The 59510-nt window shown below is 33.4% G+C and overlaps 6 protein-coding genes across 7 annotated transcripts in view; 3 read left to right on the forward strand and 3 right to left on the reverse strand.

Annotated features, from left to right (window-relative positions):
- LOC145556357 (homeobox protein ATH1-like) overlaps positions 1-4664 on the forward strand; it is a 6345-nt gene extending 1681 nt beyond the window's left edge. For both annotated transcript variants that reach the window (XM_081618007.1, XM_081618006.1), the window contains exons 2-5: positions 1258-2523; positions 2625-2971; positions 3961-4021; positions 4193-4664. In XM_081618007.1, coding sequence (XP_081474133.1) covers positions 1429-2523; positions 2625-2971; positions 3961-4021; positions 4193-4372 — 1683 coding nt within the window. In that variant the 5' untranslated portion in view covers positions 1258-1428 and the 3' untranslated portion in view covers positions 4373-4664. The remainder of the gene's footprint in view (positions 1-1257; positions 2524-2624; positions 2972-3960; positions 4022-4192) is intronic.
- Positions 4665-7476: 2812 nt separating this feature from the next.
- On the forward strand, positions 7477-8508 carry LOC145555384 (putative F-box protein At4g22060). Its single transcript, XM_081617131.1, has one exon. The coding sequence runs from the start codon at positions 7477-7479 to the stop codon at positions 8506-8508; it is 1032 nt and encodes a 343-aa protein (XP_081473257.1).
- Positions 8509-10263: 1755 nt separating this feature from the next.
- On the forward strand, positions 10264-13434 carry LOC145642073 (inorganic pyrophosphatase 2-like). Its single transcript, XM_081693156.1, has 4 exons — positions 10264-10491; positions 11334-11455; positions 11862-12063; positions 12299-13434. Exons 1-4 carry the CDS (start codon positions 10345-10347, stop codon positions 12656-12658), a joined length of 831 nt encoding a protein of 276 aa, XP_081549282.1. The 5' UTR covers positions 10264-10344; the 3' UTR covers positions 12659-13434.
- Positions 13435-13631: 197 nt separating this feature from the next.
- LOC145642072 (protein NDL1-like) lies at positions 13632-17630 on the reverse strand. Its single transcript, XM_081693155.1, has 11 exons — positions 17459-17630; positions 16919-17018; positions 16499-16596; positions 16143-16237; positions 15856-15916; positions 15669-15755; positions 15514-15591; positions 15347-15403; positions 15131-15186; positions 14279-14414; positions 13632-14171 (listed from the first exon to the last, which is right to left on the reverse strand). The coding sequence occupies exons 1-11, from the start codon at positions 17516-17518 to the stop codon at positions 13950-13952; spliced, it is 1050 nt and encodes a 349-aa protein (XP_081549281.1). The 5' UTR covers positions 17519-17630; the 3' UTR covers positions 13632-13949.
- A 16714-nt stretch (positions 17631-34344) lies between these two features.
- Positions 34345-36567, reverse strand: LOC145555385 (PKS-NRPS hybrid synthetase cheA-like). Its single transcript, XM_081617132.1, has 3 exons — positions 36061-36567; positions 35065-35971; positions 34345-34982 (listed from the first exon to the last, which is right to left on the reverse strand). The coding sequence occupies exons 1-3, from the start codon at positions 36565-36567 to the stop codon at positions 34345-34347; spliced, it is 2052 nt and encodes a 683-aa protein (XP_081473258.1).
- Positions 36568-44887: 8320 nt separating this feature from the next.
- Positions 44888-49351, reverse strand: LOC145556358 (uncharacterized). The gene is made up of 5 exons (XM_081618008.1): positions 48318-49351; positions 46821-46873; positions 46308-46474; positions 46073-46221; positions 44888-45711 (listed from the first exon to the last, which is right to left on the reverse strand). The coding sequence occupies exons 1-5, from the start codon at positions 49147-49149 to the stop codon at positions 45323-45325; spliced, it is 1590 nt and encodes a 529-aa protein (XP_081474134.1). The 5' UTR covers positions 49150-49351; the 3' UTR covers positions 44888-45322.
- Between the last annotated feature and the right edge of the window lie 10159 nt (positions 49352-59510).

The following is a 59510-nucleotide window of genomic DNA, read 5'->3' on the forward strand; positions in this document are numbered from 1 at the left end:
TTGTTATTATATATTCATTGACTGTCCCACTTCTTTCCAATTGATGCAAATTTTGGGTGGATATGGAGTTTAGAAGTGTGCTAATATGTTTTAGTGTTACAAACTTACAATATAATTTAGACATGGTTGATAAGCCAAATCTGTAAGAAGAAGTTAAGTGTTGTGTTTTGTCTTTGGATTGTTTGCTTGATAGTTTGTTCTAGAGATGAAAGGAAAAAAGAATGAAGGAAAATAATGAAAATTTCTAATGCATTGCTACAACTATGTGATATGGCCTGGTTACCCTTATCCTCATGGATTATGTCAGAGGGAGGATGATTGTGAAATCGATTGCTTTAGACTTTACACTTGAATTCCCTAGCTTTAGTACTTGTTCCATTCTTTTGTAGTTGATTGGTATAGGGACCCTTCTAATCTTAATCCTACTCGTCGTTTCCTTCGTAATGAACAAACATGGGATCTTAAACTTAAACCTTCTATTGTCATTCCCACTTAGTACAAGCACCCCATAAATGTCTTTGTATTTCGTAGAATTATAATTATATTAACCTTGGAGGTGTTTTTGTAAACTTCATTTTATTATGTGAGATTGTGACGAGCTTTGAGAGACCGGGTTGTGGATGTTCTTTTATTCATTTTAGGTACATTATTAGGAAAGGGAGGAAATATACTTGGAGATGGCATAAAGTGTTGCTTTGAGGTGAATAGCGAAAAAGTTCTTCTGAAGGCTTGATTTGCCAAACTAGTTGTGTGCAAAATGGTTATGGTGCTACCATCTTAGAAATACTACCAACTAAATCAAGCATAGTCTTGTTTGTGTCCTGCTCCAGCATATTTAGTGTCAAGAAGACTGAATTGTCAATGCTCTCATTTTCGATGACAATTGGGAGTTATCTATTGTTGTCTCTCATAGCTAATCTGCTATAGTTTGAGCGATCCCTCTTATTTATAGACATGCTTGTTTGATAAATACATAATCGACCAGTGAATTTACATGTTGATTTCTGTAACGAATGCATATTCAACAGACCTCGTGTTTGTAGATATAGTTGTGCTATCTTATGCTTTTGTTTAATACGGTGCTAAAGCAATGTACATTGAACTCATGTTTCATCATATTCTTAAAAATCTTAGCTAGAAAATTGCAATGGTTGTGTTGCCTGCAAATGGTGATGTTTCCCAAGTTCCATTCTTCAGGGCTCATATAAAGCCGCAACTGTACTGTCATGACAGTGTTTTATATTGTCTTATTTCCAGGTAAACTAATGAAATTTGCAAGTCTATAATCTCTGTAGATGATTGACCTGAGCTGATACCGGCACACAGGCTTACCAAACGTGGGTGGTGAACCATGGCGCTGTCTACCTGGTGAGGTGAATGCCTGATTTGTTTGTTGCAATAATCTGAAAGATTTACTGGTTGAAGATCATGGACAGTGAGCCACATATGCAGTTAGATCTTCCCAGCTGTATACCTACAGTCATTGATGGAATGCCTCAATCATTGTCAGAGTCACAGTTTCGAACTGCTTTCTATCAACTGCACTCTCAGAATGACAGCATGCTTGGACTTCCATCGCTTCCATCTTTTCAAGGGCAATCCTTTAAAGATATGCATGCTGATAAAACTGTCTGCTTTGATGGACTAATAAACCGAGGTAACTTCAATTATGAAGAGCGTTGCTTGGGAGACGCCTCTTTTACTTCTGGTTCATTACCTACCATTCTAGCCAGCAGAAATGGATTCAATAATGATGCGAACAATTCAATAATTTCTCTTCAACAAGAGGTTCCATCCGAATCTCTAAGAGCAATGTTCTCAGGTGGCTGCTCCTATGCCTCAAGTTCCTCCATTCCAACCACTCTAAACAGTGGCTATGATGGTTCGTTTGGTGATGTAAATGACAAATGGGACCATAACAGATTTCTGATGCAGCAAGAAATGAACTGGAGACCATCAACTTCTGAACTTGAACCAATACGATTCAATGGAAGTCAAGTTGCAAATAATGAGTGGGTATTGCCAAGCTCCACACATGTTTGCACAAGTCATCCTTATGGAACCTCTAGATCTCATAATGAGCTCTCTCTGAGTCTTGCTACTTGTGAGCCGTCTCTTCCCTCGGACTTGAGTTGCTCTGGTGTTATTAACAGTTCTCAGTCTCAAACTAGGTTAGGCTCAGAACACAAATCTCATCGCAGCAAGGAGCTCTCCCTTGGTAGCACTTCTAAAAATAGGCCTGTCCAGTTCCCACCAGTAACACCTGGCTCGAGATATGTTTCAGTGATGCAGCAAATTCTTTCAGAAATCTCAAGTTACTCACTTGACAGTTTAGACAAGAACAGTTATAACGGTGATAAAAGTTTAGTGAACTCGAGTTCAAGTCATCCTTTCTCTTCTAACAACTTCTTTGATCCGGGGGCTTCATTCAAGAATACCAACGAGTTTCATGACAATGATGGATTATTTGAAGTTCCAGCCGGAAGTTCAAAGAGGTCACAGATGTTAGCTCTGTTACAAATGGTAGGCTGTCAACTTTGCCTATATATAATCATAACCTCATGCATATCTTTGTTTTCTTGACTTGGCCAACATGTCTAATTCTTCACATTTGTACCTTGCAGGTGGATGATCGGTATAATCGCTGCTTAGATGAGATACACATGGTAATATCTGCATTCCATGCTGCAACTGAACTGGACCCTCAATTACATTCTTGTTTTGCCCTTCAAACAATCTCATTCTTCTACAAAAATCTGAGGGAGAGGATTAGCAATCAAATCCTAGCAATGGGAATGGATAATGGAAATGCTCGAGAAAGTGGGATAACCATTGACAAATCTTTCATTCATAAGCAGTGGGCGATCCAGCAATTGAAGAGAAAAGATCAACTCTGGAGACCTCAGAGAGGCTTGCCAGAGAGATCTGTTTCAGTATTACGAGCATGGATGTTCGACAACTTTCTTCACCCGTGAGTGTTTTTTTAACTTCTTTATGTACATGGATTGAGATTTGCCTGTTTTCCTCTTGACTACACATTATCTGTGGTTTGTTTTCAGCAGTGACAGAATTAGAAACTTTTCTAGGAGGTATCAACTAGATAATAGTTCATTTCTTTCTTAACTCTGCATCATTTCTCTGACTGATTGAAATTATGCTGTAATCATTCTGCTTATCAATTTTTATAACTAGCAGTTTTGAAGGCACTACAAACATGAGTTTTATAGTGACTAGTGAACAAGTGTACTATTACTCTTAGAACATCTCAAATTTTGAGTTGAAAAGTCCATTTCAAGTGTCAAAGGTTACCTTTTTGTAACATCTGAGCATAGCAAGGAAAACCGAAAACTTTGATGCCTCTGAAATCACCTTATTCGTTGTTAGAATAACACCATTCCAGATTCATAGTGGTCCATGTCAAAAAAATCCTGTGAAGAAAACATATTAGGTTCTTACTGATCAGATTTCTAGTAAAAAGTGTTTCTTGTTTATTATAGTAGTAATTGACTATTCTGGTTTCAATCACACCTTCAAGAAGTAGTATTCTTTTGTCGTGCCTTCCTGGTGAACTAAATTGGAAGAAGCGGACAAACAGTGAAGGGTTCTGATAATGAGCTCTCGTTCTAAGCATTAAACCTACTTGTTATGCTCTATCAATTCAAGTTATAATGTCTTTACTTCTCCTTCCGTTTGTTTTAGTTCATTAAGATTTTCATGACAATCTTGCTAATGTTAATCTTTCCCAATGCAATATCTGAAGTTCAACTACAGATGCCGAGATGCTGCATGTTTTGGTCTGACAACTTTACTTTGAAACTAATCTTATGACTGTTATAAGTCATTTCGTATGCATAATCATAATGATTTGGCTTAGTTATACTTAAATCTGTTGATCTCGATTTTAATATGGTGCAAAATTTTCTGAGTAGGAAAAAAATTCTGAATTCTGTTGGTTTTCAGGTATCCTAAAGATGCAGAGAAGCACTTGCTTGCTATTAAAAGTGGATTAACAAGAAGCCAGGTATAATTACATTCTTTTTACAATCTTAAGTGCAAAATTATAGCACGCATCTGAAACGTACAACTGATGCAAATACCATGCTCTACATTTTCATTGTTACTTCAGTAATAACATACTAGTAGTTCATTGATGCAAATATCATGCTATACAACTGATGCAATATCATAACAGGTTTCGAATTGGTTCATCAATGCCCGTGTTCGTCTCTGGAAGCCTCTAGTTGAAGATATGTGTGCAGAAATAAAAAAGAAAAAGGGAAGCCAACAAAACGACGAAGGAACCAGCAATAGTAGTAACAATAGTAGAAGCCAATTAAGGATCTACGACTACGATCAGAGATTCAGCAATTGAAAAGGGCAGTGCAGTTACTGGTAGGCTTTAGCTACTTGGTAAGGTGAATATGAATATAAATTACATATGTTTATATAGTAAGTATATAGTATTAGCTATTGCGTAGAAGATTAATGCAATTGTACATAAATGCTTATTTGAGGACTTCACTACTTCCTTGGTTGCTACAATTTTGCCAGCTTTCTTTGGTTCTGAGGGTTGTCTTGATTAGCATTTGGGTAGAATCTAAGAATCACATTTTGATAATTTTGTAAGAGAATTATAAAAAACTTGTTCGAATATAATGACTATGTTGAAGGATGTTTGCAAATTCTATCATACATTCAAGTATACCTAAAGAAATGTGCACGACGAGTCATTATATTTGGTACACGTTGTATTCCTATATACACAATCGAATAAAGAATATCGTAAAAGTATCTTTTAAACTACTATTCTATTGCTAACAAGCTGCCAACAGCTTATCATGTCATATTCACATAATTGTGGAATTCCAAATTTTGGATTTACATGACCATTCCATGCTTAAAGAAGAGACAAACAATGCTAATAATGTTGCAAAAAGGGTGAGAATTTAATTCTATTATTTTTGACTCATTAATAGCATAATATTAGCATATTATAATAAGATCTTATTTTCTTAAATAATGGGCATTTTTCCTTGCTTTTGATGGAATTTATGCTTCCCAACATGAAGAATCAAGGATACTCGTTGGAATATTCTTATTCTTCCAAAGAAATGGTTTAAGTCCTATTATGGACTTTCGGCCTTGGGGAATTTCCAAATCTTAAGATGCGTTCTCACTCTTTTAATATTTTTTTGTGCGTTAACTCATAATTTTAAATATATTCCGTGTTTATATGTGCGTTGCACTTACATACAATTAATGAATTAAGTAGGTTCGAAACGTTATTATACCTAGGGTCACATTAACAATTTTAATCTTTCTCGACTTGTTGATATCCCATAGTGCTTTGAATTAAACTTTTAAATGTTTATTATCTAATGAATATTGATAAAATCATACAAAATTTTTTAATTTTCTTATTTTTATCTAATATTCTAGTTTATTAGTTTTTGTCTATATATGTTACTTGGAGATATACATTCTAATATAACACTATAAGCGGAACTTTGAGAATTTAAACAATATTCAACTTATATGTTTTAATACTTAATACTTCGCAGTAATCTTTCCGTTCCATGTTAAGTATGTTTGAGATCATACCGAATGCATCATATTCATCAATGAACTTACATCTGTTAAGTTGTTAGGTTTGCTAATTTAGCAAAGGTAAAGTATGAATGTGATGGAAAGAATGCATGATGTTTACAAGAAAAGAGGGGATGATTTAGAGCTTTATAGGTGGCTCAATAAGAATAGAGACTATGAGAGCATGCTTACAAGTAGTTACAACTAATTTTGTATGTTATAAATTAGACGTTTCAAATATCAATTTTCATGTTCATGTAGAGTACTTGTGTAGTTGTATGTTATAACTTAATTCTAAAGTCTAAACCATTAAAACTAGATGGCTGAATCTCAAAGCATGAGATTGAGATAGCCCTAATTGAAATTTCAAAGCACGATTTTCGCCTCTTATGTCAAATTATGCTACGTTAAAAGGGACATATACTTCTTACATAACACCGTTTGTAAAAGTTTTAAAATTTATCATATTAATAAAAAGAAAAAAATTATCTTAAAATTCAATAAACAAACAAAGAAATATTAGGATGATTTACGAAAGTATGGTTATTTTAAAACTTATTTACACTTTTGTGTCGGAATGAAACTTAATTACGAAATTACTGTCCACCTCGGATAAGTTTTTATTTTATTTTTTTATTTTTCAAAGTAAAACCGCTACCTCAAGTAGCGGTTTATGTACTAAAACCGCTACTTGAGGTAGCGGTTTTACCCTTCATAGATTGATTAAATGTCTCTTTACTTAGAATACTAATGACAAACCGCTACCTCAAGTAGCGGTTTTGGACTATAACCGCTCTAAAGAAAAAAATTACCCCAAATGTATCTCCAAGCCTACGTGGACTATATTTTCGTAAATAAGTTTCATTCCAATGCAAAACCGTAAATAAGTTTCTTAAAAGCTATATTTTTGTAAATCATAGGAAATATTATCAGGTTTAAAATTTATCATCTTAACAAAAAGAAAAAAAAAAAATCTTTTAAACTACTATTCTATTGCTAACAAGCTGCCAACAGCTTATCATGTCATATTCACATAATTGTGGAATTCCAAATTTTGGATATTCACGTAGGACTAGTACCAGCTTCATAACGGTGATAGCAGTTCTATACACTTAGAATCGTATAGAACCGCTAACACTATTAGCGGTTCTTATATAATAACCGCGTTTCTTTTTTAATTTAATAATATCACACCTACTTAGAATATCCTTTGTAATTCCTACTGACAAATTATACGAAAAACAAAGGAGAGCAATAGAGCACTATAGCAGCGACCACGAGAGTTGATAGCAGCGATCGGCAGTGGTTCACGGAGACGTCTGTACAACCTCCACTTTTTAATTTTTTTTTATTCATATGTATATTGTAGTTTAATTCCTAAATTAATTTGATAATAGGTGTATGTATGAGCGTAAATTTCTAAAATTTCATGGTGATAGCTTTTTAATTTTATTGACTGATGGTTGAGGCACAAGAATATGTTTTATACTCTATCACGCCCCCAAAGTGGGGGGTGGATGAGATTCGAACCCGTGACCTTTATGTCACGCTGGCTCTGATACCATGTTAGAGGACCATCTCAACCAAAAGCTTAAGCTGATGGTTGAGGCCCAGGAATATGTTTTATACTCTATCAATTAATTAGATACGCTTATTTTGCTATTCATATTTTTGATAGTTTGGTTTATATAACCCTTTAATTTGATAATTAATCTGGCCAATTTAGAGGATATATAATTTGTTATAATCTATTGAATATTAATTACACATTCTAGGGTTAATTGATTAATTTAGTCGTGAGTATACTCAATATAGGATCTTGATTAAATAATTGATTGTAATTAATTATGATTATTGATTTGATTATATGTTTGTGATGTTGTTTATTAGATGGGTGATTATTGGTCTATGTTGCCCAAAGATATCCTTGGTATAATTGCATTGAAATTGGATTCAATTGAGGACTTGGTTTATTTCTCTGCGGTATGTCATTCATGGAATCATGCCTTCGATATGGTTAAACTCGAGTGGAGTCGTGTTGATAAACCAACAACACCTTGGTTGTTACTAGGCGAGCCTACGAATAAAAATAATGATGATGGTTGTCGGAAAATATTAAGTATTGAAAAAAATAATAAGTGCTACGAATTAAGTCTCCCGGAGACTTTTGGGGCGCGATGTTGGGGTTCTCCATATGGCTTTATCTTGATGCTACACCTTAACAAGAAGATCGAGTTATTTAATCCAATCACCAAAGCTCGACTAAACCTCCCATCCCTGCAAACGCTGCCAATCAATCCAGAAGATGATATTTTTAATGATCAATTATACTTTGATATTGATTGGAAAAAATTGTGCGTACGCAAGTTCATTGTCTTAAAAATGCCTCAAAGTGATGATTTTCTTGTAATGGCGATCCATTGGAGGCATGACAATCTAGCATTTGCTCGTCTTGGAGACCAAACATGGACACCAATACATACATCTTGCGCTAGATATTATCAAGTAATTGATGTTTGTTTTTGGGACAAATTATTACTCATTTTATATCAAGACGGAACACTTGCTTATTGTGATATCATGAAATCTGATTTTACGGCCAAACTTTATTTACCGGTTCCATGTGATGTTTTTAGATATGTACTTGCGGGGAATGGAGAGATGTATATGGTGGTGATTGATGGTCATTTGCATGTAGTCTCTCGAATGAAAGAGGATTTTTTAGATGATGATGGTTATTCGGACTATCGCACATATGATTTTTTTGTGTACAAGCTTGACGTTGAGAATAAGTTGTGGGAAAAAGTTGAATGCTTGATGGATGTTTCTTTTTTTGTCGGTAATAGCACATCAATGTTTGCTAATATATCAAATGCTCAAAGAAATGCTATCTACTTTACCGATGTCATGTGTATGATATGACATCTTCGTGTTTTAAAAAGTTTTACAAAGGTGACGATGCACTTTGCGAGAATACGTCTCCTACATGGTTTATACCCAAGTTTTAGATGTTATTTGTTTGAACATTTACGCCGAAGCTTATCTAGTATATATGGAAGAGTTTTTTCCCAAGACTTTAAAGAGTCGGATTTTTTTTAATTTTTTTTTTCTAAATACATGTAAGTTAAGTTAGCGAATGAAATTTGAGAATTTAATTTTAAAGGTAAAAGCAAAGAATAGTGATTTAGAATTTCAATTAATGAAAAAAAAATCTTTTTTTTCTTTCAAAAAAAAAAAAACTTTTCAAATAAAAGGAATCATAGGAATGACATAAATTTATTTTAATAAAAATTAACACTTACTCTGTAACTAACAATAGCAAAGTCGCATCATAAATTACAGAGTATTTTATATTATTATTATTATTGTTATTATTATTATTATTATTATTATTATTTTTAGATTTTGCCAAGAATCAATCTTTCTTAGTTTGTATAATTGTATTGATGTGTACATCGGTTTATATACAACCTAAATAAGAGTTTGGGACCTCGCCCATTATCTGAATACAATATTAACACCCCCTCAATTTGAAACGTATGTCAAGAATCAATCTTCCCTAGTTTATATTGATGTGTGCATCGGTTTATATACAACCTAAATAAGAGTTCGGGCCCTAACTAAACATTAACTCATTATTGATCTGAATACAGTATTAGACTTGATAGATTTATTTTTTATGGAGTTAAGATCAAATAGGATCCCTAAACTAACGTATTTGTAGCATTTTAGTCCCTCAACTATTGAGTGAGCTAGATTGGTCCCTCAACCACCAAGGAGTACTATTTCCAGCCAAATAGTTTAAGGGAACTACTTGAAATTATGTGGCAATTTTTTTAATTTTTTTTTATTTTTACAATATGGCAATATTTATGACTTGTAAAAATATATATAAAAAAAAAATAAAAAAAAAAATAAAAAAATAAAGACCATTGAAATTTTTTTAACGGGAGAAACAGGGGAGAGTATTTGGGATACAGGGGAAATTTTTTTATAGAATGAATTCTTGTATAATTTGTTGTACAAACATGTTGATACATTAAATGCTAATCCTTAAACTATTGACTTATTTAGTTTTTCAGGTTTTTTTTTTTTTCCATGTAATTATAAGCATTTTTTTTTATGGAAATCCCTAAATTATTGATGATTAAGCAGACAAAAAAAAAAAACATGCAAAGTCCCTAAACTATTGCCAAGTATGCATTATAGGTCCCTAAATTATTGATGACTAGGCAATGTCCCTAAACTATTTGGCTTGAAATAGTACTCTTTGGTGGTTGAGGGACCAATTTGCCTCACTCAATAGTTGAAGGACTAAAATGCTACAAATACATTAATTTAGGGATCGTATTTGATATTAACTCATTTTTTATATATTAAAAAAGCGGTAAATTGTACAGACTTTTATCTAGTTAGATCACTAGATTTTATATCAAAATTATTCAATGTAACCTAGTATGAAAATTTCCATCTTTAAAAAAAAAGTATGAAAATTTCCAAAACTAAATTATGAAAATAAATAAAATACAACTGTCATGTCACGAATGATAAGATAATCTAGGGCAAAAGGTACACTTGGATCACGTAATAAGTACACTTCTCTGCCTCTCTCACTCAATTCTCTATTTAAACACTTGTCAATTTGAACTTCAATTTTCAAAGCTTTGTAATCTTTCTCGAAGTTACAACACACCAAAATTAAATATTTGCCACTTTCTCTTTTTCTCTCTTTATAAAACTTCCAAATCAAAAGATCGAATGGCAGAAAAACAAGAACTAGTATTGTTATTTGATTTTGATAAGACGATAATTGAGTACGATAGTGATGATTGGGTTATTGATAATTTGGGTTTTACCCAACTCTTCAACACCCTTCTTTCTACCATGCCTTACAACTCTCTTATGGTTAGTTTTCTCCCTTTCTTTTTTATTTTTAATTCCGTCCTTTAATTATTACTCGGATTATAATTTGTCATTGGTAATCTCTCGGTAGTTAAGAATCAAGAGATGCTCTAATGGTTAGAAGTTTTATGCCGTGTATCTTAAAGATTGATGGCTAGATTTTAATATTTTGCAATGTTAACTTTGATACACAAATGGAAAGATTGAAAGTATCCTACAACTAACACACGTAGCTAGTCAGCATATATGAGTTAAGGTAGATGTGGTGGGACTGACCTAAATTTACCTAGCTTCAATTAATTATGTTTGCCCTTGTTTAGACTAAGTTTTATGAGGTGTTGTGTGTAATGTGTAGGCGTGTCGCGAAAAGTAATTTATATAAGTTGCTTCTTTATTACACCGCACATATTATATCTATGAAATCATATATTCCGTATATAATTTGTCATTACTTTCAACATTATAATTTCCCACCCTCTAAACTGCCTCCCCGGCACACCACCACAAATCACACAGGGAGCACCGGCAAGTGGCAATTCGCGATATTTCTGAAGATTTTTTTTTTTTTTTTTTTTTTTTTTTTTTTTTTTTTTTTTTTTATGTTAGACGTATGAAAATTATAAGAAGATTACATTGATATGTTGTTCATATAAAATTCCAAGTGAAAGATAGTTGTCCTAGTCAATTGAAAGTAATAATAAATGTTACTTGTATATAACATGATATGGATGACATTTTCTTCATAACCAATTATATATTAAAGTGATTAGATTATGAACCAATAAAAAAAAGTAATTGAGTTTGCTTTGCAATTATTAGAGACGTGCTTCCTTGTTCAACTACAGGATAAAATGATGGAAGAACTTCATTTACAAGGAACAACAATACAAGATATTACAGAATGCTTGATCAAGGTTCCATTGTCTCCAAACATCCTATCTGCAATCAAATCGGCTTATGATTCAGGGTATTATACTCCTTCCCTTCCTAAGTAATTGTTTCACGTGTTTGAATAGGGAGTAACCTTAAAATCCTTTCGGAAAATGAACATATATATAGGTAAAACATATACGAGTTTTGTGACAAAAACACATAGCCAATGGGCCCAATCCTTGGAATTTGTTACTTTGTAACATTTTAATGTTTACTTAATTTAGAAAGTGACCAATTATTTTGAGACAACTTTATTTTGAAATTGGCCGTTTTTTAGGGATGGATAGATGTTCATCCATGTATCGTTTTCACTAAAACCCTTCCTATCATACCAAATTATATATTTTTATGATTTTGATCTTACATTCAATTCTTAGTTTCTTGCTCATTATAGACTAATGAGCAAATTATGCCATGTTCATGAATTTATGTTTTTTCAGGTGTGATTTGAGGATTGTAAGTGATGCAAACACTTTTTTCATAGAGACAATTTTGAAGCATCATGGAGTGTTACATTGTTTCTCTGAAATCAACACGAATTCAGCTATTGTTGATGAGGATGGCAGACTCCGAATTTCGCCATTTCATGACTTTAAGTCATCTTCTCATGGGTGCAACCTTTGTCCTCCCAATCTTTGCAAGGTACATATGATCCTAATAACTCTCTTATAATTACTTTACTCTGGCTTCAAAATTTGCCTAATTACTAGTTATGTGACAGTTAATTCTGCTCTTTTAAACTTGTTACAATACATGACTATAGTTTATCTGATGTACTTTTGCGAAAATGAAGCAGTTTCTGACATTGATGAGCTGAATTATATTTCATTTGATCTTCTTCCTTCCCATATCTGAAGTATGCTATTCATAATAACAGGGGAAAATCTTTACAAGAATCCAAGCTTCTTCGTTAGAAAAGCGATTCATCTATGTAGGAGATGGAAAAAATGATTACTGTCCAAGTTTAAAGCTAACAGCAAAAGACTATGTGATGCCAAGGAAGCATTTTCCTCTGTGGGATGCAATCTGCATCGATCCTGCACTTATAAAGGCGTCGATTCATGAATGGGAAGACAGCGAAGAACTTGGGAGGAGCTTGATTCAGTTAATTAGTTCTTTAATGATCATGAAAGCAGATGAAGTTCTTATACCAGAAGAATATCTTTTTGCTGACTGTAAGTCTGATCATGTTGCTGCACCTGAGTCCTTTCAGAAGTCGGTCCCGGTCCCTCATTAAGTATGAATTTATGACGTGAAACTCCTTATCTTTGTGGTTGAAGTTGAATTTCTGAGTAATAGCATGACAACCATGACTTTGCAGGCAGTGTATGTAGTCATAGGTACATACCTGATAATGAATCAAAGCAGTAATGGTGATGTTGCTACTGAATACCGAAAATCTATAGAAGTATTGATGTATGCTTGATGTCCAATTAAGGTGGTAATTGGGTTTTTCGGATTGGGTTATAGGACTTATAGCTAGATTCATATCACATTCAAAATTTTGAGTCATTCGATTTAGTTTGAGTTCAGTTCTAAGTTGATCGATAATAATTTAGATTTTTTTCAAAACGTACCTGTTAATTAAAACATACACCTTTTTTCCCTTTATTTTGGTACCATTTCATTTAATTATGACAAATGTTAGCCGACATACAACCAAAAAGTCAAACTTCAGACCACACGTACAAATCAATTGTCCCTGTTAGCTCATAGACTACCCAATACACAGCTTTGTGAACTCACTGCTTTTGTCCAATTATTATTATTAGGTCATGATCAGTTACAGTTGAAATTTCTTGCAATTTGTAGACTTTTAGTTGAGACAGTGTATTTCATCAGGTATAATTATGTATGTAATTGATTAAGATAATGACCATAATACAAATACTAAACTTGACTCGATTCAAACTACTTTTACACTGATCACATCTCATATAACAGTACTAATTTCACACTAACCACATCTCAAAAACCTGTACTTTAGGAAAGGCAACAACTTTTTTCAGACATTCGATACGTAGTCTAGGAGTCGAATGCATTGTTGAGGACTTGATCATCAGATGTACAAATGAACTGCATGTCTATATAACATTTCAACTAATTTTCCAAAACAATATTATGGCATTGCTACAGATAAAGCACTGATAGCTGTGTACTGTTCAGAGCATGAAGAAAAGGTTTGTATCAGGAAAAGAGGAAATATATACTCTTTCCTCAAAGAATTGCACTTCTTATTTCTTTCCATAGCATAATGATTATTCCAAAGATTTACACACAACTCAACCCCCATGAAATCTATGATTACAAAATTAACAAATGTTCAATTTCTCAACCTTTCCAAACTAATTATAAATACCTGTCCTGTTTTCTATAGTTTTTTATATATATTTTTTTTCCTCTTATCTTATACTATCTACAGCCCTTCTGTACCACTTCCAACTCATTTCTAACCAAAAAACTGCCTAACACAACTCCTTACTGCGTATATAACGATTACAATGACTTATCTTAATATAATCCTTGAGCTATACCTCGAGTGAGATGCGAGTCTTGATAGGCTTCAACTTTAGGCCCATGCTCTCGGGTGATAGTAGCTCTGGGGAAATGCAAGACGGACTTAATGGGCTTCTTGGGCTTACGCTCATGTGTGATTGCCTGTAGAAACCATAACCCATGAGGAAATATTCTAGAGGGATCAACATGGCATGTGGTTGCTCCTCGGTCACCAAAGACCCACATGCCTGAACCTGAAATTTCAAACAAGAAAGATTAATGAACAGGTTGCAGCAAAAGTGAACAGGTTGCAGCAAAAGATTATGTTTAACATCAACATCATAAGCAATAATTAGGGTACCTCCACTAAGGCACTAAATCTTCTATCTAGTTTTGTGGCCATGTGCACTGCTTCTGAGTGGAAAGATGAGTCCTCTCCAACAAATATTAGTGAACGACATCGTAGTTTCTTCAATCCTTCACTTATATCAGTCCTCCTGAGAAGAAAAAAGCAAGAGGAAAAATTGATATGAAAACTATTAAATGCGAGAGCACAAAAGATCAGCTGGTATATTTGAGGACTTGGCAAGACAAAGACACCCAAAGTACCATCTTAGTTGTGATAATAAAAAGGGCGGCAAGATCCTAAATGACTTTAATTCTAACCAATTACTTCACCAGAAACATGTAATGAATTTTCAAAGACGTGGAAGGTAATGGTTCATAATAATTAGAAAACATCTTAGTATTAAAGTTTTCTTTGAAGCATTAATGAAAAATGAGCAGTACACTACACGGGACTACTCCCTCCATCCCTAATGCATGATAAGTCACGTTCCTAGTTTAACCTGTCCCAAGATGATAGAACACTAGTATAAAGTTATACTTTCAACTTGCTCATGACTGTCATGGTGGAGATGCAAAGACGTGTAAGGAAATGGTAGTTTACTGCATTTCAATTCAACTCTTCAAAAATGACCTCTAATCAAAGTAGCCTGTTATTATGAACAGGCAGGGACTCTAGTGATAACTTACTATATACTTGTAACAAAGCTACTTGTTTAAGTACAAAAAAATTAGCTTCTATGTTTTCCAACGCCCATAGTGGAGAGTTAAAAAGTAAAGAGCAACATAATAAGCAGAGGTGATCATCTGAAAATTTTGATTTTTAGAAACATGTCAAAATCAAGAAGATAAAGGAGGAAGACAATACCTGTTAATTGCCTCCAAAAAATGCATGACATTAATACTTTCTCTATCATCCAGCCACTGAAAGAACCAAAGGTAAACAATATATCAGTACTTCCACACCAATGCAAATAAACAGAACTCCCCATTCACATAGTAACACCGACAGAAAAATACTAATCAAAATAGGGAAATTTTCTAAAAAAACGTTAAATGAGGATATTATGGCTAAAGAACTCACTTTTCGACAAGCCTGAACTATATCCGATTCTGGTACAAGGGAATTACCCCGAAGTTCCTGCAACAGGATTCATAGTACACCCATTAAAGCATACCATACTAGAGTTTTAATTAGATATATACATACTGTTATTAGATGCTAATCACAAGCACAATCATGAAATATACCTTGCTAAAGTATCGTTTGAGCAGCATCTCTTTAACAACACTGCACATGCCATAGAAGTAAAGTAGATTTGACATCACCTACAAGAAATACAGAGCTTTATCAGGCAAAGATTCTTTGCTTTGAACTATTGGTAGACAAGTTCAGAAAAAGGGACCTTATTGTACAACCATTCGGTCCAAGATGGTGCTCTGCATAGAGGAGAGATAAGTATCAAACCAAGAACACGCTGCTTATATTTCGTCTGCATGTAAAAAGGCAAAAGGAATGACAATAAGTACAAATACAACTTATTTTGAAACTTTATTGGCACGACTGCATCAAAATACAGCGACACAACTTACAGCAAATAATGTTAAAACGTATGCTCCAGCAGTCACTCCCATACACATAACTTCACCTAGCCTGCAACATGTAATAGTCCCCATCGTAAGTTTCGTCAATTGTGCTAGTCGCTATTGGTCTTAAAATGATAAAGACAGCAACCAAAGGCCTACGGCCCAACGTCATATGTTATTACGTGCTCAAGAAATAAACCAGTGGCAGGTCTCAATAAAGTAAGTGAAACAACCGACAAATCTGCTTAACATAAAACTCTCAAACTTGGAAAAGTTTTTGTAATGGAAATTACCCGAAATAGTCAAGAACTTCAACTATCTGATCAGCCAAATCATCAACTGAAGGCTCAGAGGCTTCATATTCATAGCTGATTGCAGCAGCTCCCCACTGAAACAGCTCTTAACAAAAGTTCCACGTTAGAAACAATTTAAGCAAGACCCTTTACTTTGTCCAAAAAAAAAAAAAAAAAAAAAAAAACCAGCTAGGATCATTAATAATACAAGTAATAACTCCTATTATTATTCAATGGTGAATAAACAAATACTCCTGCCCGACTTTACCAGTCACACTATAAGTGTAATTTAAGCTAGTAACGTGAAATATAGAGTCAAACAAACGTCAAAGAATTAACTCGTCCAAGTTACAAACCTCATGGCCAGGAGGACTGATATGGTAGATGCAAAAGTTGTGAACAAGCAAAGACAATGCCTCAGGACACATGAATAATCCTTGAAAACACGATGCATCTGCTCAAAACAATCCGCGAAAAAACAAATTCAAACTCATATTCTAATACAAATGCAATAGTCATTACATTTACATGCTATTCATAATTAAAGATTAAACCCGTCTTAAACGCCACGCAACCATCTTAATCCTTTTTTTTTTCCATAATCATGCTTAGTAAAAAAATTGGCACTCATAAAAATATATATATATACACCAATACCTACTACAAGTCTTTAAACATGCATAAACAATAGCTAACAAGTGACACTATAAACAAACTTAAAATTAATCAATTCATTAATCAATCAATCAATCATCAATTATATAATACAAACTCACAATTTAAAGCTAAATCTGGGTAAGTAACAAGAGCTGGCTTATCTTGATCACCATAAACAGCTACCGACACTGGACCCGAACCTGTTTTAACATAATATTCCTGTACAAATTACAACATAAAACACTTACATAATGCACTTAACAACAAGAACAATATATCTTAATTACATGATAATCAACCCATTTTTTCTAAATGTAGCATTAATTTAATTTTCTATCTTGATAGTATGTAATATAATCATCAATTTTTGGTCCCCCCAATACCAATTTCATATAATAAGCTAAAATTAGTTTTCTGAATTGGAATAATACCCCATCAAAAATAATCAGTTTAAATTAATTTTCTCAATTCCACATTATTGTATAACTAACAAATGACTAAAATTAGCAACCCCTTAATAAATGCTAACAAATTCCAATTATAATTTGTAAAATACACAACTTAATTAGCTAAATAACAAAATTAAAAAGTGGGAAAATTACAAGAAATGATTTAAATTAAAAAAAACAAATGAACAAAAAAAAAAAAAAAAAATGTACCTTGCTATCAATGGAGATCGGCTCAATATTAACAGAAACAGAATCACTAGAATCTCCCATTTCTTTCTCTCTCTAACTCAAGAATTTTTTTTTTAATTTATATTTATTTGGGATTTTCTGTTCGGTGAGAAGGGGTTTTATACAAATGACTAAATTTTATTTTCTCTCTCCTCTGCCAGTGAGTGAGTGCAGTGAGTCACCGACGCTCGAGGAAGAAGGTGATGAAAGAATTTAACCATGGTTAAGGAGAATCAACTATGGTTAGAGGACCGACAGTATGTGTGAAATGACCATTTTAGCCTTGGATTTATATGGTAGGTTTTTGATGTTGATGGGTAATTTATGGAATTTAATAGAAAGAGGGAATTTTTTTTGGAAACTTCTTTATTTTTATTTAATTATTTTACTGATTTTATTTTTAAATGTTGAGTGTATATTAATTATTGGTGGTCAAATAGTCATGTGGATCTTGAGGTTTAAGCTCCAAAATCTACTTTTATAATTAAAAAATAGTTAAAATATTAAAGAAATTGTGTGTTAAATAAAAGACAAGTGAAGAAGGGAAAAAAAAAAAAAAGGTGAAAAGTGCTTAATCTATCATTGTTGGTTGGTATATGGATTTTTCGTCTTTTTTCCTTTATGTCATTTTCCTTTTTTTCCCTATTAATTTGAGAAATTGATGAGGTGTATCAATGTAGTAAAACTATGGTCATTTTTTTGTTTGTTTGTATTTTCTCTATTTTTGTAGAATATTTTCTTCATAGCTAGAGACAGTAATAATTTTTAAAAACGTGAAATTGATCTCTATATATATTACTACTCGTATTATGCTTTCATTTTGTATCGATCTTGAATATTTTACTCACGCGAGCAAATTTGGTTAGAATTAGCTTTTAATATAATCTCGGACTTACTATTATTATAAGGAGTACATATGTAAAATTTTCAATAATGTAAATCAAAACAAAATTACCTTATGAAGAAATGAATTTAATGAAAAATCAATATATATACAAGCCAAGGATTTGTTCTATAAGGATAGATGTATGGTACAATGTTTAATATTATGAGTTTAACTTCTATTATTAAATAGTACGGAGTAACACGCAAAGATAACTTAAATTAGATTGAATAACTAACGCCAATACAATACAATAATAACAATATGAATTACAGTTTTTACAAGTTTACACAAATTTGATAACTAGCTAGCTAATCATAACAATATAATCGTACAAGTAGTAATACAATATTTTCAAATTTAAAATCTTCACTAATGTACAATTGTAAAATTGACTAATGCTACGAGTATTATTTTGTATTTTGTAAGTTGACCTCATATTGAGGCAATCTTTAACGTCACAAGCAAGTTATCTCATCTACTTTCACAAAGTACAATTAGTTCCAATTACTTTCAAAACATGTACTGTAATAAGTTTGATAAATCCAAAAGACTAAAAATAAAGTGAAGACTTAGAAAACAATAAAATTAATTAATCTATACTAATATATTAAAAAGGCGTTACTAATAAGAACGTCTCTGTGCCACATCACTTATTTCATCTCTCATTAAGCCACATCATCACTACCATTCGAACACCCAACCTCTTATAAGAAAGATGGTTATATAATCATTACTCCCTCCGTCCATTACTACAATGCCTCTTTTAATCATTTATTCCTCACATTATAAAGAGAAAGAGTCATTGTATTAAGGGACGGAGGGAGTACTTAAGCTAATTATCAACTATTTTATAGACATAAAAATAAATGTATATAATTGATGATCACAAGATCTATTAAAAAAAAAAAGACATTATAAACATCAAATACATATAATCATAAGAAATAATTAAAGTAGTAATCCGGTGCGCTGTAACAGTTTCCACACTTGAAAAAAAAAACACTAGTTATATATTACTTTAATTCGATCATTCCAAATCTAATTATAATAATTATTATAAATTAAAGTGAAGTATTCATATGTTTTAGTACATAGTATTTAGATGCCTTGTTAGCTTTCAGTCCAGAAAATTTTTCTGTTGAAACATCACAAACATTTAGGTTCATAGTGCTTCATCATCCATACACATGTTGAAATATCAATAGTTACTTATATAATTAAAATAATGGGTTGAGTTGGTATATGTCATTGACATTGGATTGCAATTAAATTTTCTTCGTAAAACTAATTCATTATAAAATAGAATAATATTATCATACTTAGAAATTATATATCATTTTTCACTCATAATTTATTATATATATATATATATATATATATATATATATATATATATATATATATATATATATATATATATATATATATATATATATATATTGAATTTAAATAAATTTAATTAACTTTTAAACTACAATTGACTTGGCAACATCAACAGTTTTGGTGAAATCTTTACCTTATCTACAAATGTAGTCATGTAGTGATGTGTTAAGGCATCATAACTATTCATGTTTAATTTTGCCTTATCATCTTGTATTGCTTCTTTCTCTTAATGTTATTATTTCACTTTTTGATGTTAAAAAACTCAAATGATGAATGTATATTATATTTATATATGAAAACAAGGGGTGAGAAAAACAGGAAATATTATCCTTAAACCTACATATCCTTTAACTTAAGTTATTACTAGCTCCATTATTTAACAAACAAAAATAAATTAAAGTTGCCAAATGATTTATCTAGCTAACAAAACCTAACTTCCACTATTTCTCCTTCCGGCCATCATTAGCATGTACCTCAACCACCACCACCACCGCCGCCCTATCTGATTGCTTCCTGATATCTCCCTCTTCTCTAACTTTGCTATTGATCACATTGTATCGTAGTTCTTTACTCTCTCTAAAACCTTCATTTTGTGGTTTATAAGTATCACGTACACTAGTTGAAACTTTTTTTTTTCTTTCCTATTTATTATAAACTAACAACAATTTAATATAGATTTCCTCGAGGTCTAGTCACTTGATTGGGAACCCAAAAAAACCCTAATCATTTAACCTATTTTGGACTTTGAAGATAACTCATTTTAAACATTCCTTATAAGATTACTACTTATCATCATTGTAAATCTTAATGTTATCATTTCATTAGAGACAATGATTTCCCTATTATATATCTCTTGATTGTATTATCCACCATTACTAGTCTTTCAAATTGGACCACCAATCAAGATCATGAAGATCAAAGCATAAACCCACTACATTCATCATAATCATTACTATTGTACATTGGATATCATTTTATTTTGCTATATTCAAAGCCGTTTCTTTCACTACTTCATATACTTTAATCGTAAGGCAATTGATTAATTTAAAGACCCTTCCTAAAGACACTACCTAATTATTTTGTTCAACAAATAAACCTTTCTTTCTTTCTTTTTATAAATGTACTTAGTTGATTACTATATAATATGATGACAAGCTTTAATAAATATAGATATAGTGTTGTTCAATTTGTCGTTGTACGTATATTCTTTCTTTAATTGGTAGGTAAAATTGACACACAAATAAAAGTATTTTTCTAAGCGTAAGTGCCTTAGTTATTAATTATTATGCTTGTATTTGATGCTTTTTTCTTGGGGGATTTATCAAAATTTATTACGAGTATTGTTTATATGTAAGGATATGCTATTTAAAATATATATTGTTTTTTCTAACGACACAATATTCAATCCATAACACCATTAGTTTCTTTTTAAATATATTTACCATTAATGCTAAAACCTTAAATTTAACTTATTAATAAAATTAATAACCGTATAGTAACATTACTTATCATTTGATCCTCTATATATTAATTAAAGAAAAAAAATTACCTTAATGGAGATATCAATTAACAATATAATTACATATTGTCCGCGATACAAAATTATCTCGAAAAATAAAAACCTATAGAAGAACAATGATTAAGGAGACATAGATATTTAAAATAAAGATCTCACTCAAACCCTAGAAGGATCCTTAAAAATAAAATAGGTATTATACGTTGAATATGGTAGATCACAAAGGGTCATTAATGAGTTACACATGGTCATGTATGTATCCTTAATCATTCTATGTCTCACCTGCCACCAACCTTATTTTGTATAGATTTGCCATATTTTCAGGCTTATTAATTGAATTATTAGTTCCTTTCAAAAAAAAATTAAATTATTAGTTTATATGTATGCACTTTTAGCTGGCCCAAACTTAATGCATTGGCTATAACATATAGTAACAGCAGTGCTGCGTGTAACGACGTGTTTTTGCATTTTTTGTATAGAGTAATAAAAAAATAATGTTCTTAGATTTACATCTGAATTTATACAGAAGTAACAGAACTATTTTAAAATTCTATATATGTGAAAGTTTTCTGGTATTAACTTTTGGTATTAAAATACATGTCGTGTGTTTAGTCAAATTATCCGTTCATTTTTTATCGTTTACAGGCTTTTACACCATTGTTTTTTCATGGTTTAGTACTCTCTATATTTTTATTTAAAGTGACACCTTACCGGACATAGTTGTCAAAAATGCGACTTTGGTAAGTCATTAATATCCTTAATTATCTACTATTAGTCAAAATCACCAAATAATAGTGCAAATGGTTAAGTGTTAGACTTTATAAAAAGAGAAATAATTGTAAAAACTACTACAGATAAAAAGTTGATATTTTTTGAAAAAAATATGCTTCGATAAATCTAATAAAGATCGTACATGCAAAATGTGTTTTTTTAATTCAACAATTATTTCCAACGAAGTTAATGAATCCTTAATTAAAGAAAATGATCAAATGGATTTTGTCAAAAAAAAAAAAAAAAAAAAAAAAAAAAAAAAAAAGTCAAATGAAGCAAACATTATTTTCTTTCTAAGACAGAAGAGGTTTACTAATTTGTAGTCCAAATTTTGTGAAAACTACAATATTTCCTTTGTTAAGATTTGGGCCTATTAATTCCCTCTTTTTTAAACGGATTTATAGAACGAATTAATTTGGGCCGAAGCTCAAAACTTCAAACAAATCGAAGTACCTCACCCAAAAAACCCCAAATAGTCAAATACCCTCTTTCCTAACGATAGAAAGAAGAATTAAATTGTTTCAAGTTAGGAAGCATTTTTTCAAGTTAGCAATTACCGACTTAATTACCGTGTAGCTTAAGCCTCAAGCTAAAGAATTATGAACAAACAACTAAAATATAAAGCTAAATTTTTAGCTAGGTCACGAAACAATGTCACTTGGCATTATAACTTTTTGCTAAGTGTCGCGTCACATTGGATATATTGAAACACACTTCATAGGATGAAAAATTTGTTTAGAATTTTATTTTCAATCAAATTTGGATATAATTTTACGATAAATTTGTTAGTGGAGAGTTTTATTTTCGATAAAATACCAATATTTCATATGTATAAATTGAATTATAATTTTATTCAAAAAAAAAAATTAGATTATAACTCTAAAAAAAAATCAATATTATTATTAGTCATTTACATGCCTACATCAATTCATAACTAATTTTGTATTGGAGATCACAAAACCAGTTTCTATATATAATGTAATAAGGTTTATTCTAAATTTGTTGCTAACAAAAATCACAAAATTAAAGGGCAAGCTTTTTAGAGTGAAACTACTTTGATTGTGCTATCAATGGGGAGGTTAAGAGAAACACCCGTCTTGATCGATTGCGAGCATCGTCGTCGAAAACGAAAGCCGAAAAAGCATAATTAAAGATATGAAGATTCTCGTACAATACGAAGAGTGGGAACGTAGGATTAATTGTGATGAACAAGAACAAGATGAAACAACGTCTCCATACGTTCAAAATAAAGATTGTCTTGTATGGTTAATAGGGAATTATGATCCCGTAGATTGTGAATCGTATAAAAGTGAATTATTTAATTTTCTAACATCGGACTTGTCTCACCCTAACCCCGATGATGTGTTACAAGACATGAACGAGAAGGTTTCGAGTCTAAGACGTAGGGTTGCTAACACGGAAGACGTGTACAATATTTTTGTCAAATATGCAATTGTAAACAACTATGAGATACATTGTACTAAGTCACGTAACGTAGAGTACGAGTGGACGGTCACTTGGGTTGAACGCCGGCAGGAGGATTTTTCACGCGCTATGGAGGTGGTTAAGGAAGGGGAATTGCCAACGGATGAGGGTTTTACGTGTGCTATTTGTCTCGAAGAAGTTAAAGAAGTGGCGCGACAAGAAGATGAACTTAATCAAGTTGCTAGACTAGTGTCATGTGAACATATGTTCCATAATGCTTGTATTCGTCGATGGGTAAAGGATCGTGGTCATGGTACTTGTCCTCTTTGCCGGGGTAAGTTGCCGGAACCAAGATGTCGTTGTGATTGTGATCTTGGTAAGAAGATGGCTTTGGATAATTCTAAAGCTGTTCAAACCGAGTTTGATAAATTTGATAAACCCTTAGAAGCTATAAGAGGTATTAGGTTAAACCAAGTCTATTGTTAAACAATATGACTTGGATCGGTTGGAACTTTCTTTGATTTCGTTATTAATTATGTGTCAAGAGATTTTGCCAAAATTTTTAAATTATGGTTGTTGCTACACTTAAAATTATTATGTAATCTCGATTTATGCTCTTTTTCATATAAATGCATGTTCTTTTATGGTATTTTCATGTTTTTTAATTTTAGATTAGTAAAGGGATGAACAAATAATAAGCGTAATTGTTAGTCTGTTATTGCTTATGTGGTAGTGGTACAACAAGTATGTCTTTTCATGCATGATCCCAAGGAATTGCAAACCTAACTAATATGATAAGGATACAAAATATACACAAAATCTATCCTAATCTGTTGGTTCGAAATTGAAATTTGGACAAGAGGTTCCGGGTAGTAAAATTGAGAATCTGTTACAACATTGTCCGGTTCAAGTTCTCAATTTTTTTGGAGCTAGAACCTGTAGATTTACCCAATAACGTACTAGATACGGAGTATCACTTAACTTCAAATTATACACCAATTCAAGCACAATTTGTAAAAAATAAAAATGAGACAAAGTTTAGTTAAGATCTTTTAACCTTCTTTTAACATCTTAACTTCAATCAATTGATTGACCTTAGTTTTATTCTTTGCGTTTTGGCTATAATTTTATTCTGTTTTTTTTTTTGGTTAGACGTTTTGTATAAATAAAAAAATGTTTATTAATAAATACTATTTCTTTTACACATATGATGCAAAATTGCAAATTATACAATATAAGCTGTACAACCAAATTAATGATAATAATTACCAATATTATGCGCTCAAATGTCAAAACTCAATATTTATGTGAAAATTTGCATAGAAATTTCAAATTGATATATAACACATTTAGTATAGAAAATTTGAACCTTAAGATAGAATTGTGCCATATTAGTACAGATTGGCTTGATTATTGCAGAAAGACTTGCGTGGACCTGGTCCACAATAATATTATTGTGGACCCGAGGTTTATACATACGCAACTGACAGTATATTGAACATAGTGACCCTTAGTTTTTCCATAGTAACCTTATTTTTAACATAGTAACCTTTATTAAAACTAGTATAACGTTGAATATTATTGTGAACTTAAAGTACAACGTTATGACCTTTATTATTCATATTAACCAGTATATAAAATATTTCATTAAAAAAATTAACCTCTTATAGCCTATATATTACCAAAATCACTTTTATTTCAACCTTTTTTCTATTATAGACATATAATGACCCTTTTTTTTTACTAATAAAACAACCATAATTTCCCTAATGTTAGTGGTCCACAATAAATTAGTGTGAACCAGATCCATTAAAGAATTTATATGATTATTGTAGATATTATCTTTCTGAATATCATTAAGCGTGAGGATAATAAACTATAACAAGCTAGCAATATAATTTTAACATCTTTTCACTAAATATAACTTCATATAATATTCCCCCAATTTTATTTTGTGAAAAATACAGTATTTTCTTTGTTAAGATTTGGGCCTATCAATAAGTGCAAATTATATGACGTAAATACCTTTTTTTAATGGATACATTGCTTTGGCTAACATTATTTTGTAAAGGGCCTTAGGGTCAGCACAAGCACTAGTTACTGGGTTCAAACGGCATCTGGAAGCCAAACGGTAAACTACCTTATCTCCAACTGTTGTTAGCTTCAACGAACATTCTAACAATGTCACCAGTCGGAAATTTGCTTCAGAGTCTGCTAGAAAAAATAAACCATAATGTGACATAATCCCCTTATCATATGATTCTAAGAGAATGATAATGAAAAGCTGTACACAATTAGCTTAAAACCATCCACATGAAACTGTGCAAAGCTTTGATCTTAACTTAAACTGAACATACAAAAACAAAAATATACAATAAAAAATAATAATTTGACCCACCTACCAAAGGAAATTTCAGAAACACTGTGTCGAAATGAGTCGCATATGTTTGCCAAAGCCCAAGATGCAGTGACACGCACCTGCAGCAGAAATATTCATACAAACATATAGCAAAATGAAAAAAATATAATAGTAAGGGGGAGAGAGTTCCATAAATACAGATAGTTTGAGTTCAAGATAAAGCCAATAGAAGATACAAAGACAGGCTGATCATGTGTATTGACCTCCACAGCATTGATAAACTCATTAAGAATTTCTGCACTACATGATTAAGATTAACCATCCATTTAGCATATTTTTTATCATGACTTAAAACAAGTCACCACAAAAAATATTTTGGAGTACTTCATATTACCTCTTAAAAATCTCTGGAAAACACGCAATGACACCAATCGCTCGACACGCCGCTGCCCTTACTGAAGGGACTGAATCATTTGCAGCTTTTATCTGAAAATTTCGAAGCAACATATATATGACACTATACAGCCAGCAGAGTAATAGATCGAAGAACAGATATGTACTCACACAGGAAGAAAGGATGAACTGCTGCTTCTGCTTCCTAAGAGAAAATAGGACAGCACAAGATACCAGCAAAACAAGTAATTGATGCAGCTCTCACCCACCAGACAACAAAAACTTTGCAATAAGTTTTATTACAAATTTGAACTGTTTAGCCTGGCATAATTTGTTGCTGCTGTTAAATAAAAGACTGAAAGAAATATATAGGGGGAGTGCAGGCATGAAAGGTAGCAAACATGAGAAATGAAAATGTATAATGAACCCAGAGAAGACCCACCACTTCAAACAATGTCCTGCCCCTTCTAAGCGGAAAAATCTCAATTATAAACACAGCATCAAAAAATCGGGCTTGCGAGGAAGGTCCTTTATGAGGTCGACCTTGTATGGAAGGTCCTTTTATGAAAAAGTCATGACACACCAATTTATAAAGCCAGCCAATTTCTGTCTTTTTCAGATAAACACTCACAAGCCAAATAATTAACTAAACGCACCATTCCAGATACATGGCATATAGATATGGATATATGTTTCTCAATGGCCTCAGACCACTCTGAGTTTCCTGACAGATTGTCTCTGGAAGGCCCGACATTCTCCAAATCATATGATGGGGCAGAAGAAATTTTTTTGTCACGCACAAAGTCTGACACAAAAGGAGTCTCTCCTAATCTGTCACCGAATAGATCCTCAGTTCCTTTAAATCCAGATACTGCGCGAAGACATTCATCTAAAACCTGGGGAAAAAAATAATAAAAAAAAAAGACATCAGAATGTTTTAACAAGTTCAAAAACACAGTAGAATGTCAATTTTAAATTTAAATACACACATATTGAGAATTTACAAATCTTCTACTCCCTGAAGGTTTGACACAATAATTTACTGTTCTGGGCAGCATTGATCAAGTGGAAGCCCCACAGTGAGCTTGGCTACTTGTCTTTATTTTTCTCTGATTTCTCTGAAAAATGTCCTCCAACTCTTCCAAACATCTAATTGTTTCTCTAGGACCGAAGACGAGTGGATGTCACACTCTTATCAGTTATCACAGACTACCTCATTTCAAGTTCTTGGTCTCCAACTCCCCACAATCTCTATAACACTTGAAACCCCTCTATGGCCCTATCCCCAGAACAGAATAAGAGAGGGAAAAGGAGATATGTATCCCAGGCACCAAGCATGCATAATCCTTGCCTCATATTACATGAAGCTCAAGGTTTTCAAATTTAGCAAGAAACATACAGCAGAAAGAAATCAGAAAGTAACGTGCTCTAGACTGGTGTAGCACAGAATAGCAAAGAACAAAAATACTTACGGTGTGGATGATATCAACAGCATGAGAATCTTGAACAAGGAAGTCAATAGTCCAGTATGCCTCTCGTGTTGAATCAAGTATAGCACACCTGCACCATCAACAGATATTTATCCATCGGAAATTAAAAGGGAAAAAAAATGATTTAAGAGAAAAGCAATTTTTGTTAGCATACAATATCAGAAGAAAACAAATCCTCAACATAAAGAGTTCAGATCTTGTGTATACATTATAATAACAATTATGACCAAATTTGGGCAACAAATTAAATATAAAAGACTGCTACATGCATGTATTCAAACCAAGCTAAGCTTGACCTAGTCGAAAAGGAACCTTATTATATATATATATATAAACTAAACTAAACTTGGACTAATAGAAAGGACTATAACTTATTTAAAAAATCAAAAATATAAATATAGACATTATTAAGAAAATCATAAATATTCAAATTGAAATTTAGTGCAAATTAACTCAAAAGTTTCATACAAAACTACCATAAGGATAATAGCATATCCCCTTTATTACAAGATAAGCATCTCTATAAGCGAAAATGTTCAAAGAAACTAGTAACATCTAAAACTTGGGTATAAACCATGTAGGAGACGTATTCTCGCAAAGTGCATCGTCACCTTTGTAAAACTTTTTAAAACACAAAGATGTCATATCATACACACCCATATCATGTCCACGTAATCTCACCCTTCCATGTCTCCAAAAGTCTTTTTCATCATCGGTAAAGTAGATAGCATTTCTTTGAGCATTTGATATATTAGCAAACATTGATGTGTTATTACCGACAAAAAAAGAAACATCCATCAAGCATTCAACTTTTTCCCACAACTTATTCTCAACGTCAAGCTTGTACACAAAAAAATCATATGTGCGATAGTCCGAATAACCATCATCATCTAAAAAATCCTCTTTCATTCGAGAGACTACATGCAAATGACCATCAATCACCACCATATACATCTCTCCATTCCCCGCAAGTACATATCTAAAAACATCACATGGAACCGGTAAATAAAGTTTGGCCGTAAAATCAGATTTCATGATATCACAATAAGCAAGTGTTCCGTCTTGATATAAAATGAGTAATAATTTGTCCCAAAAACAAACATCAATTACTTGATAATATCTAGCGCAAGATGTATGTATTGGTGTCCATGTTTGGTCTCCAAGACGAGCAAATGCTAGATTGTCATGCCTCCAATGGATCGCCATTACAAGAAAATCATCACTTTGAGGCATTTTTAAGACAATGAACTTGCGTACGCACAATTTTTTCCAATCAATATCAAAGTATAATTGATCATTAAAAATATCATCTTCTTGATCGATTGGCAACGTTTGCAGGGATGGAAGGTTTAGTCGTGCTTTGGTGATTGGATTAAATAACTCGATCTTCTTGTTAAGGTGTAGCATCAAGATAAAGCCATATGGAGAACCCCAACATCGCGCCCCAAAAGTCTCCGGGAGACTTAATTCGTAGCACTTATTATTTTTTTCAATACTTAATATTTTCCGACAACCATCATCATTATTTTTATTCGTAGGCTCGCCTAGTAACAACCAAGGTGTTGTTGGTTTATCAACACGACTCCACTCGAGTTTAACCATATCGAAGGCATGATTCCATGAATGACATACCGCAGAGAAATAAACCAAGTTCTCAATTGAATCCAATTTCAATGCAATTATACCAAGGATATCTTTGGGCAACATTGACCAATAATCACCCATCTAATAAACAACATCACAAACATATAATCAAATCAATAATCATAATTAATTACAATCAAGATCCTATATTGAGTATACTCACGACTAAATTAATCGATTAACCCTAGAATGTGTAATTAATATTCAATAGATTATAACAAATTATATATCCTCTAAATTGGCCAGATTATCAAATTAAAGGGTTATATAAACCAAACTATCAAAAATATGAATAGCAAAACAAGCATCATGAGTACCTAATTAATACTTTCAATAAAATTAAAAAGCCTAAATTTAAAAAGCTATATGACCAAATCATCAAAAATCTGAATTACAATATTTTAACAACAGTATTTAATCATAACCGATTTTTAAAACCCTAAATTGTCAATAAAATTAACGATTATGTGAAATTGATATTCGATGATGAAATTGCAATATCTTACCTAATAAGCCTTTTCAAAGGTGGTGCTATTAAGCTCAAAAAAATATACTGTATAGACTATTAAGTGCTCGTAGTGCGTTGTAAGGGAGAGGAAATTTTATACAGAATTTTACATGTACAGTACAATACAGAGTACTGTACTTTTTTTTTTTTTTTACACTTGCCTAAAAAATAACTTACTAATTTTGAATATTCCTAACAAAATAAATAAATTTAATCAAAAAAAGCTAAACGTCGCCCTCGAATATCTAACTAACGCCCGCAAAATAAATTAAAATTACATTCTTACCCTTTTTATAAAAAAAAAAATAACCCTCAAACAAAATTACCTCCCTCCCCCAACAAAACCCTCATTCCTTACTCACTCTCATTCTCTCTCTAAACAAACCACCACCACCACATCCACCTCCACCACCACAACATCCACCGCCGCCACCACTATCACCGCAGATAAAAACGCCGGAGCTGGTTGAGCGCCGATCTACACCGTGATAATGCCGCGGAAGGACAAAGGCAAGTCAATCGCCGGCGGAGAAGAGGTTTGTGTTTTTTTATTTTTTTTTATTTTCTGAAATCCAGGCAAACGCCTGATTTTTTCGCACAACCATGGCTGAAACGCCTAGTTCGTGCGTACAGCCGTGTGGTTGTACGAAAAATCTGGGTGGTTGAGGTGAAACGCCCAGTTTTTTCGTACAACCACACGGTTGTACGCACGAACCAGGCGTTTCAGCCATGGCTGTTCGAAAAAACTGGGCGTTTGCCTGGGTTTTTATTTTTTTTTTTTAAATTCGTTTTTTTTTTTTTTTTTTGGTATTGGGTTTTAATTGCTTGGCTTTCAATTTGTAAATTCGTTGTTGTTATTATTATTAAGAACTGTTTGGAAATTGGAAATTAAATAATCAACTAAAGTTCAAGATTTTTGGGTTTTAATCAACTAAAGTGAAGGACTTCAATTGCTTGGTTTTTAGTTGTTGATTTTGGGATTTGTTAGTGTAGATTTAATTTTTGTAATGCTTTAATTTTAATTCAATCATAAATGGTTTTAGCATCTTGTGTAACAAAGTAGTGAGATATCTATGCTTTGTGCTCATATATTCACACCCTATACATTTTAATATGACTTTACAATCGGATTATAAATATGTAGTAGTTAGTTGTATTGTGTTTGAGAAATGACATTGTTGGCAATATTTGTACTCTGTATATAATGGATTTTCTTTAAGTGCTGTTGGATTGATTAAGAGTTATTATTGTTTTAGATATTAGCCTCGTAGATGTTCCAACCATTACTATCTATCTCGATGCCCGTATAGAATTTCTTGGAAGTTTTTTTTGAGAATTTTCGTGATGTTTAGTTTGAAGTTTTGTTGATATTTTGGGTGGTTTGTGTTGATATATAGTTGATGAGGATTAAATATGATTTCGAATTCATCTATATGAAAATACTTGTTGAGCATTCTTGATCCTTTTTCATTTTTCAGATTTTCATACTATAAGCAATGGTTATTGGCTGATTTTTATATTCCTATACTTGTTGATCCTTTTTTTTTATCTACTATAAAGATGTGAGTAGGAAAATGGGTTTTGATTAGATTTTAAATGTTGCTTGCTCCGTTACTTCAAGATTGTCTTGACTTTACCCTACTCCAAAATTGACTAGAAAGATAACTTTTTTTTAACGATAGAAATTTTAAAATCGGCAATTTGATTAGTCTATGTGCAAGTTCCTTAGATTTCTCGAATTAACGTGAATGTGTAATGATAGTTTGGTTTCGGTCATTATTTCTTATTTCTTATAGTTGATGGTGATACTAGTATTATATCATTACTTTATGTCGGCTAATGCAAGATTAACTAAGGAATAATGTAGAAATATTGTTTGTTGGATTTTGTTATAAATAATTGGATGATATGTGTACTAGTTTATTATTTGGTTAAAAGTTTGAATATTTAGTTGTTAATTATTAGAAATTTGTTGGATTTTGTTATATATAATTGGATGATATGTGTACTAGTTTATTATTTGGTTAAAATTTTGAATATTTAGTTGTTAATTATTAGAAATTTGTTGGATTTTGTTATAATTAATTGGATGATATGTGTACTAGTTTATTATTTGGTTGAAAGTTTGAATATTTAGTTGTTAGTTATTAAAAATATTAGTTGGTTGATTTTGTTAGTATTAATGCCATTTTATTCTAAATTTAGAATGTAGTCGAGGGTTCTAGTCCACGACATTCTAGATCACGCGGCATTAACGCGTCGGTTAGGAGAGATAGGGGGCCGGGGATTAGTATACGGGAAGGTAGTTCTTTACTGGAGCGCGATAGAGAAGTGGGTAGTTCTGGGACTTATTTGGATGAGCGGGAGGGAGCCGGTCCTAATCCTTTGTTGAGGACTACTAGCTCGGTTTCGGGTTCAGGTTCGAGATACGATGATGATGGACCTGAGGACGATGATGCTGATGCTGATGCTGATGCTGATGCTGAGGAGCAGCCGACTGTCGTGACGAGAGGTCCTGATGGGAGATTTACGAGTTCACGACCACCTCGATCTGTAGCGCCTTGGCTTGTTCAGGGGCCGATGGACGGTGGACCCGATGTTGGGACCGTTATTCCTAGTTTTGGGGCCCATGTTGCTCGATATATTTGGGACGGGCATGATCGACGGTTTTTGCGGTGTCATACTAGAGCTAGTGTGTGTATATTGTTGAGTGAATGGATGGAGGGATTTACGGCAGACACTGTTACGCGGATACGACAGACTGGGTTGTCGCATCTGCCGAGCATTATGCACGACCACCTTGATTTTCCGCTGATTTCTGCTTTTGTGGAGAGATGGCAGCCAGATACAAACACCTTCCACCTACCTTTTGGTGAGATGACCATCATGTTGCACGACGTTTACCACATACTTGGTATTCGGGTTGAAGGTGATATGGTTGTCGAGGATCTATCTAGTGACCGGTATAAGACATTTGCAGCTGAGTTGTTACAGTTGACTACAGAGGAACTACAGGTCAAGACTCAGACTGCCATATATAGGAATGGTGGCGTCCATACTGACCAGATTTTTTATAGGTGTCGTACTGTAGAGACTACAGAGGAGGTTCAGGTCATTGGTTACATGTGGGTCCTTTTGGGTAACACGCTCTTTCCTGACAAGAGCGGTTGTCGTACCCACCCTTCTTTTCTCACTGAGTTGTTTGTGGAGCATAACCTGGAGAGGTTGACGAGATACTCCTAGGGTTCAGCCACACTAGCGTACTTGTATCGTCAGCTCGGGCATGCCACCCGAAATGGATGTGATTCTATCGCGGGTTGTCTAACTCTTCTCCAGACTTGGATATATGAGTACTTTCCATGTTTTCGGCCTCACCAGGGTGTGTTGACGCGAGACGTTCCATATGCACGTGCAGGGTTATGGGATGTTGGTATGGCGCGGAAGCATCAACAGCGTCTCGTGTCCTTTCGTACTCGACTTGACCAGCTGGGTGACCATGAGGTATAAATAGATACGTAATACTATTTGTTTTACAATGCTTTAATTTACAGTTGATTTACTCTTGTATTAATTTGTAGGTATGCTGGTTGCCGTACGGAGCTTTTCCTGCATTACAGGTGCCTAGGACTGCGTTTACTGGATGTATTCGATATCGAGGCATCATAGAGCCATATATGCCCGGTCGAGTTGTTCGACAGTTGGGGTTTATACAGGAGGTTCCCGGTGACATGATTAGGCCTGATGATGCTCATAGACCAGTTAGTGTTAAGTCTTATAGGGTCAGTTTTTCAGCTCAGATGATTACTCGCATGTGGAATGGTTTTGTTCCCGGTGCTACGTTCAGTCTTCTGCTTGGTGGATATACTAGAGTTCCGCCTAGCGGACATACTTGTGCACCTGACTACCTATCATGGTTTAGGAGAGTTAGTCATCCTATCGTCACTCCTAATGTTGAGGATGATCACGGTCTTCCTGAGAGGACCAACGTTGATTACGTAAGTTTTTTATTACTTGTTTTTTTTTTATTTAATTTATTTTTCCTATTATTATTAATATAATTATAATTGTTTATGCAGTGGGTAGGACGATTCATGGTTACAGCACAGCGATCACTTAGTGAGTACCCTACACTATCGAGAGACACCAGAGCAATGTTGGAGCAAGTGATTTCTGATTGGAATGCAATAAATGGACTTGCTGATTAGTTGTAATATTTATTTGTAGCTTGGACTTTATTTTTTTTATTAGACTATGTTTTGGATGTTGACTATGTTTTGGATGTTGTTAGTGGCCATTTAAGTTTTACACATTTGTTGGAAATAATCAAGTTGACATTTATGTTTGAGTTTTTTTTTATTTTTTTTTTTATTTTCTAATAGACTGTGTACTTGCTTCACAAAAGAAATGCTTAAAATAAATTAAAAAAATAACCATGTTTATTAATAAAGTTAAAATAAAGTTGAATCAAAATCCACAACAATACTCAACGGTACTCAAGAGTTGATTAATGTCTGCCACAATTGAAGCCTTCTATCGTACCTTCTCTCCCACCCGTTTACACTTGTCTGTCGAGCGTTAAACCACATTGGTGAAATTGGAGGTAGTGGGTGGTCATGTTCCATATGCAACCGAATGAAATGCGATCCACCAACAGTTCCAATCACAAACTCCCTAGAAGGCCTATCTAAAGGTCCACGATTGTTCAACGGCAAAACAGTAGTAGATGGATAGTAGCTCGACGGTCTATTTCCTACTCCATAACAAATCACCACCACATTCCATAATGTGGCAATAGCAAAAAAATCATGTTGTGCTACCATCCAGTGCTCCTCTCCACACGCATCACCATCCCATCTAATCCGGTCTATCTCCCTTTGCAGTCCTGAACCAACCCCTTGGCCCCATATGTCGTAGTAAATCATGTTGTACAGCCAAGGGTGAGAACCAACCTCATTTTCCATTTGATGCCGAACCAATCGCCACTCCTCCTGAGTTCCGTACAATAAATATGCTACGCAACGAAATCCGCAGTTCCCATTACCAATTACATCCTTAACACCTACGACGTAAGGCCAAATGATGTTGGGAATAGCGTAGCTGTATCTGCATTGGCGCATGTCGAACCCAGTACCTACAAAATTAAAAACATAATATGACATATAGTTAAATTAAAATTTAGGATGAATAAACATATTATTTAAATCGATGATCACCTGTATTAGATGGGGGCGGTCTACTTCTAGATCGATTCTCTCGCCCACTACGTTCAACATGCTCAAAAAATGAAGGATCCCGCCTATTACGATTCTCGGGTGGTCGTCCCCTTACACGGGGGTTGACTCTAGGCTCCTGAAGGTCATCGTAGTTAGGATCCATCTCACCCTCAATAACTCGTGACACGTGCCTAAGCATCACAGGATCACTGGCAATAACCTGATCAACAAGGGTGCGGAAATGAGCTCGATCCTCATCATTTTCATCAACTATATTAGGAATTTCGACACCATCTCCAATGACAAGGGTCCTCCAAAATGGATGAATATTCTTATAATACAACCCCTTCCCTGCAGCAATCGAGTCATATATTTGGCACGCACAAGGTAAGCCGTGGGTAGTACGTAGAGCACACCCGCAGCGTCGATGAATATCCGTACTCAACCCTCGCATTCTGTTTGTCTCACCGAGAAGAATAGACAGACAATAGTGAGATACCTTTCCGTTCAGCTGATGTAAAGGCTTATGCTTGTACTTCTGACCATGACTTGTTCTACATGCCTCCAATCCATTACGAATGGCTATGATCTTGTTCTCAATCGAGCAGTGCACTTGAGCCCAAACCGTGTCCAAAGAGCCTGTTGAACTGTCAATCCAACACTTCAATGCTGAATGCTGGCTCTCAACCCTGCAGTTGTTAACATTGCCAAAGTGTAGTACCTGGTTTGTCCAAAACAATACAAACTTCTCCTTGTGTACGAGCCAAGTGTCCATAACATATTCAATCACTTTCGGCCATCGACTCCACTTGGTTTTCAGCACTGCAAGTTCTCTGTTATATGCCTCTTCAGATGTAGCATTAATCACAAGCCTCCACCTCCCATTTTTGAACTTGGCACCAATCTCCTTTTTTTTTCAAACATGGAAGTAACCTTCGCCTCAACATCTTTGTTAATATGCCACACACACAACATGTGTCTTGTGTTTGGAAACACGCTCTTCAACGCTGCACAAAGGCCAAGCTCCCTATCTGTCAGTAGTACCGATGGCTCTCTATGATAACCGATCAACAACCTCAAGCACTCAAGCACCCATCGATAACTTTCCTGAGACTCTGACCTCATGAATGCATATGCAACAAGAAAATTTTGATTAGTCGGTGTAACCCCAACAATCTCAAAGAATGGCATGTCGTATCGATTCGTCTTGTAAGTGGAATCCATACCTATCACGTACGCGTATGTGCGAAGCAAATTTGTCATGATCGGGTGTGCCATGAAAGCATGTTGCAACACATTGTTGGAATCAGTAAAAACCCAAGTGAGGTATTTGCTCTGTCTGGCCAAATGAAGCACCTGGTGAACTACTTCTCTTCCTTCAAATTGCTCCATTCTTATTTTACTTCTGCAGTTGTAGACATGCCTGATGTTAGGATGGTCTCCGGGAAACTTTTCTACAAGAGTTCTCATGATATGTCGAGGTGGCACCTGTGCCTGAGTCATGTCACGCACTACCTACTTAGCAGCAATACTAAGACCACTAATTTGTCGATGTCCCTCGGGATAAACAACCAAAGAATGATTGTGAGTTCCGTTCAAGCAACTAAGCTTCCAACCATTTACTACTCTGACATACTCAACCTTGAGTTTGAAGGGACAATTGTTTGCCTTGCTTTTGGTGTCTTTGCGTATCGCGTTCATCATGTCTCTTATCATGCCCTTTTTTCCACGATCACAACTCAGATATCGATACGGTCGACCACTCCGATCGGTCTTGTAAGAAGCCTTCACTAACATAAATCCGAGCGGTCGACAAACATTTTGTGCCTATAGAACAGCATCCTCAAAACTCGGAAACACTTCGTTTGTCAAAAAATGTCCACTATAGTCCACACCGTCACCATCCTCGGACTCAGAATCCTATATAAATATTAATAAAAGTTAGAACCAAAGAAGACGACTAATAGTAATAACAACAATAACAATACAACTAATTATAAAAAAAACTTTCAACCATAATAATGACAATAACAATAACAATAACAATAACAATAATAATAATAATAACTAATTTTAATAACAATAATAATTTCAAAAGTATAAAATCCAATGACAATCAACCAATACGTGAAATAAAAAATTAAAAAAAAAAAAAGAAAAATCGAAACCCAGGAAACGCCTAGGATTTTCGAATGACCTAGGCTAAAACGCCTAGTGTTTTCGAAACATCCTAGGATATTCGAAAAAACTAGGCGTTTCAGCCTAGGTCATTCGAAAATCCTAGGCGTTTTCTGGGTTTCGATTTTTTTAAAAAAATTAACGCAACGTACCGATTCTGATCGATTCGACGAGCCTTCGACAAGCGTCAAAGGTTGTGTTTCTGGTATTTCGTTGTTGTCCATAAGATCTAACGAAATTGATTTTGCAAAATTTATAAAATTTGTTTGATTTCACGGTGGTTGGGGTGGTTGTCCGATGAAGGTCGGTGGCCGTTCACCACTAGAGAGAGCGGTAAAAAATTTTGTGTCCAGTAAAAGTATGAAATTAAGGTAAAATTAATTATTTTTATAATCGTTATAATAAGGTTAAATACGTAATTTAATTTCATTTTGCGGGCGTTAGTTAGAAAATCGAGGGCGATATTTAAAAACCCCCAAAAAAATAACTGTCGTTGTTTTATCTTTATTTTATTTTTTTTGTTGAAAAAAAATCTTTGTTGTTTTACTTTCCTTTAACTAGTTTTGATGACCTGGTAATATTTAATTTCTTTGTTCGTTTATTGAATTTTAAGATAATTTTTTTCTTTTTGTTAATATAATAAATGATTAATTATTAATTTTCAATCTCACAAAACTTTTACAAACGGTGTTATGTAAGAAGTACATATCCCTTTTGACGTAGCATAATTTGACATAAGAGGCGAAACTCATGCTTTGAAATTTCAATTAGGGCTATCTCAATCTCATGCTTTGAGATTCAGCCATCTAGTTTTAATGGTTTAGACTTTAGAACTAAGTTATAACATACAACTACACAAGTACTCTACATGAACATGAACATGAATGACAAATATTGCTTGTACATTCTTAATAGGAATTTCTTCATACTTTTGTGAGATTGAAAATTAATAATTAATCATTTTCTCAACTGATTTTTTTTTTTTTTTTTTTTTTTTTTTTTGGATTCTCAACTGAAAATTGATATTTGAAACGTCTAATTTATAACATACAAAATTAGTTGTAACTACTTGTAAGCATGCTCTCATAGTCTCTATTCTTATTGAGCCACCTATAATGGCTATAATCAAAACACTAATCATAATTAATTACAATCAATAATTCCTAAATTGAATATACTGACAACTAAATTAATCTATTAGCACTTGTAGGGAATAATTTCAAGCCTTAATCCCACTAGCTTGAACCCCACTGTGATCATACACTAAAGTATGGTGGCGTCCAAAAGGGAAGAAGATAGAGCAAAAGAGTCGCCAACAAGTTTTTAAGGAACTTGTAAACCGTTCACAGGATGAAGGTTACACCCCTTAACGATCCAAGAGATCATCAACTCCATAAGGTCTATAACCAAATAAGGGTTCGGGGATGAAGGTACAAATCCAACCTAAAAGAGATTGAACCTGCCCTAATAATAGGCCTCTACTTTATTCTGATCGTATTCATGTGCGCTTTTTAATTAACATGCAATCAATAGGATTAACCCTAAACTTGTTTATCTATGTTGGTTGAATATTAATGCACAAATAAACTATTATTGGCGATCACTTGAATTATAATCAAATTAACCCTAACAAGATTATTAATTATCTTATTAAGCGCGATTACAAGTATCAAATCCCTTTAAACATGCAATAAAGGCGTGATCAAACAATAACAATAAAAATAATAAATAATTATGAATAATAATTACAATAATCATAATCAAAATAATAATAATAATTATTATATTCATAATCATCATAAATTATAACAATTATAATCATAATCATATTCATGTTAATATTAAAGCATAATAATAGCAAGATCCTAGGCATGATACTAACAAGATTAATAACAAACCCTAGCATGTTACTAATCAATAAAAATCAAATCTTTAGCCCTAACATGATACTAACAATCATAAATATTAGGAAAAACATAGGAAGCATCATAGCAATCATATTTAATATTAAAAATACCCTAGACATGATACTAGGAATATCATAACAACAATATAAACATGATATCTACATCATAATATCAATTAAAACTATTAAAGTACTTACTTTGATGCTTCGTACCTCTTTCTAATAACAAAATACACACGTTAGTAACTTCAAGGAAAATAATAATCAAACAATTAAATTAAATAATTGAAATAGAGATTTGGGACCAAACCCTCAGAAATTAAAACCTTTCACGTCTAGGGCGAAGGTAACTTCGAATATGGCTAGGTGTTTCTAGATCTTGTGAATGCGGAATTTTGTATGAGAAAATCAAGTTTAGGAAGAAAGAAAGAAAGAAAGAAAGAAAGAAAGAGATGAATGAAAGAGATGAATGAGGAGAATTGGTGAATCTTGATGATTGGTGAGAATTGATGAACCTTGATCATCTTGATCATCTTGAACAGAGTTTTTAATACGATATTTATAGAGAAAATCAGCCAAAAAAGATAAATTAATAAAACAGAGTCTGACGCTCAGGAAACAGAGCTCACTACAAGAAAAAGGTCTAATTCCGACGGAACGGTTCCGACGGACATGTAAATCCGTCGGAAAACACTTAATTTCCGACGGATTTATTTTTCGTAGGAAATTTGCGACGACTTTGGAATTTCCGTCGAAAATCCGTCGGAAATTTACGACGGAAATAATATTCCGTCGGAAATTTACGACGGAAATAATATTCCGTCGTAAATTAAGTGATTTCCGACGAATTTTACTCCGTAGGAAATTTCCGACGGAATATTCGGTCGGAAATCACTTAATTTACGACGGAATATTATTTCCGTCGTAAATTTACGACGGAATCTTATAAGTTTCCGACGGATTTTTTTTTTTTTAAAAAAAAAAAAGAAACAAACCCCCCAAACCCTAATTAAAAACGGCGCCCCTCTCTTCTCTCTTCTCACTCCTCTCTTCTCCTCTCCTCTTTCTCACTCCACCTCTCTCCTCTCTTTTAAAACAGATTCTAATTTCTCTTTCTCTCTCCTCTCTTCTCACTCCGCCTCTCTTCTATTTCTCCTCTCCTCTCCTCTCCTCTCCTCTTTTCCTCTTATCTTCTCTGAGTTTCTGCTCCTCTTCCTCACTTCTCACGGTCTCCTCTCTCCCTTTTTTCTTTTCTTTTGTTTTTTTTTTTATTATTTTCTCCTCATCTTCTTTCCTCCTCCTCTTTCTGAATTCGACCATATTTCTTGCTATTTCATATTAATGGTTCTCTTGCTATTTCATATTAATGGTTTATACGGTCAAATTCGACCATGAAATCTCTAGATCTAGAGGTTTCAGGTTCGAATTTAGCCGTATTAAACCAAATTCGGGTTGAAATTGGAAGCTTCGGTTGTTAAAGTATGTTTTCTGGTTTTAATTTTTTTTTTTTTGGTTGTTGGATGAAATTCGTGCTTTTTTTTTTTGTTTTTTTGGTTGAAATCTGTGAGTTTTTTTTTTTTTATTGGTTGAATTTTGTGGGGTTTTTTTTTTGTTGAATTTCGTGGGTTTTTTTTTTTTTTTGGTAGAAATTCGTGGATTTTGGCGGTGGTGGCTTTTTGTGGTGGTGGTATGGCCAGATTTGTTGTAGATCTGGGTTTGTTTTGGTGGTAGATATTGATTTGGGTGGGTTAGGGTGGTGGAAATGGTCGTTTAAGGTTAGGGTCGGGGTGGGTCTGGATCGGGTTAGGGGGTGGGTCTGGTGTGGGTTAGGGTGAGTGGTGGTGTGGTTCAGGTAAGGGTGAGGATAGTGGTGGTGTGGTTAGGGTAAGGCTGATATGGGGGTAGTGGTAGGTGTTGGTGGTCTCCAGTTGGGGATAGGGTGGTGACACGCCGTGCCCTGGTGGTGCGGCGTTTTTTTTTTATTGTAATTGAAGTATTTTCCGACAGAAATTCCGTCGCAACTTTCCGACGGACACAATTCGGTCGGAAGTTGCGACGGACTTTTTCGGAGCCAGAAAATCTGTTCCGACACCGGAATTCCGTCGGAAAGTTCGTCGAAGAAAGGTTTCCGACGGAATTTCCGTCAGAAGATGCCGTTTTTCCTACAAAGGCTTTTCCGACAACCGGTTCCGACGGAATTCCGTCGGAAATGGCATTTCCGACGGATTTTGGGGTGTTTCCGACAGAATTTTTCCGTCGGAAACGAGCTATTTTCTAGTAGTGGCTGGCGCCAACCCTGGCTAGCTGGCGCCAGGCACCAGCACTAGCGTCAGGCCTGGTTCCAGACGCCAAGGCCTGGGGTTGGACACCAAACTTGATTTTAACGCGTTTTCGAAAATCCGATAAGTTTACCGTACTGGAGGATAAAATAATATAATTTCTTCGAAAATGCTATTTGATTTTGATTAAAACTCTGAAAAGTCAACTTATCAATGCTAATTGAATTAGGAATGAAAAGAACCTTCTAGAAGAATCTAGAAAACTAAAACCATTCCTAATTGCATTAGGAATGATAAATCATATTAGGCCCTCCCCTAGATCATTGGGCCGCATATAAAGCTCAAACCGGGCCCAGTTTGGTAAATTGGCCATAACTTCCTCAATATTCATCGGAATTGGGCTTATAATATATCGTTGGAAAGGTCTTTGCAAGCCCCATCCAACTACACCACTATTGGACCCATATCATGGACCAACCAAACTGGATTGGCTGTTTTCTTAAAATAAAGTTTTCAAAAACAGAGAGAAGAGAAAAGAAAATTAAAACTTTCCACAACACTAGACTTTTCCACACTTTCACTTCATTCGATTATGATTCGACGTGAAAGATACTCATCACTGGGTTTGGTTTTGGGGAGACACAAATGGGTGTCTACAACACTAGACTGTAAAATTTATATTCGATAGATTAAAACAAATGGTTATATATATAAAGCGAACTATCAAAAATATGAATAGCAAAATTTTAGAAACCAGCATCATGAGTATTTAATTATAACCAATATTCCAAACAAAGCCTAAATTTAAAAACCTAAATTATGAATTGCAATATTTTAACAACCGTATTTAATCACAACCAATATTTCAGTTCAGAACCCTAAATTGAGTAAAACCAACGATTATGTGAAATTAACATTCAATAGGTTAAAACAAATAGTACCTCTAAATTGGCCAGATTACCAAATTAAAGGGTTATGTAATGTTGGTAAAATAACTGTTGAAATCAATAACAAACAAAGATTAGAACTTTCCTGGATTGAATATCCCAAACTCACAGTCGCGCCGTGGAACAAAATCCACTGCCTTAGAAGCGAAATACGCCACCACCGGTACAAGTTTCCTAGTGACGCACGCCCCCCCAAGTTTAACACAACTCTCTCCGTAATCCGTGCACCCGAACTCGAAGAGTAGAATTGCTCAAGAACTGTTCAGATCTCAAAAGGTAGGTTTGTCTTTTCGGCTACAAAGTGAATGAATCTCATGAAAAGTCAAGACTCGTATTTATATGAGTCCCGGAAAAAGAAACACGCAAAGCAAACCAACCTAGGAAAAAAGGCGGGCCCGATCGGGCGAGATCGGGCGCGAGATTAAGTTTCTCCAGACCTGGTGTCGCGCCCGATCGGGCGAACACCGCCCGGTCGGGCGATCTAGAAACCCCATCCCGGGCGAGCCATCGGGCTAAGCCGCTCGATCGGGCTCGTCAAAAACTCGAGTCCGCCGCCCGATCGGGCGCGAGAGTTCTCCTATTTTCCTTGGCCACCTCCGCCCGATCGGGCGCGAGCATCCGTTTGCATTACCTATTTCCAACATGTAAACCAAACTATGAAAAATATGAACAGCAAAAATTGCAATATCTTACCTCAGAAGCCGTTACTTTCAATGGTGGAGACTCGAGACTGAAGAGAAAGGTCAAAAGCCGCTTCAATGGAGGATTCAAAAAACAGTTTAAGGGAGAAGAAATTTTATTTTATAGAGAATACAGTAGAGTCGTTTTTTTTGGTTTTAGGAAACTTTATAAGTACTTTAAGCAGAAAATTTTACGTTTACAATACAGAGTTGTAGTTGGCTTTTACTTGCCTAAAAAATAGCTTACGAGTACAAATTTAGAATACTCGACTGTACCCATGTATTTACGGGGCGTTTGGTAGGAGGGATGAGATTAAAGCGTTTGGTAGGAGGGATGAGATTAAATGGGATAAGAAGATGGGATAAGAAGGTGGATTAATAAATGGGATAAGGATAAAAATAGTGCATTCCATTGTTTGGTAGGGGTTGGGATTAGATTGGAATAACTAATAAAAGTACAAAATTACCCTTACTATCCTTTATTCACTCTCTTCTTCTTTTTCTTTCATTAAGGGTAATAATGTCTTTTACCCATTATATTTAATCCCCATATTTATACCACCCCCTAAGTTATTAATTTGGAGGGATAACTCCCTTTTTAATCCCCCTCCTATCCCCCCTCATAATCCTCATCCTTCTAAACAAACAAAGGACATATTAAATCCCTCCTTTTTTTATCATATCCCCCTCACTTTATCCCCCTAAACAAACACCCCCTTATGGCAATGCACGGGATTTACTTAATTACTTTGTATTATCGATTTACCGTATGTATGTTCAAGGAAAAACAATTAGTACTACCGGATCTTGTGAAGAACTTGTTTGTACTGAACCTTTCCCGCAGAGTATCATTACTCCGACGGAATTAATAAAAGCTCGTACTACCTTTCCCTCAAAAAAAAAAAAAATAGTACTACCTCTGTTAAATATGAAGCATTTGTTGTAACTTTGGAATACTTCGTACAAGTTATTCAATAATTAAATTTTGGTTTCAAAGTTATTGAGTAAGTACTATTTTTAGGGCCTGCTCTCTTCCGTTGAAATTCAGTTCAGTTCAGTTCAGTTCAGCTCAGCTCAGCTCAGTTCAGTTCAGTTCAGTTCAGTTCAGCTCAGCTCAGTTCAGTTCAGTTCAGTTCAGCTCTTAATTTACGTCTAATGATATTGCTAATGATATAAAGCCAAATTTCATTCTTTTAAGCTCTTATTACACAACAACAACAACAACAACAACAACAACAACAACAACAACAACAACAACAACAACAACAACAACAACAACAACAATAATAATAATATTAACAATAATAATAATAATAATAATAATAATAATAATAATAATAATAATAATAATAATAATAATAATAATAATAATAATAATAATAATCAATAAGTAATAAATAATAATAATAATAATAATCATCAATAAATAATAATAACAATAATAATTGAAATAATAATACTAATAATAATAATCAATAAATAATAATAATCATCAATAAATAATAATAATAATAATAATAATAATAATAATAATAACAATAATAATAATAATAATAATAAAAATAATAATAATAATAACAATAATAATAATAATAATCATAATAATAATAATAATAATAATCAATAAATAATAATAATAATAATCAATAATTAATAATAATAATAATATTATTATTAATAATAATAATAGTATATTTGTATATACACATATGTATAGTAATAAATAATCAATAAATAATCAAAGATCACTAATCCGTAGTTAAAAATCACTAATTAATAAGTTCAATTCAGTTCAGTTCAGCTCAGTTCAGTTCAGCTGAGTTCAGTCAATCGGAACAAGCCCTTATTCTTGTTTATATTCCCCTATTTGTATTTTATGAAAATTAATACAGTACTCAATTGAAGATTTGAAGTGTAATACATGCCTCAAAAAAAATAAAAATAAATAAAAAATAAATAAAAATTGAAGTGTAATACAAATTATATGACGCAAATACCCTTATTTTAATGGACACATAGACAAAATTAGATTGGGCCGAAAATTTTACTGTACATAATGTGCTTACAATGACATAACTCAAATTTTACTGTCTTAGAGAATTACGGTTGAAGGCTGATATAATTTTTGCCCCATACAATTTTTCCTGCCTCTTCTATACTACAAGACTACACCTGCAAGCAGCCGGAATTACAAAATCAACAACCATAACAGTCTGATTGCTGGAACAAAATTTCTACTTCGTCATTAGGCATTAGAAATTTATCTGGCTAGCTCCTTCTGATTAAACCAACTTCATTCTGGAAAGGTGAGAAACTCTTGATTGGACTGTCATGCATTTGGTATTTCAGAAGTTTCACTCGTATCCCGCCTTCATCCTTTTCTCCTTTACGCTTTCTGCATTCATCATTGGCTGTTAAGGTAGTACTGCAGCCAGTCTTAGAACCCTCTGTAGAATCGATCATCTCAAAATCCTCATCAGCACCTCCATTTTCTCCAACTTTTTGGTCAATGCAGAAATTGTAATTACCATCTAGAGCCAAGTATGGAACTGCAGTTTTCATCTCAGATATGTAATTCATAGCTTTTTCAAGAAGCATCAAGAACTCATCATTGAAGAATCCCTTTGAAGTCTGGCTAGTAAGTTGTACGAGCCATTCTGAAACAACGAAAAGTCCAAAATAAAATAATCACATATTCAAGAGCAGCATATATACTTATAGCTCTATTTAAGCCACTCCTGTACCGCTATTAACATCTTCCAATATGAGATGTCTCCATAATCAAATTACACCTTTTTTAAGTAAACTCTTGGCCTACCCATTATTTCCTGTCTAAATTTTGGGACGGAGGGAGTATACGTAAAAAATTGACAAGCTATCTAATATAAGCTCTTAATAGCAAGTTCAACATTATCATCACAGTAGCAGAAGATCGAAGAGAAGAAGTACTTAACTCTTACGGCAAATAACGAAGGGGGAAAAATACAATTAAGACGGCCAAATGCTGGAATCACTCACCCATAAAAGCTGCTGGAGTTGAAATATTATTGTTCGTATCCTCTGCCATAACAATTTGTGTTGAGACCCACTTCAATAACTGAGAGTGTATGAGAGATTTTGAGAAAGCTTTCATATATGAGATGACTTTAGTTTGGTCACCCTTATGCCTGCAGCCAAAATCTAATTACATATAGTAGAGATAAAAAAATAACAGCTTCCAATCATAGGATCTAGGATCTAGCATCTCTCATACCAAACAAACTTCATAGCCTTGTCTGCAACAAATAACCACGTTGAAGCAAGGCTGTTTAAGTGATGGCTACAAAGACGAATTCCACATCCTGGATTAAAGAATGGGTAATCTACCAAGATGATTGCATCAAATAGGGCTTCTCGCAACAGCACTTCATCAACCACGGTCTGCAGACACCAATACCAACCAAAGCTAAATGTTTATATCATTAACAGATAGTAAATTCTCTTAAAGGAAAAGGATAAGTTACCCATTTATGCGTTCCGACCATTTAAACAGCACAAAGGTCCAACAAAGAGGGCGTTGTCTACAATTCAAGTATCCATTCCGCAAGGAACTCCTCTAACTGTACAGTGTAAAAAGGCTAATGGCTGACTACAACTAATGACAAATTCCACATATTGCGACACAAGGCTAAGTGAAATGCATCACCTTCACACATAATGTTGACCATACAACATCAGCAGGGTAATGGAATTAATTATCTCCAAAATGCAGCAAAGATATACTCACCAGTAGGGAGGTAACAGGCAAACTGAACTCCAACAGCATCTTGAGAAGGGTATCTGTCAAAGATCCACAAATTCAATAATATTCAGATTTATTTTGAATCTAGTACATCTCAACAGGTGAGATGAAAAGATATTTTGTATCTAGAGTTCTAGACCCTGTTTTTTAATGAAAAATAATTTTCATGGAATACATATTTTCAAAGAAAAGCACAATTGCAAATTAATTTTCCTTGTTTGGTTGCATACAAGAAAAGTAAGAGAAAAATAAAATAGGAGTGGAAATATGAGGATGGATGAGAAGAAGGTAAAAAGGAGGTAAGGAGGAGGGAGGGAAATGTGGCTTCCCTTGTGTTGTAAAGGAAAATGTTTTCCATCATTAAGGATGCAATTTCCCACCATTGGGAAAATTGTTTTCCCCCCTTTTACAAACCAAACAAAGGAAACTAGGAAAAGCATTTCCATGAAAACATTTTACGTCAAACCAAGCCGGGCCCTAAGTACATTTGGTTTGATGAAATAACTTGAAGCTATTGTGGATGTAGAAAGTTTTTCAGAAACCATACATTAGTAAAAAATTAAAGGGAAGTACTAAAGAGAGGTGGTAAAATAGAACTAGTCTGGCCTATCTTATAAAATGGCTAGAAAGTCAAGAAGGTGGTATAACTAGAGTGAACACACACAAGCAAAGAGTGGGAAGAGAGAGAGAAGAGAAAGGTACTAATAGTAAAGGGAACTCTTACTAATATGAATTCTTATGAACTGAAAGAACAATAGGTCCCTATTAAGGGCCAACAGGGCTAAGTGATTAGTTTCCATACGGCTTCCTCTTAGGATGTCAGTTTTCTATCAGTTTCAGGAAAACAACGTAAATCTATGCAACTTCTGGACTTGTATCTAAGCAGCAAAATTTACTTGCCAAAGATAAGAACACTCACCATGCCTTAAAACATTGCAAGGGAGAGAGATATTTTCAATTCTTTTATATAGGTCATTAACATAGAGCTCTATGAGCATTTACACAGTCTAATTATTGTTATAGGTTACACCATTGTCACATAGGCAATTCAAACATACATGTTTAATTTTTATTCCAGCAATCAAGATTTACATTTGGTGCATGCATCTGTGTCGGCACCGTAAACATAGTATATCATAGCTTCATAGCAACAATTGAGCAAGTTCACCAAAATAAACAATTCAACCTTACTGAAAAACACTTGTCTCTAGGAAAAGATCAGCCAGATATCTATATGGACAACTCTATGCTACAAACTTTAGTCATTAGTCTCATACTTAACATGACATGAGAAATACACCAAAAGCAAATGACAGCAAAATCTTATTATATTACATCAACCAAGATAATCCACTATATATAAATCAATAATTACACGAATAAAACATTCATTTAAGGCCTCATAAAATCATAGACAATGTAATTATAGCACATTCGTAGCAAGTGAAATTTTCTCTACAACAAGCAGTAAGGAAATCTTACCAAAGAAGTAACAACTTCTAAATCCGATAATGCTATTAGCAGCCGAATTTAGGACATCTTCCTTAAGCTTCTCCTGTGGATCTTCCAACCCAAACTTCAAGCAGAGACTAAGCAAAAAGGTCTGACACATGATAATCCCAGCTAAAACACCAACCCTACTACCAACCAAAAGTCCATTTCGAGCCTCATCGCTAATCATTGGGAAAAACATCTTAAAATCATCCTTGAACTCGAAACCAATCTCCCGCCTTTGAACCGTCCAAACCTTAACCAAATCCACAAAACATGGCGAAAAAGCGATCGTGTCATCATGATCATCCACCCCTTCACAACAGCACAAGCTAATGTAACTCACTAAACGCTCAACCAAACAACCAATTTCTATAGTGATAGTTTTATCTAAGCTAAACCTAGCATTTACTTTCAAATCAAGAACCAAATTATACAGCTCGAAAATTAATGGAGCTAAAACAGCAACTTTCTGGAGACTACTACTACATGGACCTGAACAAGCAACTAATGACTGAAAAAGCTCCTTAATAGCTAAAATTCTTCCCAAATTATCATCCTGGGAAGCTAAATTTTTCTGGGCAATCAATTTTTTGTGGGTATGAAAATTTACAGCTGAATAAAACCAAACAATCTCAATGGGTGGGGAAGGCATTGTATGAATTAAGCGGGAAAACATCAAATTGAAATGGGAAAAATCAGAAATTCCAGATTGAATTTGAGATAAGAAAAGCTGAATTGATTCTTGTAACATGGGGTGGTAAGATTCTGCTGAGAGAGGAGAATTGGGGTTTTGAGGGTTTAAGGGATTTGTTGCAGCCATTTTTGAGCAAGAAAAAATTGGGGAAAATTGGGGGGTTTAGTAGATTATGCTGAGAATTTTGATGGGTTATGAAAGAAATTCGAAAAAATTAATTGGGATTATTGAAATTGATTGGAGTTTGAATGTAGAGTATGAAACCCTAGGTTTGCGGAATCGTGTGTATGAAGAGGGAAAAGTGTGGGGGTTCTCTGTAACGGGCGAGAATTTGAATCTTTTTTTGGTGCGGTGCCACCTAAGCTTCGAGCAAGAATTTTTTTTGAAAAAAAATATAAATTAATTACTCGTATTAGTAAAGTACTAAAGTGAGTCAACACTTAAAAAATATAAAAAAAAATAAAAATTAATTTAAAAAAAAAAGGGGGGGTTCTTCACAAAAAAAAAAATAGTAAAAATAAAGAAAATAAAGGGGTGGTTGAGGTTGGGGCAACCAATCGCGATCGGTTTAATTAGGGTTTGTTCTCTTACGTTGAAATTCAGTTCAGTTCATTTCAGTTCAGTTCAGCTCAGCTCCTAATTTCCTTCTTTTATAAAATATTCATTTCAGTTCAGTTCAGTTGAGCTGAGTTGAGTCAATGAGAACAGGCCCTTAGACGATAATTGTGGAGATAGTTTAGCCTATTAAATGTGATTCAACATTTCAACAATACTTTGCTTAATCAATTTTGACTTTAATAATGTTAGTCTACTCCTATGCCAATTGTAAATCTTTCTACTCATTTGTCCCAAAATAATATGAAGTTTTATCATAGCCGAAAACAAAAATCAAAGTAACGATACTCTCAACTTTATTTAGTCGAACATAGTACACAAAGAAGACCTATAAATCTCTACTCTTCTCCTAGAGCATCCACAATGACAAGCAATAGAGGTAATAGATTATTTTTATACTACATCATTTGTAAGCAATAACCTCCATAATAAGGCAACAACCATGTTATACCAGGAGTTGCGGGCTTCGGTTCAATCCCTTTTGGTTTGTCAGGTACAAAAGGTTCCTCATTTGTGGGTTACTCCGGCTCACTGGTTAGCAGGTTGTGTCCGGCGTCGTCAGTTGTTGTATTTTATGTTTTAGCTTTTCTTTTACTGATATTGTATTTGTTAGTTTTCCATTTATTTGATAGCTCTTTTGTCAAAAAAAAAAAAAAAAAAAAAAAAAAAAAAAAAAAAAAAAAAAAACCATGTTATACCATTTCATTTATAAAAAGAATAAAAATATATTAGTAGAAGAAACTAGCAAATCAGTCGGCAACATCAAACTAAACCAAGGAGCTCGCTTGCAAAAATTGTTGTCAATATGTATCTTAAAACATGAAATAGGTTATCTTGCCAAATTAAAGCTTTAAAGAGGGGGGTTCAAATGAGAAAATACAAGTTGATTTTTATGATAAAATAAAAATAGTTTATCTAGTGACATTTTCGTAAATAAATCAACAAAATATCTTACTCAGTATGACATTTTCGTAAATAAGTCAACATTTGTAGGACCTGCATTTTAATAAAAGTTGTTGAATTATTTACGAAATGTCATGCTAACTGGGATAATTTGTTGATTTATTTACGAAAATGTTACTAGATAAACAATATTTATTTATCACAAAGATCAACTAGATCTCCCACGGGTTAAAACTAAGGGTTTGTTCACTTCAGCTTAATTTCAGTTCAGCTCCAATTTGTTTAGTTCAGCTCCTAATTTCCTTCTCTCATAATATATTGATTTCAACTCAGTTCAGCTCCAATCAGTTCACTTCAGTTTAGTTTAGCTCAATTCAATAAATATGAACAGGCCCTAAAATTTGTATCTCCCCACTTACTAGTGTTTGTTGTAAGTCTTGTAACTTTACTTATTAAATATTGCAATGCAAGTAGGTCTAAAGCCTAACAAAATGTAGTTGCTCTTAGCTCTACCCTTTGTGGATCCTCTCCTGTATCATTCACTTAACCCTTTAGTTCACTCGTCCCTTTAGACAAAATTCTCGTTTTTCATAGGGACACTCTAGTATTCTACTAACAAACAATCTTGGCCTGGTATGACATAGAAATAAACAAATTCAAAGATTAAAAGAAACAAAAAGAGAATGTTTTGCGTGAGACCGTTTCACGTGAATCAAGTTTATAATGCACACACCCATACAATGGCGATCAAAATCCCAACCCATTTGAACAACACCACCACCACTGCTCAACTTAATTTACAGGAAATGCACAAACTCAACGAAGAAGAAGACAAAGACGACGGCTATGCAAGGACTTCACCATTCTTAACTGCCTGGTGCTTTTCTCTCCGTTGCCCTCGCCAAAGATGACACCGCCTCTTCCGCCGCCACACCATCTTCTTATTCCTCCTCTTTGGCGACTCAGGAAGCTAACGACTCCAATCGACTCGCCGTCATTAACTCGCTTCATCGACTCATTCTTTTCCTCCTAATTCAGTTCTTGTTTCTCACTCCGCTACTTTTCTCTTTCAAGGCTTTTCTCAATTTCTTACCGATAAGTATGATCCTCTTTCTCTCTCAATATTGTCTAATATCTTATACTTATAAACCAATAGCTGACTATAATAATCTAATTTCTAACACTTTTAATCTAATATCTGGTAATTATAATCTAAATTTTGACAATTACAATCTAATATCTAATAGTTATAACTTATAATCTAATAACTGACTATTATAATCTAATTTCTTACAATTAAAACCTAATATATAATCTAATATTTAATAATCATAATCTAATATCTGGCCATTATTATCTTTTTTCTGACACTTTTAATCTAATATATGATATTTATAACTTAATATCTGACCATTATTATCTAATTTCTTACAATTAAGAATTTTTTATTTTATTTTATCTGTTTGTATGACCGGAGTCACGTGAATCTGTCTACAACAAAAAAAAAAAAAAAAAAAAAAAAAAAAAAGGGTTTTCTTATCAACAAATTTGTTGAGATATAATATTTGAAGCTTAGGGCCTGTTCTCTTCGGCTTATTTTCAGTTCAGTTCAGTTCTTATCTTAATTTACCTCTCTCATAAAATATTTAGTTCAGTTCAATTTAGCTCCAATAAATTTAGTTCAGTTTTTATCTTAATTTCCCTCTCTCATAAAATGTTTAGTTCAGTTCAACTCTGATAAGTTTAGTTTAGTTCAGTTTAGTTCAATCAGAACATGCCCTTAATATATGTTTATGTACCATGCATGGTCATACGTTAGAAAGTCTATCATAAAGTTATCAATTTGATTTAATTCTGTATACATACTACTTATAAGAAATAACAAAGATACTAGCAATGATTACATAACTATGAGTTTTTCATCACCATATCCCCTTGAATTTTTTTAAATTGATCATATAACCCAATTTTTCACAAAAAAATACACCATGTACCCTTTATGACTAATGATTGTTATTTTCGCCATATAAGGGTTAATTATGAACAGAATCACCCTAGATACATTCCCATACCCCGAAACCACCCACATTCCTTTTTCCCACCTCCAAATTCACCTTAAATTTCATTTTATCATCCCAAAATCAATCATATTTATATGGTTTATGGAGATTTGAAGTAGTTTTCAAGGTCGGAGAAAGGAGAAGAGTGGTTTCGGGGATGAAAGAGAGCGATCTAAGGTGGTTTTGATGTATATTTAACCAATTTCACTCATCTTATTTTCATTAAAGGTATATGGTGAAATTTTTAAACAACTCGGGGGTATATGGTGAATTTGAAAATTTTCAAGGGTATATGGTGAATAAACAAAAAACTTATGGGTATATGGTGAATAAACAAAAAATTTGTGGGTATATAGTGAAAAAACCGTAAGTCAATTTACAAAAAATTCTACATTAGCTCGATTTTTTTATGAGTTGAGCATTATAAACAACAAAGCTCAACTTGAAAACTCAAAGGACACTTGAAACTCAAGATTAGCTCTGATTATTTACGAGGTGAACCAGGTTAATATTTATGATTTGACAAATTTCAGTTTATTTACAAGGCGGACCAAGTTAATATCTATAATTGACAAAATTTGTCAATCTAGTGACAATATTTTAAATAATTGCACTTTATTTTTTTATAATTCATGGGCAAGGCCACTAAAAAAAATAAATAAATAAATAAATAAATAAATAAATAAATAAAGTGCACTTATTTACTTTATTATCAATAGATTGACGAAATTTGTCAATTACTCCTTAATATATTAGCTTATTTCTCATACTTTGTATAATACAACTTATAGTATAGAACAAGTCTTGTGTACACATAGGTAGGCAAGTTAGCCCCATGACCAATGCGGGACACATTTGTTTATAATAGTAACCCTTATTATCTATAAGGGTACCTAACCTTATTTTGTTTATTAGAGTAGCCACAATTTATTATAGGAGTAAAATCAACTAATCTATACCTAATATTTAAAAACACAAACTATCATGTCCATCATGTCACATGTACACTGTATTTTTCACCAATGCAATGCCATATGTCACCTCATTAACATTTTATTTAATTAATCCCCTTTCTCATATTTTTTTTTATAAAAAAACTAGCTTTAATTCAATACATGTATGAATGTTGTTTGGTTCACTTTCCCTCAACTTAATATCTTCTACAATTACATTTAATTTTCACTCCTTTAATTTGTCTCCTTTATAAACTATTTATTTTCCAATAAAAATATGTTATAAAATAAAAATTAATATTGTATACATATAAATAACCCGTGCATTGCACGGGACAGAAGGCTAGTTAAAAAAAAAAAAGTAACCCCTTTTGTTTATTCCAGTAAGTAACCCCTCTTATTTTATTTTGACTATACAATGTACAATTATATTTGTGACTCCTTTTTCCGTTGGAGTAGCCCCTCTCCCCGCCGTAATAATAACCCCATTTGATTATTGTCGTAAATCCCATTATTCAATTAAGTGCTTAAATGTGAAGTGGCCACACTATCTACTAAAAAGTGAAAGTCGGTATATGGATGACCACATATAAGAATTTGTGTAGATGACTCTAATTAAATATCAATAAAAAGTCTAAAGTAATTCTTGTATTCAAGTAATTATTTGTCTAAAAAACAAAAACATACAATTACTCCCACCTTTTCTTCTTGACGTTTTTATTTAGATGCTTTTGCGACTATTCATGATCGCGTAGAATTTTGGTAGAGTTGTCTCAATAAGTGTTTTTAATAATATAAAATTATTTTAAATTTTATATACTTAGGGCCTGTTCACTTCAGCTTAATTTCAGTTCAGTTCAGCTCCAATAAATTTAGTTCATAAAATATTCATTTCAGTTCAATTTAGATCCAATCAATTCAGTTCAGTAAATGTGAACATGCCTTAGGTCTTGTTTAGTTCACCCTATTTTTTTTTACTTATTTCAGAAAAAATAAGTACAGATCAGATTAGAAAAAATAAGTTCAAATCATCGTTTTCTGTGCAGTTTTTTTTTTTTTTTTTTTTTTTTTTTATCGCTAAATAGCTTTAATTTCGTAATGGAAAAATTTTGAAAATCACATATTAATAAAATACATATTATTACAAATCTAACAAGACCCCACTTGATGTATTTTTTTTTTTCTGTATAGATTATTGTATATCTAAGGTCAAAGTTTGATCAAATTTAACATTCAAATCAGATCAGATCAAATCACATCTTGGGGTGAAAGTAATTCGGATTAAAACCGAACCAAACCGAATTAGTAATTCGGTTTGGATTTTTTTTGAATTCGGATTGGATCGGATTGGAAAAATTTTAAAATATGGATTGCGGATTGGATTCAGTTTGGGGTTTAAAAAAACCGAAAACCGAATTACAAACCAAATTTTGCCCCAATACATTAAGCCCATTTTCTTTTTCAAAGTATCCAACCACTTTCCCCTTTCATATATAAACTTAAAAAAAAAGAACCTAATTATCAATTCTCCTTTCTCAATATCTTACCCTCTCACAAAGAATGTAGCTTACAAGAAATGATTGTAGGATTTTTTGGGTAAAGTTCAAGTTTCGGATTTGAATGTTGCAAAAGTAGGGAACAAATTTCGGTTTGGATTGGATTTCAATTTGAAAAACCAAATTAATTCGGTTTGGATTGGATTGGATTGAATCTTAATTCAGTTTGGATTTGGATTGAGATTTTCGAAACCGAATTAATTCGGATTGGATTCGGTTTTGGTTATAATCCAAACCGCAAACCAAACTTTCACCCATAATCACATCAGAGAAGCAAAAATAAGATGAGCCCAAATAAGCCCTTACTCGATTATAGAGAATTAGAGATGTTAATAATAAAAATGTGCACCGTGAAACGTGCACCAATCTTGAACATAAAATTAGATCGAGAGTGTATTATATATTTACATATAATCCGTATAGATACAAAAACCTTATTTATTCATGATAAATAAAAAATATAGGCCTTGTTTGACTTAATTTATTTTAGTTTACTTCAAAGAAAAGGTTTCCGATTTCCTTCGAAAGACAAGGGTTTTTCAACCTCCTTCGAAAGACAAGATTTATCTCCTTTTTTCAGGGGATAAATTTCTTAGTTTTGAATCCATGATATTAGATCTAATGGATTGTCGTGAAATTATTTTTTTTGGTGAAAAAGTTATCAAGTTTTCGAATGCAGACATATGAATCAGAAGAAAAAATCCTCACGGCTACAAAGGAGGAGAGAGAGATGTAGGAAGAGAGAGAGAGAGAGAGATGAGGCAGGGAACGAGAGAGCGAGATGCAGGAAGAGAGAGAGAGAGAGGGGCAGGAAGAGAGAGAGAGGCACGGAACACTACGTGAAAAAATGACTTTGGCACCGGTTCAAACCCGGCCTAAGGCACCGGTTTGAACCGGTGCCAAAGTGAGGGGTGCCAAAAAGGGGTTTAAAAAGGCACCGGTTCAAAACGGTGCCAAAACTTGAAATTGGCACCGGTTAACCGGTGCCAAAAAGTACCAAAAAAAAAATTAATTCACCACTTTTGGCACCGGTTAACCGGTGCCAAAAGTACAAAAAAAATTAATTTTTTTTTTAACTTAAAAATTAAATAAACTATAATTAAATGAGAATACAAAATATAAATAGAACATCACAATAAATATAATCAAATCTGTTCAATATATATATAATAAAAAAAAAACCAGTATAGATTAATAAAAAAAATTACAACATATAAATCAAAATAAAAAAATTACAACATAAATAAAAAAAATTACAATATAAATCAAAATAAAAATTTACAACTTCACAATAAAAAAAAATACAACATCTAAATCAATATACTTGCATCTTGATTCTTCAATTTAAGATCTAAATTCATGTACCTGCACCAACTAAAACAACCAAAATAAATGATTAAAATGATTTAATTAAGCTGCAAAAAAAATTCCAAAAAAAAATTCCAGAAAACAGAAAAATAAAAAAGAACATTCGAATAAACCCAGAAAAAAAAATTAGAAATCGAAAAAAAAAAACCAGAACAGTTAAAAATGAATTAAACACACAAAATAAATAAAATTAAATTCGATTAAAAAAACCCAAAAAATAAATATAACAACATTCGAATGAACCCAGAACAAAAAATAGAAATCGAAAAAAAAAATCGAACAAAAACCCAGAAAACAAAAAAATTGTAATCGAAAAAAAAAATCAAAATCGAAATTGATTAAAAATTTGATTAAAACAAACTTGAAAACAAAAATAAAATAAACCCAGAGATTGAAAAAAAAAATGAAAATCGAAAAAACCTAAAAATCACGAAAATAAAACCCCAAAACCGCATGCAACTTGAAAAACAAAATCAAAATCGAAATTGAAATTGAAATTGAAATCGAAAAACAAAATCAAAATCGAAAACAACACAATCAAAATTGAAATCGAAAAACAAAATCACGAAATAGAAAAACAAAAAAAAACAAAATCGAAAAAAGAAACCTAGAAATCGAAATTACTTGAAAATAAAAAAAAAAAAAAAAAAAAAAAAACCCTAAAAATCACGAAAATAAAACCCCAAAACCGCATGCAACTTGAAAAACAAAATCAAAATCAAAATTGATATTGAAATCGAAAACATCAAAATCGAAAACAACACAATCAAAATTGAAATCGAAAAACAAAACCCAGAAATAGATTGAAATGGTAAAAAAAAAAACCAAGATATCGATTAAAATGCGCGGTTTTTGGTCTTCGATTTGTTGTTGTCTTCGATTTCTTTTTCGTCTTCGAGTGATAGAAAAAGGAGGAGGAGTTTCAGAAATAGATCGATGGTGAATAGGAGTTTCAGAAATAGATCGATGGTGAATAGGAGTTTCAGAAAGAGGAGGAGAGAAGGAGAGGAGAGAAAAAGAGGCGGAGGAGAGGAGAGGAGAGGAGAGGAGAGGAGAGAGAATAGGCTCATTTAGGGTTTGGGGGTATTTAAATGGGCGGGTTTTTTTTTTTAATAATTAAAAACCTGTTCGGTTAGGCACCGGTTCAAACCGGTGCCCTTTTATTTTTGGCACCGGTTTTATCTGAACCGGTGCCATTTCTCTTTGTTTAAAAACCTGCTCATTTTTAGGCCGGTTTTTGGCACTGGTTTGGCTTAAACCGGTGCCATTAGGGGGTTGCCTATTTGTATTTTTCTACTAGTGGAACGAACCCTAGCTAGGGGTGTTCTGAATGTCTAAACTCTAAATGGGTTGGGCTTATTTTGAGGGAGGTTTTTTTTTTTCCTAAAAGATATCGGGTAATCGGGTACCCGATAATTAAAAAAGCAGCCCATGTCCCGACCCGGATAACAGGCAATTTTTCCGGGTCGGGTACACGACAAAATAAAAACAGTTTTTTCCCCAAATTTCCCATCGGGTATTTACCGGGTCTACGGGAAATCGGGTCGGGTTTTTTTGAACACCCCTACGTATGACTTTTAATTAATGAAATATTTTTGCTATTAAAAAAAAAGTTCATATAATATTAAACTATTTTATCTTTAAAAAAAGTGTTTTAGTTTTCAAAGAAATTTAAGAAATATTAGAACAACTTCAATGGTTTCATATTAAGGACTTGCTTGCAATATAAATAAAATGTCTAGCACTCTAGTTACATGCTTACCATTAGAGAACAAATTTTTTTTAACAACATGCAAGCTTATTTGAGCAGAGCAAAAGGAGAAAGGAAGAAAAGGAGAAAACCATAGTCAATACCAGGAACGAAGTCAGAGGAAAAGGAGAAAGGAAGAAAACCATAGCCAATAGCCCTGCAACGTAACCCATACTTGTCCCGCTTTCGCTGAGTCGCCGCCGACACAACACGACCAGGAACGAAGTCAGACAACCCCGATTGTGTCAAAGGTGAAGACCCCGTCAAGTCAACACATACATCAAGGCCTCTATCCCGGGAATAAAGCAACACATCTGCTGGTCGTAGAGCCCCGTTGTTCCCTCCATTCAACCCAACGTTAACCCACTTTCGAGCAGAAATCCCAGACCGAAAACAAATATCAACAAGGGTGTCACAAACACCGCTGTGCCGATGTTTAATACCCACCATCCCAGCACAAGATACTGCATGATCCTCATAAATATCCCCATAAAAAACCCTTGAGCAAGTAGAATACGGTGTTGAAACGGAGAACAAAAGAACACTATGGTAAGTCTTACCATTCCTAGTCTGACCCAAACCCGATATTGAGACCGTTCGCAACCAAGCCGAAGAGTGATCCCCTTGTTGGGACTTCCATAAAGCAACCTATTTATTCACTATTTATTTGTACAAGTCAATATAATTTCATACACATACAAAACAATAAGTTGAATCAAACAAAGCATTAAACATATTAATGTACTCCATAGTCAAGCATCCAAATATATACGACAGTACTCTTTTAGGTTTCTATCTTTTTTTTTTTTCTTTTTTTTTTTTTTTTTACCTTTTTTCTCATATCAATAGCTTCTTATCTTATAGACTTTTACAATTTGCATTACAATTTATAGTATGTGACTAGTAGTACTACATTTTTTTTTATTAAAAATAACATTATTGATGCGGTGATGAACTTGCTTAAAAAGAATTAGTCAAATTGCAAATTTGTGTCAATTGTTTGGCTCTGTCCCAAATTTTCATTGTTATCTTTCCCGTAATTTTCCAAGACAATGATAAGCTGAGTACTATATATATATTTCAATAGCAAAAATATTTCATTAATTAAAAGTCATACGACATCTACAATAGAGATTCGACGCTAACAAATACATAAGATATTGGATAAAATAGAATTTTCCTTCATAAAAACTACTATCGTCGAGTAAATTTTGCACTGCGGAGCATCTCCCGCTTATATCGCTGAGAATTACAGCCTTGTTGGAGAGACAATCTAACGATC

Source organism: Chenopodium album, chromosome 8, assembly GCF_948465745.1.
Source record: "Chenopodium album chromosome 8, dcCheAlbu1.1, whole genome shotgun sequence".
NCBI lineage: Eukaryota > Viridiplantae > Streptophyta > Magnoliopsida > Caryophyllales > Amaranthaceae > Chenopodium > Chenopodium album.

Coding starts and splice junctions, on each gene's coding strand:
- LOC145555384 (XM_081617131.1), top strand. CDS start 7,477: ATGGGTGATTATTGGTCTATGTTGCCCAAAGATATCCTTGGTATAATT.
- LOC145642073 (XM_081693156.1), top strand. CDS start 10,345: ATGGCAGAAAAACAAGAACTAGTATTGTTATTTGATTTTGATAAGACG. Junction 10,492..11,333: donor TGCCTTACAACTCTCTTATG/GTTAGTTTTCTC, acceptor GTTCAACTACAG/GATAAAATGATGGAAGAACT. Junction 12,064..12,298: donor GTCCTCCCAATCTTTGCAAG/GTACATATGATC, acceptor TCATAATAACAG/GGGAAAATCTTTACAAGAAT.
- LOC145642072 (XM_081693155.1), bottom strand. CDS start 17,518: ATGGGAGATTCTAGTGATTCTGTTTCTGTTAATATTGAGCCGATCTCC. Junction 15,592..15,668: donor CCGAATGGTTGTACAATAAG/GTCCCTTTTTCT, acceptor TATTTCTTGTAG/GTGATGTCAAATCTACTTTA. Junction 15,187..15,346: donor TAGTTCAGGCTTGTCGAAAA/GTGAGTTCTTTA, acceptor TGGTTCTTTCAG/TGGCTGGATGATAGAGAAAG.
- LOC145555385 (XM_081617132.1), bottom strand. CDS start 36,567: ATGACTCAGGCACAGGTGCCACCTCGACATATCATGAGAACTCTTGTA. Junction 35,972..36,060: donor TTTGTGCAGCGTTGAAGAGC/GTGTTTCCAAAC, acceptor TGAAAAAAAAAG/GAGATTGGTGCCAAGTTCAA. Junction 34,983..35,064: donor ACCGCCCCCATCTAATACAG/GTGATCATCGAT, acceptor TTAATTTTGTAG/GTACTGGGTTCGACATGCGC.
- LOC145556358 (XM_081618008.1), bottom strand. CDS start 49,149: ATGGCTGCAACAAATCCCTTAAACCCTCAAAACCCCAATTCTCCTCTC. Junction 46,222..46,307: donor AAGGCTATGAAGTTTGTTTG/GTATGAGAGATG, acceptor TTTTGGCTGCAG/GCATAAGGGTGACCAAACTA. Junction 45,712..46,072: donor AACTCCAGCAGCTTTTATGG/GTGAGTGATTCC, acceptor TCGTTGTTTCAG/AATGGCTCGTACAACTTACT.